This window comes from Arvicola amphibius, chromosome 2 (assembly GCF_903992535.2).
Source record: "Arvicola amphibius chromosome 2, mArvAmp1.2, whole genome shotgun sequence".
Lineage (NCBI taxonomy): Eukaryota > Metazoa > Chordata > Mammalia > Rodentia > Cricetidae > Arvicola > Arvicola amphibius.
This window is the reverse complement of record NC_052048.2, coordinates 5236775-5308863: the sequence shown is the minus strand read 5'-3', so window position 1 is coordinate 5308863 and position 72089 is coordinate 5236775. Positions and strand designations below refer to the sequence as shown.

The window sequence follows — 72089 nt, the reverse complement described above, 5'->3', positions numbered from 1 at the left end:
GGTTTTTTTTTTATATTTAAAAATTTCCATCTCCTTCCCTCCTCCTCCCCCCTTCCTCCCCTCCTCCTCCCCCTTCCCTCCCCTCCCCTCCACCCATACGTCCCCTCCCTCCCTCTCAAGGCCAAGGAGCCCTCAGGGTTCCCTACTCTATGCTAAGACCAAGGTCCTCCCGACTCCCCCCAGGTCCAGGAAGGTGATCGACCAAGCTGAGAAGGCTCCCACAGAGCCCGTCCATGCAGAAGAATCAGAGCCCAGCGCCATTGTCCTTTGCTTCTCAGTCAGCCCCTGCTGTTGGCCACATTCAGAGAGACGGGTTTGGTCGCATGATCCATCAGTCCCATTCCAATTGGAGTTGGTGATCTCCCATTGGTTCTGTCCCACTGTCTCCATGAGTGAACGCACCCCTCACGTTCCTGACTTTCTCCCTCATGTTCTCGCTCCTTCTGCTCCTCATCAGGACCTTGGGAGCTCAGTCCAGTGCTCCAATGTGGGGCTCAGTCATTTTCCCCATCTATCGCCAGATGGAGGTTCCCTCACGGTCCTGACTTTCTTTCTCACGTTCTCTCTCCTTCTGCTCCTCATCAGGACCTTGGGAGCTCAGTCCGGTGCTCCAATGTGGGGCTCTGTCATTTTCTTCATCTATCGTCAGGTGGAGGTTCTATGGTGATATGCAAGAAATTCATCAGTATGGCTATAGGAACTGGCCTTTTCAGGCTCCCTCTCCTCAGCTGCCCAAGGAACTAACTGGGGGCGTCTCCCTGGAAACCTGGGAACCCCTCTAGGGTCAAGTCTCTTGACAACCCTCAGGTGGCTCCTTAAATTAAGATATATGCTTCCCTGCTCCCATATCCACCCTTCCTATATCCCAAGCACCCCATTCCTCCGAGCTCCCCCCATTCTCCCCTTCACACTTTTCTCTCCCCATCTTCCCTTGGCCCAGTCTCGCCCAACCCTCAAGTTCCCAATTTTGCCTGGCGATCGTGTCTACTTCCAATATCCAGGAGGATTACTATATCTTTTTTTGGGAGTTCACCTTCTTATTATCTTCTCAAGGATCCCAAATTTATAGGCTCGATGTCCTTTAATTATGGCTAGAAACCAATTATGAGTGAGTACAGCCCATGTTCATCTTTTTGGGTCTGGATCCCACATCTTTAATCCCAGCACTAGGGAGGCAGAGACAGGAGTGACAGGGCTGGACACAGAGAGGAGTATAAGATGGGAGGAAATAGGAGCTAAGAGCATTTAGTCTGAGTATTCAGTCTGAGGATTCATAGAGACAGGATCTGCCCCATTCCATCTGAACATTGGAAGAGGTAAGAACTCTGTAGTGGCTGACTGTTTCTCTGATCTTTCAGCTTTCACCCCTCATATCTGACTCTGGGTTTTTATTATTAAGACAAATTAGAATTCGTGCAACACAATTTCAATTTCTATCATTATAACAGGCATGGTGGCTCACACCTGTAATCTCAGCCCTTGAAATTAAAGGTAGAAGTTCAAGGCCATTTGTCCCTCAAACAAACAGAAAACACCACATGGCACAACATGTAAACTGAGTCATAGCCTCCATGTGCTAAATCCTTAATAACTATAGTTAGTAATTCACACCAACACTGGTTCATCATCAAAGAATTAATACGACATGATTGCATTAGTACATGCCAGTCATAAGGAATCTTGAGGCAGGGGAAGTACTAGAATTAGCACATACCTTCTGCTTATTATTTTTTAATAAGCTGAAAACATCTTTGAAAATAAAATTATAGTCACTTTGAAATGCTTAAACCAATGGCTCCTTCAGCTGGACCTAGCACTGAGCAGCCAATACTGTCACCTCAGGAAATCTGCTAACCCCACTGTCCCTTAGACATGAAACCTAAAATGTTAAAACATTCTTTAAGGCATAAAAAGGATTTCAATAGAACTTTTTTCTATGTCATTTTTTGGTAGCTCTGGAAGAAAATTTGATGGAGGACTCTCATTGGTTAATAAAGAAACTGCCTTGGCTTTTTGATAGGGCAGGATTTAGATAGGTGGAGTAGACAGAACAGAATGCTGGGAAGAAGGAAGTGAGGCAGATGGCTCAGGCAGATGCCTCAAGCAATCACCATGCCTCTCCTCTCCGAGACCGACACAGGTTAAGATCTCTCCTGGCAAGCCACCCCTCGTGGTGCTACACAGATTATTAGATATGGAAAAGTTGAGATGTGAGAATTAGCTAATAAGAGACTGAAACTAATGGGCCAGGCAGTGTTTAAATGAATACTATTTGTGTGTTGTTATTTTGGGGTATAAGCTAGCCAGGTGGCCGGGAGCCGGGCGGGACAAAAAGCAGGCCTGCTCATCCCATCACTACAAAAATTTTGTTACTAGTTTTAAAAATGTGTATATGTGGATTTGTGTGTTTGCACTCCTGTTGTTATACCCAATCCATGGGGAACCCCAAAAGACCATTTCAGTGCACCGACTCATTGAAATGCAAAAGCAAGGTTTATTGTGAGCATAATTACAAGCCAGCAGGGACCTCATCAGCTCAGCAGTGATGAGATCTTCTAGAGGACACTATTTCAAGGCAAAACCCAGAAAAGTTACATTAGCAGGGTGTGGGGTAACAGGTTCAGTCCTGATTGGCTGACATTTGTCTAGGGGTGTCCTGGTGAAAAGGAATGGGTGTGTGCTGGCAGGTGATCCTATCTACAACAGTTGGAAGGTTAGGAATTTCCTGTGGATGGTCTGTTCCTGGGTGGTACCTGGGTGGTCTCAGTCTGCGGTCTTTCTCAGAACCAGGTATTGCCTCAGGGTAAACTACTGAGACTCGGGCCTCTATTGAGCTTGTCATGGTTGGGTCCTACATTGTGAGAAAAATCACAAGCAACAATAATTATTTCTGGTGGAAACACTAGACATAAATAGCATGGAAAACATTGTGTAAACTTTTATACTAGGCAAAAATATCCTCCAGAACCATAGGAATTTTATACAGATCGGGCCATCACGGTAGTCTCCAGGAGCAATGCACTCTCAAACTTGTACATTAACAAACATGCAAATAGAAGCTCTTCACATTCCCAGATTAAAACCTGAGACTAAAGAGTCTCCGCAGCTAGGTAGGGGCTGGAATCACAATCCTTAACCCAGAAGCCCCTTTATCACTTTCAAAGACTCTCTAAATGGAAATGCATTTGGCCTTGAGGTACGCTGACTGCCCATTGTCTGTTTAACAGGTAATTAAAAAGACAGGGTACTTTCTCCCCTTCCCTTCCTCACGGAAGTGTGGTAAGAATGAGGCACATATGATTAATATGCTAATCTCTGGAGAATGGGCCCCATCTCCCCGACTTGTCCCTCTTGGGTCCCAGTTTCAGCAGTGCACACTTCTGCCCGTTAACTGGTCCTTACTGGTTTCCCTTGAGATATCCCAGAGTTCTGTTGTCAACTACTCAATGCAAATGGAATATTATGGGTGGATTATTATTTTTACTATAACAAGGACCCAGTCCTGCTTATGGCTAAATCGCAGGAAAATCCGTTTACAGATTCTCTATCATTTCCAAAATTATAACTGCAGTTCCAGAGGACCTAACGCCCTCTTCTGGCCTCCTGAGGAAGTCCATGTCTGCGGTGCACTTAGATGCATGCGCCGCCTAGCATGTGCTGCCTAGCATGTGCAAGGCCCTGGATCCTATTCCAATAACATAAAAAAGAAAAAGTGGGACCATCACGTGGATGACCTGAAGAGTTGTCATAACGTGTTGGGTTTTGTAGATAACTCTTGACAGAATCTTCTAAAAATTTGACAATGTACACGGGGTGGTGGGGCAGGCCTTTAATCCCAGCACTCGGGAGGCAGAGGCAGGCAGATCTCTGTGAGTTTGAGGCCAGCCTGGCCTGCAGAGCGTTCAGGATAGCCAAGTCTTCACAAAGAAACCCTGTATCGAAAAGCCTCCCAAAAAGTAAAGAAAAAGAAAAAAATTGACTATTTGTTACTTATCGGTTACTGAGATAAGAAACGCCATGACCAAGGCCACTTACTGAAGAAAGTGTTTATTGCGGGTCCAGGTTAGAGCCCATGACATCAGAGTAGGCATAGCCAACCACAGACTCCACAGCAGCAGCGAGAGCCCCAGACTCCCATCCTGAACCTTGAGCACAAATAGAATGGGGTGATGGGAAGTAGGTCGCAGCCTTGAGCCTCAGAGCCCGCCTCCAGTGACGTACTTCCCCTATCAAGGCCACGCCCCCTACACCTATCGGAACCGCCCATCATCTGCCTTCCACTGGTTGACTGTGTGGGCAGATAGGTGAGAGATCCTTCATTCAAGCACCTACACCTCTCCACCGTGTGCAACTTCTTTTTTTTCTTTTTTCTTTCAAGACAGGGTTTCTCTGTAGCTCTGGAGCCTGTCCTGGAACTAGCTCTTGTAGACCAGGTTACCCTTGAACTCACAGAGATCTGTCTGCCTCTGCCTCACGAGTGCTAGGATTAAAGGTGTGCACCACCATCACCTGGCCCGTGCACAACTTCTAAGCAACCGAGCTCTTCAGAAAAATTGTTAGAGAGGAACAAAAGGAAAGCAAAAGTCACAGAAAGGCAATCTCCAAATTGAATACTTCCTTGAGACAGTCTCTTTCTATGTATCTATTTATCTATCTACCTACCTATCTATGTATGTATCTATATCAGTCTTTCTCTGTCTCTCTCTGAAATTTAGACAAATGAAAGAAAGTACCTTAGACCAAAATTAATTAATTAACAGGGCGTCGCTGCTGCTGAGACGGCTCAGGGGTTAAAAGCACTTGCTGCTCATGCAGAGAACCTACTTTGAATTTCCAGCACCCTCGTGGCAGCTCACCCAGAGGATCCAAATCCCTCATTGGGTCTCCTCAGGCACAGACACAGGTGGTATTTAGACATACATGCTGGCAGAGCATACACATATAGCAAGGGTCACAGCTGAAAAGGGTCACCTTAGCTGAAAAGAAAAAAGGCCCATGGCCTGTTGATGGTAATCAGCCAAGCACGAGCAACACCAAAACCACACAACTGAAAAGTGTAAGAGGAGCACAGCTTGAAAGGCCCATGTGTAATGGTCTGCTCTGTCCCCTTTAAGAGACAAGCCATGCCCACTCCCTTTCTGTCCCCCAAGGCAAGCTGATCTTCAGCTTCCAGCCTGAGTCCCTTCCTTTTCTGTCTCTCCCCCAAGAGGCAACTTCTGCCTCTCCCCACTTTTCCCCTTCCCCTTCTGTTTCTCTCTCTTCCCCGTTCCCTCCCTCCCTGCCTCCCTCTCCTCTTCTCGCTTCTCCCCTTACCTTCCACAACCCACTAAATAAACATCCAACCTCACTTTGCATGGCGTGCCTATCCGTCTGTCTCTCACCTGCACGTGGCTCCCTACCCAGGACCAGCTGCCTTCGGAGACCTGCAGCGTGGTCTAGTGGTGTGCCCATCCGTCGGTCTCTCTTTTTGGGACTCACTACCCCTCGTGGCCCACTGCAATCACTTGGGGAACTGTGCCGACCCTGCCTGGGACTGGCTGCTCTCTGAACCCACTGCCCGCTGCCTGCCCCTGCTCAGGGACCTGCAGCGTGGTTTCATGGCCTGCTGCACGCTGCAGCCACTCTGGAACCTGCAGCATTTTACTTAATCATGTTTCCTCCACTGATGGTTGGTCAGCCCCAAAGTCCGCTGTGGAGGTTCCCATATGAAGTGTAAGAGAAGCTGCCCTGCTTTGCATTTCTGTTTCTATGCCAAACACTGACCAAAAGCAACGTGGGGAGGGAAGCTTGTCTTCACACAGTCCATCACTGAGAGAAGTCAGGGAAGGACTCAAGCAGGAGCAGAGGCAAGAAGCATGGGGGAGCATGGGTCTTGCTCAGCTTGCTTCCGTATACAAACCAGAACCTTCGGTCCAGAGCTGGCACCGCCCACAACAGCCATCAATCAATACCAAACAGACATGCCTACCAGCCAATCCAACGGAGGCAACGTCTCAACTGAGGTTCCTTCTTCCTAGGTGACTCTAGCTTGTGTCAAGGTGACATACAACTAACCAGGACCGGAGCAGAGCACTCTGAGAGGCTTAAGGCACAAGACAGAGGAGACCTAGCGGTTTGACCCCAGAGCAAAAATGGGCACTGAGTAATACCATCGTGGTGTGTGGAAAGACGACATGTAAGGGAACGTTGGTGTTTTGTGGTTTGAAGATGTCGGGACATCGCTGGATTTAGGTCTATTCCATTAGATAGTGGTAAGGATTTACGAAGCTTGAAACACTTTAACCATGAGCATGGTGTTCAGAAGGCCTGATGGGCCCCCTTGCATCTTGCTCTGCTGATAGATAAAGGGAGGGGCGGAGGTCCTCCTGCCTGCTCGCTCAGATGCAGCCTGCCTGGTGTGAGAAACCCTGCGGAACTGCAGGAGGCCATGGAGCGAAGGTCTGTGGGGAGACAAACTCAGTTGCAGCTCAACAGGGGGCTCGGTGGGTGGGTGTCTTTTTAAAGACTTGTGCTTGCCTCACAAGCACAAGGACCTCAGTTTGCTCCCCAGAGCCCACCTAAAAAGCCAGGTATGGGGGCTGGAGAGACGGCTCAGAGCTTAAGAGCAGGCACTGCTTTTGGAGGAGACCCGAGTTCAGTCCCCAGCCTCTGTCTTGGGCAGCTCACAATTGCCTATCCAGAATGATATGAAATCTCTGGCCTCTGACATCTCTGGCCCGCGAGAACATCTGCACTCATATGTAATAATGCATAATCTTATAACCAGGCATGGTGCCACATTCTCATAACCCCAGCAGTGGGCAGACAGAGACAGGCAGATTTCTGGGACATAGTGGCAAGCCAGCCTAGCCTAAACATGGAGTTCTAGGTCCCAGTGAGAGACCCTGCCTCAAAGAAACAGGAAGATAGATATCCAGTGTTGTCCTCTGGTTTCCACATGCACAAGTACACATGCACCCTTCCCCACACAGAGACTTCTCTGTCTCTGCTACACAACACATTCTCTCCCCCTTCCCCCCCCCTCTCTCTCACACACACACACACATGTACACACCTGCCCTTACTCTCAGCCTCAGCTCTTGGGGCTGTGCTAACCCTTGGAGAGCTCAAGTCCCTTGTCGCGTTCTCAGCTAGCCAGCTGCCATTGGCAGAGCATTTGTAAGACTACAAGGCGATGAGAGGAAGCACTCAGGAGGAATGCATTCCAAAAGACAGCTCGGCTGCAGCTCTTGCCGAGCAAGCATGTAGATCTTTCTAATTGTGTAGCTATGCCCTAAGGCCCGCAGTTGGGGAGGGGGAGACTAAATCATGTGTAGGAATTCACTAATTAAGAGCTCATGCAATTTCCTGTGTGGTAATGTCTATGGATCACTACCATGCCTTTCTCACAGGAGACCCAGACAGAAGGGAAGAGCCAGGAGATTCTCAGAAGGAAAGGTTAGCTGGTTAAGGGAAGATTTCACAACCCAAACTCAGGGCTCTTCTGAGCACTGTAATGTGAGCCCCTTCAACATCAGAACTGATTTTTATTTTATTAGTATGGTGTGTGCTATATACATGTGTGCATATACGTGTGCATTGGATAGCCAAATGCCAACATTTGATGTCTCCTTGATCACACTCCACCACATATTTGAGGCAGGGTATCTCACCAACCCTGGTGTTCACGGACTCTCTAGACTAACTGGCCTGATGACTCCCAAGGATCTTCCTGTTTCTGCCTCCCCAGCACTGGCCCCACAGATGTGTGCGCTGTACATGAATGATGGGGATTCGAACTCAGGTCCTTATCCTTGTGTAATGACTCCACACACAGGGTCGTTCCTCCCTGTACCCCCCAATTCCTTCATCTATGCGGTCATTTCTACTTTGCAAATGATCTGATTGAGAGGATGCTATGGCTCTGTGATGTTGAGTAGATTTAAGAACAGCACTTTGGGGCTGAATGTGCAGAGTTGTCTTGCTAAAATGAGGATTCTGACAAGGGTCTTAGAGACTATATCTCCACAAAGCACATGGGGTTTCTATTGCTACTGGCCGACTAGCAGAGCTGCACGCGGCAAGGTTTTAAATCACTTCAGAACTAATCCAGCAGGTGCAATTTTAGATTGTAAAAGATACTCTCTAAAAAAAATTAAATTAAATTAAACCCACACACCAGGAAGCTAGTATGATTTTCAAAGCTAAATAGTTATGTCTTTTTTGGGCCAAGTAGGAGCTCTTGCAAGCTGAGGCTTCGAGAGGAAGTTGGCAGGACCAAGCAGTGAAGACCAGAGCCAGACCAACTCTGAGGAGGCAGGAGGCTGCCCAAATCACCATGGGCAAAGTGCTATGGTAACTCCAGGTCCAATCAAAGCCATTTCGAGAATCTGAGTTAAAGACTGGCTGGTGGGGTCCAAAGCAGTCATAATCAGGCAAGAGGCAGTGATCTTGTTCCAAAAGTGTTGATCTAGAGAGAAACTGGACCCACAATACCTGTGTGGGAATAGAGAAGTCCAGACTTGAAAAGACGGTGGTTCCTGGCCAAACAAACTGTGGTTCTGGGCACGGTATCCATTACAAAGACCTGTACCAGGGTGGAAATCCTGTCTGTGAGCATGGATGAGCCCACACATGGAGGCCAGGGAGGAAGCTCATTCAGTGAGTCCAGGGGTTTGTTCAGGAGATGCAGATGCTAGGATTAGCATCTCACAGCTACTTTCAGGCCCCTGGCCCTCAGCTGTTCCTTTGCTGTCGGGCCCGTTTCCAATGAACCCTCTAAGAAGACTCACGGAACCTGCAAGCCAAGCAGCAACGCAAGCCCTGTTACACGAGGAGTGCTTAAAGGAACTTGTCCGTGATGGAAGACATTGTGGTTTGTGTTTAAAGGAACTTGTCCGTGATGGAAGACGTTATGATTTGAATGCAAATGGGCCCCATTGGCTCCTAGGGAGTGGTCTCATTGGAGGAAGTGTGACTCCACACATTTAACCAGATGTTATACAGGAAGGAACAGAATGGGAGGGTGATGTGGGTCATTTAGCAGAGGCCTTCCTTCCCTAGCTCCTCAGTGAAACATAAACTTGGCACTTGGGAGGTGGAGACAGGAAGATCAGAACTTCAAAGTCACCATCAGCTACATATGTGAGGCCAACTTGGATTACATGAGACTCTATCTTAAAACAACAGCCAAGTGTGTTAAGAGGGGACAGGGTCCAGATGGGTTCAGTGGTCAAGAGCACTGACTGCTCTTACAAAGGACCCAAGTACAGTTCCCAGAACCCACATGACAACTCACAACCAGTAACTCTATTTTCAGGGGGACCTGACACCCTCTTCTGGCCTCCACGGTGACTATATGCACATGATGCACACACAGGGCATGCAGACAAAATACCCTTCCGCAGAGAACACATTATATGCACACATACATACTTGCACACACGAGTAAAAGGGAAACATGGAGAAAGGCAAGTCCAGACGATGCTGACTGTTTCCTGAGCTGAGTCTGACGAGTACAGCACTGTTAAAGAGCATGTAGTGAACCTGGGCTTTACACTGTAAATTCAGCAGGTTCCAGAGGACACCATCGTGGTCAGTGTGTTCGTGGATTTAGTAAAATTTAGTAAAGCCATGAGATGGGATTTTATTGTGAAGGTGGCTGCTTACTTGATGCCCATCCCATCCAATTACACACACGTGCACACACCCACATTTACATCTGCCCATCCCATCCAATTACACACACGTGCACACACCCACATTTACATCTGCCCATCCCATTCAATTACACACACGTGCACACACATTTACACCTGCCCATCCCATCCAATTACACATACATGCGCACACTCACGTTTACACCTGGGTTCCATTCAACACATACACACACACGCCAAAACATTTCCATCCAACTTAAGAAAAAAAATGAGGACATGTGCCTTCTCAATTCAGGCCAGAAAAACTAACAATAATTTAAGGGGCAATGTGTAACCAAGCCCTCAAAAACACTTCCCTCCCTGATGCTTGTAGCTGATGCCTGATGACTGTCCTCCCTCTATGGGGGACCATGCAGCACCAAGGGCTTTGGAACTCGAGTTTCTCTTAGGTGCTGTTGGCCACTAAAGTAAACTAGCTGATGTGCCTTAGCTGATTAGTTCTCTGAGCTGCCTGGAATGAACCAGTGAAAATGTTCCACATGTTTCTTCCTCAGCACGGGAACAATGCCATCTGTCGCTGGATGAGCCTGGGTTCTTAGGAGAAAGTTGAAAGGGGGCTCAGTCTGTGGCAGGCATGTCTGTGTCTCTCAGTTTAGCCACTGATAGTTTAAGGAATCCAATTAACTCATGATTTGGGAATTAAAGGAGGCCAGCCAATTCAATGCCTACCAAGTGTCTTAATTCCCACACACGGGGTCTCAGGTATCCCAGGGTGGCCTCAGACTAAGTAACCACGGATGATTTTGAACTTCCAATTCTCCTGCCTCTACCTCCTCAGTGTCAGGATCAAACCATTCCCAAAGGTGAGCCTGCTTCATTCTGCTTCTGCTGCTGTGATAAATGCCACAACCAAAACCAGTTTGGGGAGGTAGGGGTTTATTCATCTTATGGGTTTCATACAGTCCAGCATCAAAAGGCATCAAGACAGGAACTCAAAGGAGTTTGAATCCATGGAGGAATGCCCTCTACAGACTTGCTCTGTGGCCCACGTTCTGCTGCCTTTCTTACACAGTTCAGGCCCAATGGCCTAGGGATATACACACGGGGCTGGACCCACCTATATTTTTTAGCAATAATCTTAAAAAATGGCCATCGACCTGCCCAAAGGCCAATGTGATGCAGTCAGTTCTTCGGTAGCACCCTCTTTCAGGTGTCAGATTCACAGCTGAAGCTATGACACAACCCACAGTCAAAATTAACCTCTGCACAGGGGACGGTAACATCTGGGAGATGTCAAGTTTTGATGCTGTTGTCTTGATCTGCAACCTGCCTGCACAGGGAGCCAAGCAGGCTGGGAAGTTCAGGCAGGATTGGCCGTATTCTTAGGACTTCAGCTGGCGGGGTGAGGGCCATCTGCTGTCCTTGGAACTCACTGATCTGAAGGGTAGCCAGACGTGCGACCTGCCCATCAAGGTTCTATTCACGTGGAGGGTAGACCCTGACTTGTACAATTGGTTCCTACTCCGGTTTCTGTCTCCTCTACTCACCAATTAAGGAGTGAACTCTTGGCCACAAGATCAGCCAACAGCTCTTAGCCATTCTCCCATGATTACCCATCTGCATGCTAGGATATTTCCTAGCTCAGAAGATGCCAGAGATTAAAGCAGGGATTGCCTGTTTCCCAGGGTGAAGGAATCTTCGATGAGAAATGCTTACTTGGTTATATAACTACCTTTAAACAAATACAAGTCACTTTGTTCTTTTTTTAAAAAAAAAAAAGTTCAACTTTGAAAATTAGGGACCAGAGACAGCACAGATCTCTTAATGGGACGGCAAGGGCTGGAGGGACAGCTGCTCCTCAGAAGACCCAGGTGTAATTCCAAATACCCACTGGTTGCTCACAAACATCTGTTAATGCAGGGCCATGGGATCCAGTACCCTCTCCTGGCCTGTGGGCCCTGCACGCATGCAGTTACAAAGACATACATGGAGTCAAAACACAGACACATAAACTGCTCTTCCATAGGACCTATGTTCAATTCCCAGCACCCACATGGCGTCTCACACCTGTGAAATTCTACTCCTAGGAGTCCCAAACCCTTCTCCAGGCATGGGTATATGGCACATATATGTGCACAGACAGACATGAAATCATGAAAAAATCTATACACATAATTGTAAAAATTCATATGTAATAAGTATATTTATGGATTTGGCTTTATTCTCTCAAAGGCACGTGCATCTGAGGGCAAGCTGATCAAGACCTAATATAGTAGTTACAAGGTCTTTTTTATGCTCTCGGGGCTTTGAACATGTATCTTTTCTTTGTAAAGTTTTTTTTTTTTTTGTATTCTGAAGGTAACTAACTAGCCATGTGCTGGAGCATCATTTGTCAGGGTGGTGAACTCATTATGGCAGTAAACAGGAGAAGACCAGTTTTAGTCACTTTGCTCACAGCTAAATACCTCACAAAAGTAGAGAAAAGGGGACGGATTTTGACTCAGTCTGAGGAGATGTGCTCTTCATGGCAGGAAGGTTTCATGGCCAGATGGATGGCTGCGGGCAGCCCCGTGGTGAAGTCCAGGCTGCTTGTTCACATCCTGGTAGGTCGGGAAGCAGAGACACGGGAATGTCATCAATCAACAGGTTCCTTTCCCTTTCGTGGCCCACATCCCAGCCCATTAGGTCTCGCAATCCCAACTCAGGGAGGTCCTTCTCCCTTCAGATGACAGTCTGAAGAGCCCTCAGACACCCCAAGTGGATGTTTGAGATTGACCATCACAGCTATCATCTTTCTGTGCCACACTGAAAGGCAGGAACAAGACACTGTAGCCAGGGGAGATGGTTTGTTTGCTTGATTTACTCATGTGCTGTGTTAGGGGATGGTTGGGAGCATTCTATGGCAGGCACACACACACACACAAAAAAAAAAAACTTGTAGAAGTCAGTTCTTCCTTCAACCAGGTCAGTCCTGGGGCTGAATTTAGATCATCAGGCTGGGTGGCCAGGACTTTCCTTCCCGTGCCATCTCACCAGCCCAGAGTGGTTCTTAAATGCCCCTTTTATTTCTTGCTCAAACATTTGAGATGGTCGTGTGGTTTCAGGTGTCTGGTGCCCTCAGTCCTTAGGCTTGGTGCTGCTGTGGTTCAAACATGCCCAAACCTTGGGACATACTATAACTTCACACACGCAAGCTTGACGGTTTCACGACACGAGACAGTGTGCTTTTCGGTTGTTTTATTGGCAGCAGCAAAGTGTGCATAATCCCAGATCTGAAGAACCTGCCAACAATGAAGAACTTATCTGCTGCAGAGTACAACCACCTCAGGTTCTTAACACAAACATAAAGCGCTGCCCTCAAGATGGCTGTGGTACAACAAAGCCACCTCTGAGTGCGTAATTGTGCTTCTATAAACCCTTCGAAGGAGAGTTCCCTTCACCCAGTGCCTGCTATGTCACCATCTTTATACGACCATCCCTTCAAGACCTTCTAACCATGTTCCCTGAAAGCTGAGCCTTGCTCACAATGCCTCTTTCTTTCTATCTGCTTAAGAAAGAAGCTGGGCCTTGCAGTGATGTGGCCCCAGTGCTGATGCTGAGACACTGTTGTTCAGCTGATGCTGTTCCCACCCATAATCTCTGATGTCAAAACTTGCAGTACTTATTTGCTCTCCGCACCAACATCACCAGGCGTGGTAGCCAAGGAGCACAAATTCTGGGCCTGTGTAACATAAGCTTCCTCTGTTTAATTGTGTCTGCCCAGACATCTGTGGGAGCATTCCCGACCGGACGTCAGCAGAGATAGATCTGTGGGTGTACAAGAGGATACACAAGCTGACTAGTTTAACCTTCAGACGGTCTTGGTATGCTTCCAGGACTGAATGAAGAATGACTTCACAGCCTCCTACCTCAGCCCTCTTATTGTCTGGAGCTTATTAATTACATTAGAAAGAGGGGATCACCCTGTAGCTCAGACTGGCCCAGAACTCACAGAAATCCTCCTGCCTCATCGGCTCAGGTATTTTTGAGACCTGATTTTAATCTGTGGAGAATGGAAGAAGCCCTGCATCTATGGAAAAGGTACGAGAGCCATGGGAACTGAAGTTATCTCCATCCCGTTAGCGATCCTGTGGATAACTGCCAGGCTCTCATGAAACCAGCCACAGGGAGTGGGAGCATGGTGCACATATAGTTATAAGCTCCATAATTTCCAAATCTGCTGCCCTTCCCCAAGGCACAGGAGTAGCAGTGTGCAGACTGCGAAGGAAGGAAGAGTCACGGTCTGGACACCGCTGACTATTTAGACTCCGGCTTCTGACTCTGAAAGCAATGGCTGCAGAGCAGACACGATTCTCTCCTGGATAAACCAGGAAATGAAAGACCTTTCCACTCACGGTCCCTAAACAAAGAAAACACTGGAATTATTCTGTTACCCAGCCAGGTGGCTCATCAATGCTCACCCAAGAGAATGGCACAAAATGTGGAGGAAGATCAAAACCCAGAGCATCTCCCTACCTACCCTTCTGTTTGGCATTTAACACTCAATGTACAGCATTGTAATTTCCATGTGGTTGGCACTTTATCGTGAATTCTGTCCGGGGCAATCGCTTCAGTTCCAAGATAACCTTAAAATGTAAGATCATTCTCCCAACCAACCATGATGTAGGAGTCAGTGGACAAGAAAGAAAGACAGCGTGAGGTGATGCTGCAGTGTGCTTCCAGAATTAGGCATGGCTTCCGAAAGGGTTCCAGCATGGAGACAGGAAGTACACTTCCGTGTTTGTTTTTATAATAAATACGTACAGAACACCTACCATGTGCTAGGCTTTGAGGATACAACCATCTAGAAGGCATAGGGCCCCTAGCCCATAGCAGCATGGTGAGCAGCAGTTATAATACTATATAAAAGGCAGTGGGGGCAAGGAGCTTGATCCTCAGAGACCCCAGGTGAAACCGCAGCAGACCATGATACCAGAGAGGGATAGTTCCTCCTTAGCTTGGACTTAAGGACCTACAAAAGCACGGAGGAAAGAAATCCAGGTGACCACATTTTTGGCTCAAAGACAAAAAAACAAATCAAGACATGACCGTGCCCAGCCGTCACCCGGCTTCAGAAGGTGGAGGCAGGAGGACTGTGTTGAGTCTGAGATCAGCCTGGGCAGACATCAGGAAGTAACAGGCCAGCCAGGGCTACCTAGAGAGTTCAACTCCCAACCAAAACCCAAAAAACTCACTGGCAACGATAACAGAAAGCCCTGCTCTGAGTGTTCCCAAGGCTACCCACAAGCCACAGGGACGCCACCTGTGAAATGTCTTCCGTCGTCCTTCCACACATACAGACATGGGGAACACTACCTTCTGCTAATGAACAGACATTTGGATCTTGTGCAGGACAAAGGGAGGCATCGATATCTCCTCAGAGAAAGCTCCGGTAGAGAAAGCGACAGTAGTCGCTACGGCGTTTGCAGGTGACATCTGGCACTGACAATTTCCTGTGGCTCAAGGAAAACCCTCCGCTTGGTAGCACACGAACACTGCAACTCTAACACACAAAACTAAAGAGGCGGTCACGGTTCGGGGCGGAGGTCTGTCTTCTGTGGCACACCACCGACCCACTGGGATTTTCCATCAGGGTAACACGATTGTCCAGTCACTCTCCACCCTTCCGTACTACGACAAAAGCAAAAACACACGTTTCAGTGTAAAACCAAGACTTGAGCAAACCCGAACAGCCGCAACTGTCCAATGGGTCCGTTTACTACACCGGAGAGAGGGCTTGGTGTCCGCGCAAAAACGTCTCTGATTCCAGTTCTATGGATCCAAGACCCTCTCTGGCCTCCATACACTTTCAACCCCTCCAGCATCCCCGTACACACATAACTAAAAACAAAAATCAATCTACAGAAAAAATCAGTAAATCAGGGTGACAACACATGCTTGCAACCCCAGCCCTTGGGTAATGAAGGCAGGAGGATCTATAGGAATTGAAGGCTAGCCTGGGCTATATGAGACCCTGCCTCCATCAATAGAATGAAAACGGCCTTATTGTGAACCTGTAGCTGCCTTTTTGCATCCCATGAACCAAGAGCTCATTGTTCATACTGCTTTCCCTGATCCCGAGGCCCAGGCTCCAGCCGCCCTGGGGCAGGTCCAGCCGTGTCAGGACCCACCCAGACAGGCAAACATGCACTGTGGCTTTGGAAGGGGAGTCTGACACTTTGAGTGATGTGAAGTCGGTTGGGTCTCCTTCAGCAGCCCTGGTTTGAAGGCCTTTCTCCAGGGTGACGCTACTGAATGACAGCAGAACTTTAGGGTGTGTGGCTTGGTCACCTGGCACAGTGGATCCACCTGAGCTGCATGGGAAGCTGCCACCTGCTAATCTCAGACACCAGACCAACATCGATTCTCTAAAACTGTGAGCTAGACAAGCCTTTCCTTGGAAAATTCCTAGCCTCGAGTGTTTGGCTACGAAGCCCACCAATGCCACATTGTTCAAGACACTTTTCCTATCTCTTCTTAGAATGTGTAAATACTTAGGAGCAACACAAGATTTGGTTTAAAGAAATTTATCTCGGCTTCTCGTTCCTTTCAGGGAAGAAATATTACTGTCTGTATTCTCTACCCTAGACCCCGAGCTAAACCCCAGGGGACATAAAGAGAAGGAAAAACCTCCAGCATTAAAACAGCTCGAGGAGGGGACAAACGTGTGACTGATTATAAAGGAACGTCAGGGTCTTAGGTGGGTCAGGAGGTATTTAAAAGGTTCCCACAGAGGTTCAGGTCTAGCCTGGTCTACACCGTGAGACCCTGTCTCTAAAGCAAACCCAATGATACAGAGTCCCACAAGGAATGAACGCTGAAGGACAGACATGACCCTGTAAACCAAACTGTAGGAGGTTTGGCAGAGGCAAGGAGCATCACAGGACAAAGAGCATCTGGAGAAGAGGGCTGACCTAAAGAATGGGCACTGCTGTGGCTTGGTGGGCAGAAACAGCATGGTTGCCCACGCTTACCTTGGCTTCTGTAAAAAAAAACCAGGAGTGCTTTTCCTTGGTGGTTATAAATAGAAAGAAAGGGGGGGAAGAAAACAGAACAACCTTGTATTGAACTGTCCCCTGCAGCAGATATTTATAGTAACATAGCACCCAGGACAGTGTGGATTACTGGCCCCAATGGAAGTACTTAGCCTAGCACTCAAAGTCTAAGCGTTAAGTCAGCTCCAAGGTTTCAGAGATTTCCCCCTGGGTCATACTGGCAAGAGCCTTGGTTTCTCTTTCCCTTGCTTTGCTGGTTATTACCCTTGTCTTCAAAATCTGTGGGACACTTTGTAGGGAAACATCATGTTTCCATGTAACACCCAAAGAGATCGAATCTCAAACGTGATGTAACATCAGACTTTTCTTGCCCCCTCAGTAATTACCAAAATTACTTTTCTTGGAAATAGACTAGCTAGTCCCTTGGCTATCAGTACCAATTTGCCCTCTTGTAAGGGAATAATTTGGAGGCTTGAGGACACAAGCACAAAATAATTGAGGGAAAAAAGATGTGGTTTTGATTGCGGGTGGTTGGCCCTGGTGCTTACACAGCTGGGAAATGTGCGGTGCCTGTGCTTGGTGGCTGGCTCTGAGGCACTTCCCTATCCCCTGTGCTTGTGCTTGCAACCTCTTTGTCTCTCTTTTCTGTATGAGTTCCGAGTGAATTGTTGGGCTTTTTGGTTGTTTTTAAAGGCAGGCTGTCTCATAGCCTAGGCTGGCCTCAAACTTGCAATGTATCTGACGGCCACGAACTTCTGATCCTCCCACCTCTAACCCCCAAGTGTTGAACTGTAGGCATGCACACGAAACCTCTGGTTGTAAGCATCACAACCCAGGGTGCAATGCGTGTTAGAGAGCCCACTGCCAGTCAAGCTACATCCCCAGCCCATGTTGGAGTCAGTGCCACCGCCTCTAAAGAACATGAAGTCAAGAGAGAAAGGGTCTGGTTTTCTTAAATGTTCTACCATGTATGTCCTTTATTATTTTTTTCTTTTTCCAGTGTGTGTGTGTGTGTGTGTGTGTGTGTGTTATGCATTTCTATATGTATATAGATGCATGTATATGTGGATGTACATGTGTACACATGCATGGAAAATCCCAAGGCCGACATTCTTCTTAGAGGTAGGGTCTCTTAGTCAGACCCAAAGCTCACGGATATGGTAATCTCACTAACCACTCATTCTGGAGAGCCCCTGGCTCTCTGTCAGAAGCTGGAATTGCCAGCTGGCTGCTATGTCCATCCGGTACTTATATAGGATTCTCGGGACCTGAATGCAATGGACAGTGAGCATTTTAATCACCCAGCCCCTATATGAATCTTTTCTATTTCAACTTTTATTTTTTTTTAAGATGGGCCTCACCACATATTCCTGGTGGACCTGAACTCCCTATGTGGAGCAGGCTGGCCTTGAAGTCAGAGATCTCTTTGCCATACCTCCCAAGTACTGGTATTAAAGGGGTATCCCACCTCACCAAGTTTCTTATGATTATGAGCCCCAAGGTGGGTTTGTTTGCGATATTTTCTTTACATTTATTTTATGTATCTGAATGTTTTTGCTACATGTACATACGTGTACCATATGCATGGTGTGCCTCAGGCACGCAGAAGAGGGCATCAGATTTCCTGGAACTAGGGCTGTGAGCCCACTTTTGGGTTCTGGAGAATGAACTCAGGTCCTCTTCAAGAGCAGTAATATTCTTAACCTCTGAGCCATCTCCTAGCTGATCTCCAACCCCAGCTGGTAAAAACATCTACCTGGATATTGGTCAACTCTTCCAAGATGCGGCTTGCAAGCTTGGGCCCATTCTCCATTGTTGGGATGTGCAGCATCTGCAGAAGAAGGGAGAGAGCGCTCTGAGGGTGGGAAGCACACATGGCGGTGACAGGAAGCACACGTGGCATTCCTATGACATGATGGCAACTCTGTTAGGCCCAGAGAGGTACCCTAACATACCTATCACACACGCTACCTCCTACACCTGAGTTATCTCTGCTCAGAATTTGAAAAAGAAAAAAAAGTCAGCCAGTGACAGCATGTTCGTTTCCTACCAACCCAATCAAGTGCACAGAAGGTTTGAGTTCTAGTCTTCGGACGGTCTAAGGGATTGGGGAGACTAGAAGAGGTCCATGAAACAGTAGAGGAGCTCAGGATTCTAAGAATTCATAGGATGGATAATTGCCCTCTGTTGAACCCTTGGCCAAGAAACCAGAACTCAAAGATATTTTGCAACAAAGCAAGTCATTTCAAAGGGATAAATTAAAGTAAGTCTCATCCCCATTCACAAAAGGGTTTCTGAACCTGCATCTAGTGCAAGGTGTACCTCCAAGGGCTGTAACTCCCATGGGAAGGTAGATTAAATTCATAGCTGAAAGAGATTTCGTGCCCGTAGTTTGTATCTGAGTCCTTGCCCATTCATGCCTTGCTGGCAGGCTGGCTTTTGATGCTTTGATTTTAGTAGATAGCCCATATTCTCAAACACTCTTCTTATTATGCCTTTTAGTATAATAGGATAATTACAAGCCCTTTGGGCTCTGAATGCCTCCTAGAAGCTTTTAGGAGAAGCATTAAAAATAAGTTAACCTTTGTAAACTTTTATTTCTAGGGTGGAGTAACAATTGGATTTTAGTTACTAAAACAGACCAATATCAAACACAGACACTGCCAAAAAATACTCAGACTAGCCTCCTACAATCTCTTCTTTCCCTCTTTGTTTTCCTCAGTCCCTCTCTGGCATGCCACCTCCCTCCCCATCGCTCTGCCACACGGATAGAAAACCAGGTAGTTCTTCCACAGTTAAATAATCTGTGCGTGAAACTGTATCAGCAACAACCCCTGAAATCTCAAGCAAAGCATCATCATCATCATCATCGCAAACCCAATCAGCTGAGGTTGTAATGTTGAACGCAAAAGTCAGGGGAATTTACATTTAACGAGTTATTTGAAGCAGTTACTCTTATAAAAATAACCAGCACAAAACTACAGAAAAATGCCTACAGTTACAGACTGCCTGTATCCTACAGTTACAGACTGCCTGTATCCTACAGTTACAGACTGCCTGTATCCTACAGTTACAGACTGCCTGTATCCTACAGTTACAGACTGCCTGTATCCTACAGTTACAGACTGCCTGAATCCTACAGAATAATGCCTACAGTTACAGACTGCCCATACAAATGTAGAGTAACATTTACACATTTGTAGAATGCCTGTAAAATAATTCCTATCTTTACACTCTAAAGATAGAGGCTGAACCAGGCAGTGGTGGCGCATGCCTTTAATCCTGGCACTTGAGCGGCATGGAAAGGTAGATCTCTGTGAGTTTAAGGCCAGCCTGGTCTACAAAGTGAGTTCTAGGGCAGCCAGAGCTGCTACACAGAGAAATCCTATCTCAAAAAAAAAAGAAGACAGAGGCTGAATGACGTGCACGAGGACTGGGTTTTGCTATAATGGAGGAAGCCCTCCAACTGGCAAGATAACGCATATATGGCACAAGTAAAATGGGCAAGTGAGGGCTGGAGAGATGACTGCATGGTAAAGAGCACGGTTACTCTTCCAGAAGACCCCAATTTGATTCCCAGCACCCACAGAGTGACTCACAACCACCTGCAGAGGCAGTTTCAGGGGCTCCAACACCCTCTCTCTTCTGGCCTCCGTGGCATTGCATGCACATAGTGCCCAGACAGACATGCACACAAAATAGCCGTACACATGGAATAAAATAAATCTGTTCTTTAAAAGAGGGACAAGTGTAAAAAGGAGATAATCCTTGTATTGCTCCAGAGGTCTGAGTCCGACAACAGTGACGGCGGCAGAGGAAAGAGCAGGCAGTTCTCATGTGCATTTTGTGCCTGTTGTCGCTCTGTGCCTACGGCAGCAACTTGACATTCCCTGGGAACACTGAGCTTCCTGCTGTGCAGCCTACCTCAGCAGGCAGACAGAACGAGGCAGCTGTGTTAGTCCCCCCCACAGCTCCACACTTGCCAAGCACACGGCTTAACTCGCTCTTCATGTCTGAGCCCTCACTAAACGGCCAGGAAGATGGAATTTCTATGCGCACACAGGTCCAACCCGCTCACATTTCCCTCACACATTTTATGACTTCATTAGATGACAGGTTAAGTGCTTATGTATTTCGTAACTCCATTCATTTATTTGCTTACTGATTGAGAGCATCAGGCAGTACGGTGAGGAGGTCAGAGGTAAGCTAAGCTTCAAGAGTCGGGTTCTTTCCTTCCGTTATGTAGGTCCGAGGGACCAAAACTCAAGTTTTCAGCCTGGATGACAGGTGTCTCCACCCCTGTGCCATCTCACCAACCCCGGGGCACAAACTGACTTTAGAAATGACATATAGAACCTTTTGTCTTACCTGGTCTTTGTACAGAACTTCCGAGATGGGACAGACAATGCCGGCCGTCCCTGAGCCGAACAACTCCTTCACTCTGTTCCCCTCCAGGGCGGTGGTCAGGTCATTCATGGTGAGGTACCTCTCACACACCTTAAACTCACCCTGTGTGGAATAGCAAAAATAAACAAAGAAGAGAAAAAGAAAAGTCAGTGCTTACCTTTGGTTCTGGCTGAACTTCCAAATGACAGCTTTCACAAGTGAAGTCACCAAGATGATCCCCGTGCAGTCATGGTGTGTTCTCACACATGCCTGAGTCAAGACCTACACGCTGTCATGGATAAGGTCTCCCACTTACCACATTCTTCACGTCTTTGATAATAAAGGAGAGCAATTGGTGGCATCATACATCAGTACTGGGGGAGCTGCCATTTCCCACGTACCTGCCACGTGCCAGGCTCTTAAGGTGTCACCACCTCCTCTACTTCAGAGGGAGGTCACTTGGCTTCCAGAAGGCTTCCTTAAGACCAAACAGCTAGGCCGGGCGGTGGTGGCGCACTCCTTTAATCCCAGCACTCGGGAGGCAGAGGCAGGCGGATCTCTGTGAGTTAGAGGCCAGCCTGGTCTACAAGAGCTAGCTCCAGGACAGGCTCCAAAGCTACAGAGAAACCCTGTCTCAAAAAAAAAAAAAAAAAAAAAAAAAAAGACCAGGCAGCTAGTAAACAGGGGACTAGATTTGAACTAAGCCGATCTGATTGCTTTCGAAACCAAGCTGATATAACTGAAATAGTCTCTGTTAGGAGCCAATATTTTGATTTCATGAGAAATTAAAGCTAGCGGTGTTGAGATTTTATACAAAATTAAATTGCTAAACAATTTGTGTTCCAGAAATCAGCAAACATTACTGACAACAATTAAGGTCTATGTTCTGGAGAGGGAAAAAAAAACCAAAAAAACAGAAATAACCCATCTTGCAAGTCAACAGAATCGTGTTCACTGGGCTCGTCCTTATCTCTGGACTAGCTCCCTGGCAAGTCGCAGTGACCCCGAGTGCCTCTTGGCACTTTGTCTGTTTCAAGCTTTAAAATAAACTGCAGCCAAGAAGTCAAGAAAGACCCCTCCATAATACCCTGCTTTGCAAGCTCGGGGACGGGAGGTGTAGGACACACTGAGGCTCACACCCTGTCATCGGGCCTTCCATACTTGGTCAGTTTGTTCCCCTAATAAAACAAATTACTGAGCTTCGAAAAGCCATCTCTCCAAGTGCAGACATATTTGGGACAGGGCAAGCTGTTGGAAATTAGACCAACGGTTTGCAAATGTCATGCCCGATATGGCAGTCAACAGGCAGCAGTTGGTTCTGTCTACTCTGGACCGGGTAGGATTGTTTAGCCATTTCCTCTACTTTCAGTCTTTTCCGGAGAAACTGCTGGTCTGCTCTGAGATAATATGTGTGTCTAAACATTTGTCTACTAGGACTGTCTGGCCACAATGTGCTCAAAGCCTTTCCATGGTCTCTGGGGACCTTTAGAACACATGGGTCACAAGCACCAGCCAAGACCCATGCCAGCCTGCCAGCCCACTCTACTTCTACCTCACAAAAGCTATGTCACTTCAAATAACACATGCCTTAATACTCCTGCCTCTTTTGCATGGATTGGAAAGTCTGTTGAAAACAACTTTATATTTGCTTTGAGTGTTTTTAATTTTAAAATAAACATATGTAAAAATCTAAGATGATGGGGGGCAGTAGAGGGAGAAAGATAGACAAATCAACATTTTGCTGATATAAATACATCAATAAAAATCCATAGCTCCTATAATGGTCATGGACACAGTGGAATAACTATGTCACCAGTGCAATGAGGAACACCTCACAGTTGAAGTTAAGGATGGATGAAAACACCTGGCGTGGCACAGGTAAGTTAGTAGCAGAAGACACCCTGTACACATTGAGCCTAGTTAAAAGCCCTGCTCGCCAAGACAACCTGTTCAGCTGGCTCTCTGTGTGCCCTGCTAGAGAATACTTACTGACTGGTTTTGCCAACACAGACCTTCTAGGGAGATCTATGGCTCGAGGGAAGATTTGAAGATTAGATAATATTGGTGGGAACCACAGGATATGATATCATTTTTGATGAGTCTCTGTGCTGGACTTACGGAAGTCATTGGGATCAAGGGCACTCACCCACTGCTGTGCCAGCTCGATGATGCTCTGCCTCGTCACACCTGGGAGAATGATGCCATCTAGCGGAGGCGTCGCCAGCTCTTCTTCTGTTAATTAAAAACAGGAGTGTTTGCAAAACCTCGCTCATTGGACATGTTGCCGTGATAGCCATTGTTAGAAACATTTCTCACGATTAGACTAATAATAAACATGCAGGTAGTTAATTCCACTGTCCTGCATCATTAGGTCTCTCAAATCTCTACTCAGTTTTCAGCCAGGTATTGCTCTTGCAAGGAGGAGAGTTCTGCTCCCAGTACCCACCTAAGAGGCTCACAACTGCCTGTAACTCAGTTCCAAGGGATCCCGTCCTCTCTTCCAGAACCCATGGGCACTGCACTTGTGTGCACACTTCTTCACGCAGATGCACACACATACACATAATTAAGAATAACACAAATTTTCTTAAATGAGCAAAACCAAAAAGGGACCAGCAAGATGGCTCAGTGGATAAAGGTATCGGGCTCCGAGTCTGGTACCCTGAGTCCAACCCCCCAGAAACCCGTGATAGAAAGAGAGAACTGATCCCACAGGGTGTCCCCTGACCACCACACATGTGCACAGTGTACATGCTATTTGTTTTACACAACGTAAAATAATGCAATACAATTTTTGTAAAAGAAAAAAAAATTTTTTTGACCCAGAAAGGTAGCCTTATCTAATCATCTTCCATGCATCCTTCAGCTGTGGAACAATGAAATGCTTTGAGGGTAAGAGATTACAGGCTGCTGACTGCTCAGCCATTAGGAGCACTGGCTGCTCTTGCAGAGGACCCAACTAGGGCACCTAACAACTCTCTGTGACTCTAGTTCTGAGGATCCCAACGCCCTCTTCTGGCTGCCAAGGGTATCAGCACACATGTAAAGCACATGCAGTTTCTAAGGAATGCACACATGCGCACACGCACACAAATAATAATAAAGTCTATTCTCAGAAGTGAGAATTAAGGAATGCTCTTCACAATGAATGTCTAGATCAGAATGATTACTTAGTGAATAAAAGCTGGTAGGCACTTAGAGTAGCAAACATAAAATCATGCTTAGCACCCATGCCAGTGCCATAGCCAGCAACCCTATGCCTCAGAACCAGGTAGTCTGAGCAGGGATGCCCAAGTCAGGGCCTGAGTTCAGATCCCAGCACCCATGTAAATGCTGAATGGGGTGGCTCATATCGGTGCTGCAGAGGCAAGGATGGGCTGACTAGCTAGTCCAGTCAAATCAGTAGCCTTAGGCTCAGGCTCACCTTGTATCTCAAAACATAAGGTGGAAAATTCCCTACTTCAATCGTGACCACTTAAGTCCTGGGAACTTTGGAAGGGCAGTACTCCAAACCCCTGGGGCATGCCCCAAGCCCCTATAATAAGCATTTTTTTAATTTTACAAAATGAATGAATGAATCGTCTTTGCTAGGCTTCCGCAGTTTGATTTGGAGAGATTATTTTCTGAAAATTGCTTTTTAGAAAGAAGAAATTGGCTCTGGCAACGTTCCTGAGGCTACTTGTCATTTTAGAAGTGTTAATGATCTCAAAATAAACGTGTTTTGCGATAGCTCGTTAGCTAGACACAGAAGTGTGTGCGTCTGTATGTGTGTGCAGTTTTCACACACACACACACACACACAGAGAGACCCTTCCTACAGTTAGCTCAACTCTAAGACAACACCGAGCTAAACACAAACAGCAGCCTCCACGTGTGCAAAGACTGTTGTGCGAAACGGATTTAGCATCCAACTGCAACCACCAGGCTGAGGTCACGGAACGGAACATCTGTTCCATTGGTCCCCAGACAGAGCCGATGACATGCCGACATTTGGGTGAGAGGCAGGCATTTCCCCCTGCCACCCAAACACTCGCAGGAGCCAGCGCTGGGGGGAAAACAGAGCCCTACAGATGCAGCCTGTTACTCAGCAAATGCCGGGGCTGGTTACTGCCCTGAGTTCTGTGAGCCACTGTTTTCTCTCCCTCATCACCCTCCCAGGAGAGACACGCGAGGGTTGTTAGAGAGTGTCGGATCACGGCTGAGATAGAGCAGAGGACTAAGGACGCTCAAGGATGAGGACTGTTTCTACTATTGTACATGTGTGATTGCCTGTGGATCTCAGGGAACTGGAATTACGGGCAGCTGTGAGCTGCCAGACGTAGGTGCTGAGAACTGAATTTGGTCCTCTGGAAGCAGAGTGCTCATCTCAGGCCCACTCACTCCCACCCTGTTAACTTGGTGGTGAGCACACCAACTGAAGGAGCACACTGAGATGAGACTCTGCTTCAGCGAATTATAAAATCTGACTCTTACTGAGGACTCCGATATTTTACAAAAGTCGGAAGACAAAGCCACTCATTTCCACTCTGATCTTACTCACAGCCATGCAAGAATGCTGTGTGAACGCTAAGGAACAGTTAGTCACCAGAACAGCAGCTGGCTAACTTCTACAACTATGATGCCGGCGACGGTGAAGTCCTTGGCATCTCCCATAGATGATGGCATTGCCTTTTCTGAACAATGTCTCTGTTTGTGTTTGAGGCGGTGTGTGGTGTTGGGTGGGTAGGAATGGGCACAGAAGTGGGCAGAGAAGAAGACGTCTCCTGAGTGCAGAGTTTGGTGCCAGCCACCTCGCTGGCATCACTTCAGAGGTATGTTTATGAGAAGTCCCAGCTTGAAAGCCCCAAAATTCCTATGTAAATTCTGTTTATATACAAGCAGCAGGAGTAGAAGTATACCTGGTACATCTGGCTGGATCATATGCCCAGGGCCAGAGGAAACACATCCTGAGATACACCGTGCTGCACTCTGCCTCATCTGAATCACCTCTTTCCCATTATAGCAACAAAGCAGGGATGGGGGGGCTCCCGCAAAGCAACACGGTCCTAAGACTGGGAGCTTGTACCTAGATGTATCATTTAATTCTGTGTGTGTGCACATGTATGTGGGCATGTGTGTGCATAAAAATGTGTTTGTGGGTGAGTGTGTCCATGTGCATCTGTGTATACATGTATGCATGTGCATGCATGTGAGTGTGTACGTATGTGTGGGGTAAGTGTGTATGTGTGTGCGTGTGTTTGTGGGTGTGTGTGTATGCATGTGTGTGCATATGCTTGTGTATGTGGGTGTGATGTATGTTCATATTCATGTGTATGTGGGTGGGTACATGTGGGTGGGGTGCATGCGTACATGTGTGTATGTGTGTCCATATATGTGTGTAAGTATGCATGTGTGTGCATGTGCATGCATGTGGATGTGTGCATACATGCGGAAACCAGAGAACACTGAATCCCTGTATTGCTTTCCACCTCATTTTTGAATCAGGGTCTCTCATTGGTCAGTGATTTCCAGGATCTGGGGTAGAGACATACATGAACAGCCAGCCACACCCTGACTTCATTTCACATTTCAATGGCCATAATTATTTCTGTGAAATAAGCAATCGAGAAATATAAACAGGTCTAAAAATGTGCTCCTAAATCACACATACCAATCAAAATCCTAATGGTCAATGAAGGTCTAATCTGTTCCTTGCCCTGGGTCATTTAGCCATTTAGGTCATATTGCTGTGGGATGATGCTCTTCTACACTGTAAAGAGTTGTCACTCGTATTGGTTTAATAAAACCCTGATTGGTTTTATTGGAAGTATGGGTGGGACAACCAGAATAGGAGAATTCTGGGAAGAGGAAAGGCAGAGATGCAGTTGTCAGCCAGACACAGAGGAAGCAAGATGAGAATGCCTTATTGAGAAAATATACCAGGCCGTGTGGTTAAACATAGATAAGAATCATGAGTTAATTTAAGTTGTAAGAGCTAGTTAGTAATTAGCCTGAGCAATGGGTCAAACCGTTTATAATTAATATAAGCCTCCGTGTGTTTATTTGGGACTGAAGGGCTGTGGGACCGGGTGGGACAGAAACTTCCTTCTTCACCACATAAAGTGTCAACATTCCACTGAACTTGCATCGAAGGCAGACACTGAGCATTCGGGATGCTGGAGACAGCCCTGAATTTCAAGCCACACAGAGGGGATCGTGCTTATAATTACAGCATTCTACAGCCTGAGACAGGAGGAACGCTGTAAGTTTGGGGTTGGCACAGACTACACAGTAGGATCCTACCTCGGAAAAAAAAAAAAAAAAAAAAAAAACAACAACAACAAAAACCCACAAAACCTCAAGCCAGGTCTACAGGAAGTAGAGAATGAAGGATCAGCCTGAGTTCAAGGTTATCCTGGACTGTAAACACAGGATCTTATCTTATAGTGGCCACAGGAGTCAATGGACGTGTATCTGCTGGCAAGGTCGGTATATACACTGGGCTATATCTAAAAGGGCAGTGCATTTTGCATAGGAATGTGCAGCTACACATATGCCAGAGCATCCAGGTGGAGGTACCAGGACAACTTTGGGGGATCAGTTCTCTCTTTCCACCTTATGGGTATCAAGTGTTGAACTCAGGCTTGGTGGCAAGCATTCCCAACCACTGAGCCTCCTTGTAGCGCTAAGAGTGTAGGTTAATCAAATGGAAACACAAAGAAAATAGGGCTTCTGAGATGTTATCAAAATGTGTAGAAAGGACATAAATTCTGAAGAGAAGTCAAGTGAGAGAGAGGTGACAACGGGCAGAAGAGTCTTGGCTTATGCCTTCAGCATCACAAAGTCAAATAAAAGTCAAAGGGGCATCCCAGCCAAGCCTAGCGAAGCATGTCTGTATCCTCACAAAGTTGGAAGCTTAGGTAAGATAGCAAGTTCAAGGCCACTGCAAGTATGCAGTGAGGTCAAGCCATCCCAGGCCACTACAGGGAGCCTCAAAATAAACAGTAAAAGGGGGGGAGGGCCAAAAGGGTAGCTCTAAAACGAGCTTGCCTAGCATGTAGGAGTTCAGTTCCCAGTTCTGAAAAATAAAAGGAGGATTGTACTAATTCCCTTCCCTATAGTTTACTAACACAAACTACTTGGTACAGATTGAACAACCACTGAACTAACCAAGACTCAGCACTAACGACAGTGTTGTGACACTATATGTATCCTGTCTGTATGTCTGTGCGTTGCATGTGTGCAGCGCTGACAGAAGCAAGAAGAGTGCACTGGATTCCCTGACGCTGAGCAACTAACAGTTATGACCACCACGTGGTTGCTCAGAACAGAACAGAGGTACCCTGCCACAGCAGCCACTGCCCTAGTGTGCCGAGCCATCTCTCCATCAGCTGAGGTTTAAGCCACAGGCTCAACCCAAACAACAGAAACAAGAATATAAAACCAAGTCCAACGCAAGCGCCATAGCAGCCTCTGGACCCCTGTCGTCGTCAGCGGTCTGTCATATCGCCAGAAGAGCAATTACCTCCATCTTCGTTTATCCAGTAGAGGAACAGATTCATGGTGCCCACTTCGGTTATCTGGTCATCCTTGCCATACAGCCAGAGGACCTGCTGACAGCCGTTCTCCGCTGCCTCACACTGCGCCAAAAGGGATGCACCGTAATTGCTAGTGGGGAGAAGAAAACCTGCTGGTTATGAATGTGTGTCACCTCACTCTTACGGTCTCAAGTTTCCATTCATTCATTTGAGAGAAAGAGAGAGAGGAAGAGAGAGAGAGAGAGAGAGAGAGAGAGAGAGAGAGACAGAGACAGAGACAGAGACAGAGAGGGAGAGAGATGCCTCCAGAGCACATGTATGGAGGTCAGAGGAATTGGTTCACTCTTACCACACACACATACACACACACACACACATACGCACGCACACACACACACACACTCTGACGTGAGATCTGATAATCGAATGTCAGTAGGCCTTCTAACAAAATGAGTTGCTGTGCCCTCCCTTAAGTCGTAATCACAAAGACACACACACAGACAGACAGACAGGAACACATGCAAACACAAGCACGCACACACGAGATACCACTTTAATACATTACTCTATCTTCAGAACATTAAAGAAAGCGCACTAGAAACTCTAACACCAAAGAAATCTATGTTCACAGGCCCATGCAGGACCATCACAATTGAGCGGAATCAGGAGAATCACATGCATGCCCCCAAATAGCCTGCCACAGGTGCTAAGAAAATAAGACAGGACACTAGGCATCTTCTGGAAAGATGAAGCAAGAGCCATAGAACAACAAAATAGGGCTAGAGGCATGATATTTCCCAAGACCAGCTTCTCAGTGGACCAGCTTCTCAGTGATGGCCAGTATGCTGATTTGCAAAGTTTGGATTTGATGGCTACACCTTGGCCCTACGTCATCTAGCAATGCTAGATGTTTGAGACAGGGCTGAAGAATCAGGAGACAGGACTGAATCATTTACTAAAATTATACAAGGCCCAAAAGAAGCCTTCACTGATTTTTTGCAAAGATTGACCTCACCTGTAAATAGAATAATATCAAATACAGAAGTTAGACAAATATTAATTGAATCTTTGGCTTTTGAAAATGCTCATTCATAATGCAAAAGAGTGACTAGGTCCTTAAAGGCAAGATCAGCATCCAAAGATGAATGGATCAGAAATACAGCTAATATTGGATCTCACTTATGATACTATTTTGACAGAAGGGATTTCTAACAATTTTAGGAAAAGCCAAAAGGTAAGATGTTTTAATTGTGGTAAACATGGTCATCTGAAAAGGGATTGTAGGCAAGACATTCTGGAAAGAATGTTTTTTCTAGAGATAACCCAAAAAGAAGAACCCAGCCTTCTGAAGTAGACAGAAAGTATGGCAACAGCAAGCATTGGACTAGGATGTAGAAGTAATCCTTTACCACTGCAGACTGTGTTGGGGGACTCTCACAGGCCCCAATATCAAATTTGGTTCAATCACTCCCTGTCAGCACTGAAGAAACTCCTCCACAGAGCAATTAAAGGACATAATGCCTGTTACAAACCGTACTGTGGATGATAGAACAGCTTCATCAGGTAAGAAAAAGCTCTCAGGAGAGACTGCAAAGCAAGGAACTTGGCAAACTTCTATAAATGATCAATGATCAAAGCAAAAATTACAAATAAATGCATAATAATTGAAGGTTTGGTTAAAACAGGCACAGATATAAAATAATTGCACCAAAGTCTCTGCATCCAGATTGGCCTCTTCAGGGAGTAAATATTTGAGTTTCTAGGAATTGGAACTTTATCTCAGGTAATACAAAGTACAAGGTGAGTTGAGTATTAAGGGCCAGAAAGACAGATAGTAAAATTAAAGCCATACGAATCTAACACCGCAATGAATTTATTGGGACATAATTTGTTGCAGCAATGGAAAACACAGATTAACATTCCTCCAATCTCAGAAACAAACCATAAAATAAAGAATGCTTCTGAGAGAAACATTAAAAGGAATTAAGAGCCACCAACCATTCAAGTTGCACCATAAACAGGGCACAGCAGCTGCTGATCTTTCAAAGGCACCAACAGCCCTGCCTTTAAAATGTGTAACTGACAAACCTGTCTGGTGGATTTAAAGGACTGCTTTTCTTTATATCTTTACAAGAACAGAATGGAAAAAAGTTTGACTCTAGGGTGCCCACTTATAATCATGTCAGCCTATCAGAAGATACCAGTAGAGTGTCTTGCCACATGGAATGTTAAACAGCTCCACCCAGAATGTTTTGTACAACACTCATTGGAAATAATTCTTAAAATTTCCTCAATCTATAATTTACCATTACATGGATGATAGCTTATTAGCTGATTCGAATGTAAATAACATAGAGAAAATTTTTGAAGAGAATTTTGCCTTGTTGGGAATTATAAAATGCTCCAGGGAAAATACAAAGAGATTCTATTAATTACCTAGGATAAAAGATAGTTTACAAAATGTAGAGGGGGGGAGAGACAGACAGACAGATAGATGGATAGATATTAATGGCCATACAGAATAATAACTAATCCTAGAAATAAGCTTCATCTAGCTTCCCATATGCGATTTTGGGCTTGAGTCTGAAGCAGGTAACTAGGAACTAAGTTTGAGCAGCCTGGGTCCTTTAACATCTCCAAGATCTGCTGTATATTTTCATTTAAAATGTTTAAGTTTTCTGCAGTGAACCATGACCATGCCTGGTAGTAACCTCGAGGTCTCCAGAAGATGAGGGCATCCTGCAATGACGAAGCCACCTAGATTGTGGTAATGCCACTTCGCAAGATCAGCTCTGGACTACAAACCATTCAGACTACTCCAGCCAGGACTTCCAATAAGCGCTGCATGTTCCCATTGTATGGAGACTGGACAACAGCTAGCTCCCCCGGAACTTGATCATCATCTTCACTTTCTCAGGATCCCCTAAAGATACTGTTGTCCTGAGACAACAGGAAGTAGTTTTAAGAACATGACATCCACTTTCCCAAGAAGTGGGGTGGATGGTTTTTGGTCATCCAGTAGTTAATGGATGTTTATCATCATTTAGTGGGGTTGGTTGCAAGTTATTATTGGTCATGGTCAGAGAGGACACCAGCAAAGGAGATTAGATTCTGGGATCTCTTTCTGAAAAGATAAAGGGGGGGGGGGGCACTGACATAGAATGATAGGATAAAATAAACCAATTCTAAACTAAAAAAAAAGTAGCTATTAATCTCAACTATTTTACATTGGTATGAATTTTTGTATATTAATACAAATTTAAGGTTATTTTTGTTAGAATACACTATATGTATATATGTTCTACTCTTGTTTAACGTATTGTGCCTATACAGCTCATTTAAAAATGTAAAGTGTAGTTTGCAGTAGTCTCAAATAGTTTGAAGGCTATTATTATAAACTAGGGTAATTGAGAAACACAGGTTAATGGTCATCTATAACAAGCAAAGTTGTAGCAATGTTAGGTATGTTTTCAAGGTCAAACAGATGTTTTAGAAAGATGGTCTTCAAACACTTCAGAGATGGACAGGATATGCTATTTAAGACATTTTATAACCTAAGGCTTTAGATGATAATGAAACACGTCTGCTCCTGGCAGCCCCAGTCTCCTTCTGAGAAGATGATGGGCATCGAAGAACCTCCACATGGAGTTTGCTTTCATTTGTGGCAAATTTAGCCACTGGGAGAGAAACTGCCTTTGTTTCTCAAACTCTTCTTCAACTGCTGACAATAAGCTGTCTGAACTGGGCAAGCAAGGCACAAAAGATGACTGCCGAACGTTCCCAAGACAAGGAAGGAGAGTTCTTCAAAATTCCTACTTCACAGAAAAGTCTATCAGACATCCTAGGCCTACAGGCCAAAGAGGAATGCCCCAACATTGCTTAGGAACTTTGGCTGACTGTCTAGGCAGCCAGATGTCTCTGTCATTTCTATAGTTTTGGAATTTGTTTGGTCTGCTTCCTGTTTACTCAGGTAATATTATATCCTCTCTGGTCTCTGACAGAACTGAAGACTAGATAATTATATCATTTTCTTTCTTACCGAGTTCAGAAAAGAAACTTACAAAAGAGATATAAAGTTTATAAGGTTGAAAAACTATGATGTTTATCTAGGAAAATATTTTAAGATCTAAAAAGATATTTTTAGGATGGTAATACAGTTATGATAGAAAGTGGTGTCTAGGCACAAAACTTTGGACTCATCAAGATAGGATAGATAATAGAGTATTTTCTCCGAAACTGCCAAATACAAATGGACTGGACATTATGAATGTAATTCTTACTATATATAGTTTTACTGTGTTAGAGCAAAAACATTTTCTTTTTATTTAGATAAAAAGGGAGAAATGCGGGATATTTGATCATACTGTTACACTCCAAGGCTGTTAATAACATTAACCTTGAATCAGGGGGCAGAGCCAATGACCAACTGACCAGAATTAGCCATAAAGATTTTGGAGGACCCAGGATACAATAGAAAGGCACAGGAAAAAGTAGAAAGAGGCTTAGAAAGATTCGGGGGCCCTTTTGAGGAGAGAGAAGATTAGCTGGACCTTCTTCTGTTGCTTTCTTGATCTATCAGGTTTTTATCCCGAGTTTTTATTAATAATAGAACAATTTAGGTAAATGCTGCAGTGCCCCTGTGGGAATGAGAAGAAGGGAGTTGGATCTTCCGGAACTGGAGTGACAGGTGGTTGTGAGCCACCATGTGAGTGCTGGAAATTGAACCCAGGTCTTCTGCGTAAGCAGCCAATGCCCTTAACCACTGAGTCACCTGTCCATCCCATTTTTACTTTTCATAAGTAAGAGAATACAAAACAATGACTAAGGATCTAGACCAGAGGGAAAGCACAGGTCAGCGTGCACAGGGCACTGGATTTCATTTCCAGCTTTCTCTCTCTCTCTCTCTCTCTCTCTCTCTCTCTCCCTCTCTCTCAGAGACAGAGAGCACATGTCAGACTCAAGTCTGTCTTTCTCCCCCAATATCTCTAATTACTATAATCCACTTATAATTTTGAAAAATTGGTGATCTCTAAAACCAAACCTGGTTAACATAGACTCAACATTGTCTCAGCTGAGAAAACCATAGACCATTTTCTTCATTAAGAACCCCAATAAACTGACCTAGTTTCTTCAAGCATTTTCCTTAACATCCTGCCCTGGGCCAGCAAAATGGATCAGCAGGTAAAGGCACTTGCTACCAAGCCTGAGTCTGAGCCACCAGGACCCACACAGGGGAAGAAGAGAGCCAGCTCCCATGAGCTAGCTTCTGGCCTGCCTTGCATGCCGTGGCACATAGACACAAATAGATAAAGTAACTATTGGACAGATAAATATCAAAAAAAAAAAAATTTAAACAGATGCTGCCCTGACAGGGGAAGGAGGGGAAACAGGATTTGAGAACTAACCTTAAACTCAGGCCTGGATGAGAGGCCTATGGGAAACAGCTTCTCAACCAATACATCACCATTATCTCAGAATGCCTCAGGCTCTTGGAAAGTCAAGTCCCCAAGCTTCTTTAATGTTTAAATAGCCTACGTTTTTTTCTCTCTCTTTAGTGACTTCAAAGGGAAGCCCAAAGTGTCCCGGCTTTATTACTCCCTGATAGATAAAGATTATGCCAGCACGTAAAATTAGCACATGAGATGGTCAGATAATACACTCACGCTTTTAGCTTTGCCACACAATTCAATGCAGGTGGAACCTTAAAGCCACAAGGGATACCCACACCCTAAACCTCAGAACCTATGTCTGTTGTCAACTCACTTATGTCAAGGCACTCTGGAGGTGGGACTAATGTCTTCATACAGTGCATGGTGATGGCCCAGGGACATCCCAGGACAACCATGGACTGGGAGAGGTACACAGTTCCCCACCAAAAGGTTGGGAGCAGCTTGCAGTTGGAAAAAGGCTGACTGACTTTAAAATTGATACCGGTGACATAAAACCTGAAGTCAGCAGCATGGACAGATGAGATCCTGGAAGGGACAAGAAGTGACCAATTATACCAATAACGGTGGCTGGAGGGACAAAGAGGGGCTCCTTAACATTCTGCCCTATAAGGAGACATCTGCACTCCATGCTGGGAACCTAGACACATATATGAGAGACAAGGAGGCTGAAGAGATAGCTCAGTGGTAAGAACAATTGTTTCTCTTGCAAAGGACTGGGTTCAGTTGCCAGCACTCACATGGCCGCTCACAACCACCTAGAAGTACAGTTTCAGGGGATCCAAGGCCGCCTTCTGTCCTCTGAGGACACTAGGCAAGAACATGGGTCACAGACTTGCAATCAGGCAAAACCCTCACACACATATAATAAATTTTAAAACAGGAGCGGCAAGGACACCAGGGGTCTCAGAAAACTGCCTGAGCTCCAGTGATCGGCTGCTTTAGCCTAACTCTACCTCCCGCAGGGCTGCTGGATGCAGATGAGATGTGAGACAAGATACAGGATGCTATTCTACCTTCATCTCAGATGACAGACTCTGCGAATAGAGCGCACCTTCCATCGCCGGGCCCTGCCTCTGCTCACGGGCATTTACGGTGAAAGACAACATGAGCTCTGATATTCCAGTAACATAAATGCACACTCTCCACATGTGTCTGTGTGTGTTTGCCATATGTCATGTGCAGCTGCCTACAAAGGTCAAAAGAAAGTATCACATCCCAGGGAGCTGGAGTTCCAAGTTGTCCCGAGTCTCCTGACATGCAGCGAACTTAATCCAGCTCTCTAGAGGAGCAGCAAGTGCTCTTAACTGCTGGGCTGTCTCTCCAGCCCCCACCTGCTCTTTTAAAGAGAGATTAGAATTCTGTTGGGTTTTTTTGTTCCTCTGTGGCAGATACGTGTTCAAGTTAGATGTAACAATGTTGCAAATACAAAAGACTGAAGGAATAGACCTGAAGCAATGAATCTATAGCAGTTGTGTAATAAAATATTTGTTTAAGTTTGCATAGATGTTACATTTATTTATGCTGCATTTGTTTAACTATATAAAGATGTGATGCATTCATTTCACCTTGCCTGCCTAAGGCACCTGATTGGCCTAATAAAAAGCTGAATGGTCAATAGCTAGGGAATAGAGGGATAGATGGGGCTGGCAGAGAGAGAGTAAATAAGAGGAGAAATCTAGCCTCAAGAGGACAAGGGAGAAAGAGAGGGAGACACCTGGGACCAGCCAGACAGGTAGCCGCCAGCCAGCCAGCCAGGGAGGACACAGAAAGGTAGGACATGCAGAAGGAAAGAGCGGTAAAAAGCCCCGAGGCAAAACATACACGAAGAGAAACAGGTTACATTATAAGAGCCAGCTAGAAATGATCATAAGCCAAGATCAAGCATTCATAACTAATAAAAAGTCTTCGTGTCACAGTTTGGGTACTGGCAGTCCAAAAAAGCCTGTCATGTGTATTTTTCTAGAGAAGCCCATCTCCTAGAAATGGTGAGAAAGAAAAGGTTGTCACTGGGGGTGGGGCACCTTTCACGTCCAGATGTCACCCTCCCCCACATCTCAGAGGCCGGTCACCGGGCTCTGACTATCCTAAACCCCCCAGGACTCATGGAAAGTCTCTTTCCAGGAGTGTTTGCCCTGGCTGTAACATGTATGTCACGGCTGATTCAGACCTGGGAAGAGCCCCAGCGAACTTAATCCTTCCAGTCTATCCATCAAGGGGCATTCTGAATTCAGGGCCAAGTACATCCTGAAAGAGGCCAGCACATCTCAAATGTGCTTTCATGTCTTGCCAACTACATACGGTCTGTGAGACTGGCCAGGCATTACCAAAGCGGGGCTTTCCTCCGTCCCCTCACGGCAGGTGTGCCTGCCATCCATGGCAAAGCAGACAGTGTTTCAGGGAAGCAGGCACCTTCCCAGACAGCTCCCTGGAGCCAACTGACAGCATCAATTCCAGAACCAGCCTGCAGCTGGAGAGGAGCAGAGCTCAGGGATGCTGCTTCAAAGCACGGTCCCACTCCCATGTCATCTCTGTCACTGCTGCCTTAGAGGGGACCACAAGTGACACTAGCAACTAGCACATTGACAAAGCTAATTTTTTAAAAAAAAATTATAAACTGTTTGGCCTACTGTTCAGGCTTGTTAACTAGTTCTTATATTTTAAGTTAACCTATAATTCTTATCCACGTTTAGCCATGTGGTTTGGTACCTTTTCTTAGTGAGGCATTCTCATCTTGCTTCCTCTGCATCTGGCTTGTGACTGTATCTCTGCCATTCCTCTTCCCAGAATTCTCCTAGCTAAATCTTAAAGCACAAAGAGCTATTTATTCACTCCTGAACATTCTGCCCACATGGCTGGAGGCATACAACCATCACTGAATAGCCAGGAAAGGACACCCAGACTGACTTACCCGCCCATCTTGCAGTCCCCAGTTCCACCTTTCCAGGCTCTGACATATTTTGGATTGGCCCACAGTGACACTGGATTAAATGTTCCACCAGAAAAATAAGATCCCACAGGGCTCAGGATCACAAAGATCTGGGCTTTGGATGGCTTCTTGACTCCAAGAGACGGCTGTAATAAAGATAAAAGACACCTCTGTAAAAGACAGTGAGACGTCCTTTGTAAAGCCTAGAATAGACTGTGTCCCCCTCCCAGAAGGGGTACCCAACCAAAGCTTTTTAAAGAAAACACTGAGTATTTAGGTTTGGGGGTGAGAAGGACAGGACAGGATGGGACACGGGACGGCCCAATGGGTAAAGCGCTTGCTGCCAAGCCTGAAAACTCAACTAACTGGAACCTGATCCCTGAACATCACAGGGTAGAAAGAAGAGAACTGACCTCCATAAGCTGTCCCCTGACCTCCACATACATGGTATGGCATGCACATTCCTCCAGCCCCACCCTGCACACACACAAAATAAATAAATGTGACTTTAAAAAACTTTAAGCTTCATTTTTGTTTTTTTTCCTGAGTTATGACTCTTTTCCCAGCCTGCTGGCATCCAGAACATGTGAGGGCAGTGAGCAGGGAGCAGACATGCAGGCTGTGATCATGCCTGTCTGTAAGGCAATAAAAGGCAGCAGATAGCTTTTCTAGACAGAGATGACAGACAGGAGAAATAACATCAAAAGGACAGGAGACCTCGCATCATGAACCGGGAGCTGGAGAGGTGGTCCAGCAGCTAACAGCACTGGCTGCTCTTGTAGGGGACCCAGATTCAGTTCCCATCACCCACATGGAGGCTCACAGCTGTTCATAATGCCACGGCCAGTGCATTATGTTCATAGTGCCCTCTTCTGGCCTCCGCCGGTACTGCACACACACAGCATACATACAAACATGAAGAAAAACAACTTTGCACATAAAATAAAAATAGTCTTTAAATAAGAAATGAATGAAAGACAGAGGACAGACAGCCTTTTCTATGAGCACTGGAGACCTACAGACTCATCCAGCACAAGGGAGGATGTTAACTCAGGTCTGTGGATTATTAGAGACTGAAAGTCCCCGAGGCAGTGTGTCCTAAAGGGAGAAGCGAAGACATCAGGAACAGACAACCAACAAGGACTGCCTACGACAGGTGCTAACTGCAGCCTGATCTGCCGGCATCACAGAGGATGGCAGCCATGAGAAGCAAAAGTGATAGGCGGGGTTTGATTGACAAGCTGATGCTGGCCTATCAAGCCATTTGCTTGCATTCCATTGCACCTGCTCTACTGCACGCTGTCTGTCTGTCTGTCTGTCTGTCTCTCTGGGCCCCCTCATTAAGAACCAGATGGTGGCTGGGTGACAGTTGTTAGGATTCAGGCATTATGCTGGCCCCGTCAGCTGGCAAGCTAAAAACAGGCAGTATCCTGGCCAATTTAGGGTCCTGTGGCTGCTACGTCACTACCTAGGTATGCAGGTGCAAAAGGTCCCTTTAAGAGACAAGCTCCGCCCACCCCACTTACCCTGCTCCAGAGGCAGGCCACTCCTAGTTTCTTCCTCTCTGAATATTTCTCCTTCTCTCTTCCCTCCCCTTCACTCTTCTCTCAATAAACTCCTCACTTAGGCTCTGCCTGCAGGTGTACTTGCCTCTCACCTGCCCGTGGCCCCAAGGTTGTCTCTCAGGTCTCGCAACAGCGTTAGCCTTTAATCCCAGCAGGGCAGAGGAAAGGCGGACCTCTGAGTTCAAGGCCAGCCTGGGCTATGGAGAGAGTTCCAGGACAGATAGGCAGGAAAGTCCTGCCTTGGGGAGGAAAAAAAAAGAGCCAGATGGTAAATATCCGTAAGCCTTGGGAAGCCTCCGTGGGCTGGTGAGATGGCCTATTTGCCATGTAACCCTGACTATCCGAGTTCAATCCCCAGGACCAATGTTAAAAAGCCAGATGTGGTATGTGTCTCACGTCCCTGCACTCCTACAGTGAGGAGACAAGAGTAAGCTGGATAGCCTGAAGCACAACACAGCAGGCAGATCCCACCTCAAAGAGGTGAAAAGAGAGAACTTCAGAAAACTGGCCAGTTTGTCCGCTTACTTGTACTACTGTGCCATGGTGCATGCACACATGCACACGTGTGCATGCACGCACACACGTTGCACGAGTTCGAATTGGTCTTATTAATAATAAAAACCTGGAGCCAGATATCGGGGTAAATGCTGAAAGATCAGAGAGACAAAGGAGCAGCTATGGCCCCTTAAGAACCTTTAGGATGATGGTCTGGGTTTTGCTGCTGTTGTTTTGGTTTGGTTTGGTTTGGTTTGGTTTTGGGTGGGAGTGGAAGAAGCAGTCTCTCTACATAGCCCTGGCTGTCCTGGAACTCACTATACAGACCAGGCTGCCCTTGAGTTTAGAGATCCACCTGCCTCCGCCTCCTGAGTGCTGGGATTAGGAACTTTATCAGAAAATGAGAATCTTTCCCAGATGCAGGATGAGGAGTTTCATCTGGGAAGGAGGCTGTGAGAGGACATGCACCAGTCCTTACCAGCTGGAGAAGAACAATACTGAGACTGGGGGCAAGGAGTCAGAAAGGAGGTAACCAAGGAAACCACCACCGCATCTTAGCTGGGTCTCTGCGGTCCGAGCGTGTCTTGGGGTTCACTGGCTTGAAGCAGCAGTTGGGATGTTTCCACTGCACCAGAAGTTAAGGACCAGGGAGCACATGTTCCCAGCAGCCACACATGAATACCAGTGGACCCTGGCTTCTTTCTAACACTCCCTTGCAACCGTCACCTCCTCTTCCCTGTGGGCTTTTCTAGAAACACTAGGAAGAAATACCCTGAAAGGGAAAAGTCTGGAGGGAAAAGGGGTCACCTTACCCAATACATGCCACCAACCTTATAAATACCCATTAAAATGCCTGGTAAAAACCCAGTACAACTAGCCGGGCAGAGGAAGGGGGTTAGTGAGAGAGACCAGAGAGCAATGGGAGGACAAATGAGTCCAAGTACTTGACAAGCGCAAAGAGTGACAATATCACGAGATCATTAGATATAATTAACATACACTAGTGTGTAGTACAAATAATAAAAACCCAGAGACCGATACTGGGGTTCAACCTGAAGGTCAGGAAAGCAAAGCAGCCAGTCATTGGCTCTTACCTCTACCTCAGACCAAAATGGGAGATCCTGCCTCCATGAATCCTCAGACTGAGACCATCTTATATTCCTCTGTAGTGCTGGGATTAAAGGCATGCACCACCACCAGTCTGTATGGCTGACTAGTGTGGCTGCTTTGCCCTCTGATATTCAGGCAGATTTATTTATTAAAGTACAAACAATACGCCACTATACTAACGCACAGTAAAATTTCAAAATCCACAACCCAGAACTCCCTGGGACACTCCTCCCGTTAAAGGGTCAGCGTGTGTGCTCCAGGTTCTCTTAGGAATGCATGCTCTGCTTTGCCAGGTGAGCTTTGTCTCCGAATTCTGTCCTCTGAGGAAGATAAGAACTGGGAGGAACTGTCACCGAGTAGCAGTGTCTTGCTTCCTGAGGGCCTGGCACTCTGACCGATTACAACCTCACTGACTTTCCTATGTTAGTGGTTGAAGAAGTGATCTCTGGCTTCCTGCTAGCCTCCCCTGTCATTAAGGGCTCTCTCTGTCCAGAATCACAGGCCCAAATAAACTTCCTTCTGTAAGCTGCCCCACTCGCTGTATTTTATCACAGCAAAAAAGCAACCGATACAATGATAAGGACTCTGAGTAAACTGAAGATACAGTATGCTACCTGCTCCCTGACGGCCACATCTAGCTTTTAAATCCTGAACAAACTGTATTTCTAATGCGTAACCTAATAGCTCTTTGTCATCTACCACATGAGCTCTGGGACACCTCAATGAGTTTACACGCACCAATGCAATTGCATTATATTTAAAAAGTAACAGTCACCTAATAGAATAAATTTTTTTTCTGTACTGAATTTTACCTAGTTTATGCTGAGGAGGTAGATTTGCAGCAGGGCACACGAAGCCCTCTAGATTTCAAGAGCAGCACAAAAACAGAAGCAAATTTCACTTTCCAAGTCCGTTTGCATTTATTCCACCAGGTGGAGGCAGAGAGCGCAGACAGAAGGAGAAAGGCAGATTCATTCAGCATCTCAATCAAATCTGCCTCTAGAAAGGGCATCTTGATGAATCATTTCATTCATATCTGTATCCTTAGCAACGGCTGAGTTATACATTTGCAGTTTCCAATGCTGGCCAAAGCTGTGTGAGAGAATGTAACTTTGTACCTTCTAAAACTGAAGCCAGGTCCACAGCACCCGAGTGAGTGTTCCTCTGTGGCTCACAGCTTAGGAACCTTCTGTTATTTACATGCTTTGCCTTTCCATGAAAAGAACTTGTTGGGGGAGGGGGGATGTGGCTCTTGCAGAGAACCCAGGTCCAGTTCCCAGCACCCAAAAGGAGGCTCCCAACTGGCTGTAATTCCAGTTCTAGGAGATTCAATGCTCTCTTCTGTCCTCAAATGGGCACAATACCCATGAGCACAGATAAACACACACAAACAAAATGCTCACAGACAAAAAATGATTACATCTTCCAAGAACTCACTGACTCTGCTGGGGAGAAAATCTCAATTCTACTTCAATACTGAACATGAGTCAAATGCCATTCTGACTCTGTGAAGGAGCTAGGTGACAGACAGACAGGCACTTCCCCCTCAGGGTCCCTAATACCTTGGCATCACTTGGCACTTTTACAGTGAAAAGCAATTTGGGCCCCATGCTCCTTGTCAGAGAGTTTTATATTGTGCTGTCAATCAACGACAGTCAACAGAATCCTGGGATGGTAAAGTTGCGTGTCTGATTAACTAAAACAAAAGCCACATAACACATGGGAAATAAGGTGTCAGCAGCTAACGGGGCTGCAAATGGCAGTCTGATCCACTGGGGGACACTTTTGTTTTGACTTTGGGAAAGAGAGTCTCATTATGCAGCCAAGGCTGGCCTCAAACTCAGAGCAATCCTCCTGCTTGCTTCAGCCTCCCAAGGACTGTGATTACAGCATAGCACCACACCTAGTTCTTTCTTGGAGTGGGGGTGTTTCTGGGGAGATGCTGGGAGTTTAACATACACACTAGGTAAGTACGTACCGTACCACTGAGCTACACCCTAGGCTGCTCGGGAACAACAGTAGACTCTGTATCCTTAGATAATCTGAATAAAGAACGGAGAAGGCTGTAACATTTCACATGCTTCAAGAGACCTACCTCACTGAGGCTGAAACACTAATGTCTTTATATGTTTATATATGTAAGTGTACACACACACACATACACACACACACACACACACACAGAGAGAGAGAGAGAGAGAGAGAGAGAGAGAGAGAGAGAGAGATCTTTTACTTCCTAAGCTAAGGCTCCACAATACTGAAGCCCCTCTGCGCTCTGCATAGAGGAACAGCATGGAGGTGTGATGACAAAGAGCCTGCTTCTTTCTAGGTCACCCAGAACTGCTTCACGGAAAGGCTGGATGTCACTGGTTATTTGAAGGATGGCAGAAAAGAGCCAGTGAGCTGAGAAATTCCATTAGAAACAGTGTGGCCTCAAGAGGCAGAGAGCTCAGCGGCCTGGGGGGGAAGGGGATGCAGGACAGACAGTGCTAACCAACAGTGCAGAGGGTACAGCAGCACAGCGTGTGTGTGTGTGTGTGTGTGTGTGTGTGTGTGTGTGTGTGTACGCGCGCGCGCGCACGCATGCGTTCATGTGTGTGTGCCTGTGTGTTGAGGGGAGGGGGATGGAAAACAGACAGTTCTAACCAGCAAAGCAAACAAAAGCAAAGGCTAAGGCCTGGGACCAGAAGGGGCTGAAGCCTGTCAAAGAGACCAGTTTGCCTTCCCTTTCAACCAGAGACTTCTTTCTCTCTCTCTGTCACTCTCTGTCTGTCTCTCTCTCTCTCTCTCTCTCTCTGTCTCTCTCTTTCGAGACAGGGTTTCTCTATAACTTTGGAGCCTGTCCTGGAATTATTAGACCAGGCTGGCCTTGAACTCACAGAGATCTGCCTGCCTCTGCCTCCCAAGTGCTGGGATTAAAGGTACATGCCGCCGCCACCCAGCTAAGAGACTTCTTTTTAAAAAAGGTTTTGAAGTTAAAGGAGAAAATGGAGCTAGGTACTGTCGCATGTGCCTGTCATCCAACCACTTGGGAGGCTGAGGCAGGAGGATCAAGAGGTCAGGGCCAGTTCAGCTACAGAAGAGTCTGGGCCTACATAGACCTTTGAAAAAAGAAAGAACTTAGGGCTGGAAAGATGGCTCAGGGGTTAGGGGAGCCTGCTGCTCTTCCAGGACCAGAGTTTCAGTTCCCAGCACACAAGTTAAACAACTCACAGCGCTTGTAACAGCTCCCAGGGATTAAAAGTCCTGGCCTCCACCAGCAACTGCACACACACACACACACACACACACACACACACACACACACACCAACATACACACACATGCACAGAGAATTCAAAATAAACTTTTTTCAAAATTTCAAATGAGAAAGGAAATGGCAAAGAGACTGCAAATGAGAGGGAGGGGTGCTGTTAGGCTGAGGGCCCAGGGGTCCCCTCTTCCGGTCTCCTCGGCACCAGGCATGCATGTAGTGCCTATACACACATGCAGACATAGCAATAATAGCAGTAATCAGCCCAGAACCCATGACCCTCCGTGAATGCACGCTCCACTGCTTGGCTCCTCCCTGCAGCCTTCACACTCTGAGTCCCCTGCTTAGTTTAGCATCCCGCGCTCATTCAATTTCTCCCCCCCTCTCCTGCCTTCCCCATTCCTTCTCCCCCCCTCTCCTGCCTTCCCCATTCCTTCTCCCCCATCTCCTGCCTTCCCCACCCCTACTAGCAACTCAGTTATGTCCCCAGAGTCCACGAGGAAGCCCAGACTCCCTACATTTTAATTTTTCTCACTGCTATGACAAGATACTTGACAGAAGCAACTTAATGAAGAAAAGGACTTTGGCTGGCATTTCGGAGGTACTGCCATCCGGGTGAGGAAGGAATGGACAGGAGCGTGAGACGTCTGTTCAGTTTACCTTGGATTTAGGTAGGGACCCAGGATTGGCCACACCCTGGGGTGGCTCTCCCTCCGGAGGGAGGTACACCCTCACAGACGCACGCGCCAAGATGTATGTCTCCTAGGAGACAAATCCAGTCAGGGCCGACAGTGAAGAGGTGACTGTTTGCGCACACAGGGCCTTTAAGGCCGGGCATCACACCATGTGAGGTCCGGCTGGACGAGGGTCTTCGTGAAGAGAAAAGGACATTGAAATTCTCTCCCTAACTGGCAGACAAAGGGAGGCCACGCCAGAAGCCAGCCATGACTATGTGGCAATTTCAGGACTAGCAATCAGTCTTAATCAAGAGAAGGCAAATATCACCATGCCTTTCACTTCAGTTAGACCTGGGCGGATTACCTACAGTAACCAATTTGACTGTGGCAAACTGTCACTCCCCCAACCTAAAATACCTGTTGTCTCGTCTTTCACAAGAAAGATGGCCTCGACAATTGGGAGGATGCGTGGAGCCATGAATGCCAGGACTGGAGTAGGGGCGGGGGTGGGCTGGGGGAAGGGATGGGGTGGGGTGTCATTCAAACCACATTCTGAAAGCTTCACTCAAGAAAGAAGCAGGCTGGAGGCTAAGCTGAGCTCAGCCAATGACATTTGGGGACACACAAGAAGGCCCAGTGAAGAGGAAAGTAGTTGCTGCCAAACCCAACTGTCCGTATGACATCCCCAGAACCCACACAGTAAGAGGAAAGAACTTGAAGGGACCCTAGGCATTCAGGGCCTGACAATCATGGCCCTAGATGATCCCCCCACCTACATACACATTCCCGGTAAACTGTTGACTACATTCTTAAAGCGAGCCACCAAGGTCTATTCCCTCACTTGGCTACCTCCTCTTCCTAAGGCTGGCAAATCAAAACCCCCCCTTTTGGCTGCCCTAATTAACATGCCCCATCAAAATTAAGCACTTCATCCTAACTCAGGGTCTCCCCTTTTACCTGTATAAACCGCCATTTGCCTATGGGCCACGTCTGTCTCCTCCCAATTCAGAGGCGTCCTTGGTGCCCCTGTACCACCCACCCGCTGGACAAACATCCCTGCCTCTTCTCCCTTGTTCTTTTCCTTCTCCCTCCCCCTCCATCTCCTGTCTTAGTCTCTCATCCCTGACCTCTGTCCCTCTTCGGTAAATAAATCTCCTTTGTGCTAAGAACTTAGTTTGGGGAGCCTTGAGCTCACAAGGGTTCCTTCAGAACCAACTCCCAAGATGTTCTCTGCCTCCACACGCACTGTGGCACACACATGCCCACTCACATACAAACAAAAAATAAATGCATGGCTTTTAAAAGACTTTTGGAATCACAAAAGCCTTCCCCCAAAGAGAGTCAGGCTTACCTCGGTTCCAATAAACGTGGGGCGGATGTAGAGACTGGCAGAGGTGGAGTAGGGGACCCACTCTTGGTCGATCTGTATGAGCTGCAGAATGCATTCTAGAAGCTCCTCCTCGTCAAACACCTGAGAAGACAGAATCTCCAATGAATGCCAGCAAAGCCCACAAGGTGGGCTTTCTGGTAGGGAACAGACAGGAAACTCAGTTTCTAAGGCCATTCCTGTGTTACAGTCCCAACTCGCTCCTTGAGCAGACATTTTTTATTCGTTCATTCTCCCCCAACATGAAACATCATGAAAGGCATCCATAATAAGTGCAAAGAGGGAAAAAAAGATTCTGAATCCCTTTGGCAAAATAAAAAATTAAGTAAGTATGAATTATTCATAAGGAAAAGATAAAAAGTTAAATCCCAAGGCTTCAAGATGACTCAGCACATAAAGCCATGATGACCAGAGTTGATCCCCAGAATCCACATGGTAGAGAGAAAGCAAGGTTGTCTTATGATTGCCACACTTTGCCTCCCTCCCCCAAAGAAACAAACAAATAAATGAGATTCATTTTTATTTAAAAAGAAATAGTCAGGTCCCATGTACCACACTCACACATCAGTTATAATTAGGTTTTACACTCAAATGTAACAAATAAAACTGTTATTTTAAAATGGACATCTGTGACCTCTTATCTTAAAATCCAATTATAATTGGATTTTATACTCAAATCTAACAAAATATTATGACTTCTATTTAAAAATTGACATCGGTGACCTCACATTCTTAATTATAACTGAATATTATGAACAAGTAGAACAAAATATCTGAATGATATTGGCAACTTTAATGTTCAAAACAACTTCTTCCCCAGGAAACATAAAACACAAACCACAAAGAAAAATAAAGATAAATTTGTCCATTTGAAACTTAGGGACTCCTGGTTTTTTGAGACCGGAAGTCACTAGTTAGACACCCGTAAGGAAGGGCACCAGGGCAGGTCATGCCATCCTGAACATCCTCAGGAATCTGAGGATCTGAGGCAGATTCCTCAGGGGACGGGGACGTCTCCATACCCCACAGGACAGACAGGCTTGGTAAAAGTCCCAAGCGGTTCCCAGGCAGCTGCAGGCCAGAGAAGGACACTTTCAGAGACCTGATGAGTGACACTGGGTCAAACAGCACCGCGGACTAGCAGAAGGGTGACCTCTACACGTGATTGCAGGTGCAGCTGGTCAGAGATGAAGTTTAATCAATCCCATGAATACCTAGGCTAGGAAATCAAAGAAACAAGCCCATTTTCTTGCCCTCCTGAGCCACCTTGGCTAAGTGGTTTGCTCTCCCCAGGTTGGTTCTAATTTTCTTCTCTACACAAAGGCACTAAAATGTACAATAAATGCCTTAAGACGGCTCAGCAAATTAAGGCACTTGCCACCAACCAATGTGGCTGAGAGAACTGGCTCTTGCAAGGGGTCCTCTCCCATTTACTGGAAGTACCCTGCCTATATAATAAAGTCAGCCTTCATACAATCTGTTGAAAACCTGATGCAATTATTCAAGAAGGATTCCTGTCTTGTTTTGTTTGATACAAGACTGGAATAAATCATGAAATGGAAGGTACCACAGATGCACATACCGGCAAAGTGGTCCTCACAGCCGATCGGTACATTCTCTTCATGTTGAGGTCTGGTCGAAACAACCGGATCTTGTTATCAACTCCCCGAAAAGCCTTCAAGCCTTCAAAGAGCTGCGGGGAAAAAGAAGGGTGTGAGCAGGTGACTGAAGACAGTCTGAGTGGGTGAGTCCTTGTCAAAACATGCTAGAATGACTGGAATGGAGAGGGGAGGGGAAAGGGGGAGCCATGGGGAAAGAAAGGGAGGAAAGGGGCCCTCTCAGTACTCAACCTGATAGCAATCAGGAAGGAAGATCAAAAAATACTGATACCACCTCACCTGCTCCTGGCCTGGAGCTGAGTATGTGCCTTTTGCAGGTTAAGGAAGAGAGGGAGGAAGGGAGGGGAGAGGAGGAAGAGAAGGAGGGGAGGGAGGAAGGAAGAAGGGGAGAGGCCAACTGCTAGTCTAGGTTTTTGGAGGCAGTCCTTTTTCAAGGTCCTGCTCAGGAAAGACTGTTCTGACCATCTCACCACCTGATGGGGACTTAAGTCACACACGCCAGAATTTCTTCCCAAGGGTGGGTGCCAAGCTTCACAGAGGGTGAACAGATGAAGGGGTGACCACTGCCCCCTACTGCCCTCCAGGGTGATCACAGGGTGACCACTGCCCTCCACTGCCCTCCAGGGTGATCACAGGGTGACCACTGCCCCCCACTGCCCTCCAGGGTGATCACAGGGGGACCAACTGCCCTCCACTGCCCTCCAGGGTGATCACAGGGTGACCACTGCCCCCCACTGCCCTCCAGGCAGTTGGACACCCTGGAAGTCCCTTCTCACCAGAAGGAAATGAAGAGAGAAGTTGAGGGACTTGTTCAGGCTAATCTGGCATCTCAAGACACGCTCAGAGACACCTCACCCTTAGGGTATCTTTATTCAGTTATCAATCTGTAATGTTCAGTGATTGACAGAGCTAGGTTGGGCCGCCAAGGCTGATATCAACAGCCTGCTAAGAGCTCAAAGTGGTCGAGCTGACAGAAAATTCTAGTTCATTTCTTTCTTTTCCTTCCTCCCCCCCCCCCCTTTTATCAATTTATTTGATGCATATGAGTGTCTGCCCACATGTCTGCATGCACACTGTGTGCACGCATGCCTAGTGTTAGAGGTCAGAAGAGGGTGTCTGGTCCCCTGGAACAAACTATAGGCAATTGTGAGCCATCATGAACCTGGGTCCTCTCCATAAACAGGAAGCACTTTTACCCACTGGGCCATTTCTCTGGCTCCTTTCTCTCAGTACCAAGTATTGATCCTAGGGCGGTGTGCATCTAAGTATCAACTCTACCAACTGGCTACATCCTTAGTCCTCAAAATTCCAACAATCCCTTCAGCAAGAAGGTAACCACTGGTAACAAACGTTCCCTTCAGCAAGAATGTAAACACTAATAACAAAAGCTCCCCGATCCTTTTACTTGAGACAGCAGAGCCCTTTCATCTCTTCTTCAAGGGAAAGTTTGCTAAACGCCCAAATCAGAGCAATCACATCATTTTCCTTTCAAGAGAAAACAGGGTGGCTGAAAACCATGACGTGTTTGGCTCACAAGTTCCTGGCTAAGGAGAGATTGTTGTCCCCTAAGGCTGCAATACTGCAGCCCACCAAACTAGCTGGGGGATAGCTGCTTCATCACACAAAATATTAAAATGATGTTTACTGGAGAGATGGTGAGCAGACAAGATGGCTCAACAGATAAAGAGGATTGCCTCTCCAAGCCCTGAGTTCAACTCCTGGGACTTACATGAGGAGAAAACTGACTCCCATGGGTTGACCTATGACCTGGCAGGTGCATCACGGCACTCTCACCCTGCCCCACACACAGATGCACACAATTTTCACATAGATACACACAAGCATGAGGACCTGAGCTCAAGTCCCAGAATCCACATAAAGCAAAGCGAGGCTTGAGGGACAGACAGATCCCCAGGGCTGGCAAGATGGCCTGCCAAACCTACTTAGTCCCAAGTCAGTGAGTCCCTGTATTAGAGGGCAAGGTGGACACTGCCTACAGAATGACAGACGGTCACACACATTCTCTCACAAACACACACACACACACACAGCAGGGGGCGGGCTTGTGAACTGGAGTTCTCTGAAAAGGTGGCACAAGTCTGAAGACCCCTCAGAACATTCGATAGCTGTGGAGAGTCAGAATGTTGTGGATCCAGAGCACAAATCATCCCGAGTTATCGTTAATCTCCACAGCCACTAATTCTCCACTTCTGTTTCTAACTTCACAATCTTTGGACTTTCAAGTAGATCATCATGGGAGCTAAAAGAACATCATCAGATAGCAGGACTTCTTGATTGGTTTAACCAGCTCCCTCATGTCCTAATCCGTGCATTTCCTAAGAGTGTTGACTGATGTCCTCAGCAGTATGTTTCCTAAGCATGCTGACTAATGTCCCCAGCAGTATGTTTCCTAAGCGTGCTGACTAATGTCCCCAGCAGTATGTTTCCTAAGCGTGCTGACTAATGTCCCCAGCAGTATGTTCCCTAAGCGTGCTGACTGATGACTTGTTTTGTGACTATAAAAGGCTCATGTAACCACTTCCACAGTGGGCCGTGTCTTTCGGGGCAACCTGATCCCATGTTCCCAGGCCATGACCAGTGTTTGACTCAGAATAACCCGTCTCTTTCCGCCTTTGGACCAGAGCAGGGTTTCACACATCATACACCTGCCCCCATGCACAAGAACATTCCCAGGAGAGAAAAAGGATCACCCAAAAGAAAGCTTGGACAAGGACACGCAATGGAAAACTATTGCTTCAGGGACTTGTAAATGACCCTGAGCTGCCCTCAGACCCCAGCAACCACACTCCGCAGCTATGACCTCCCTGGGCAAGGAGGCTAAAGGCCTAGGTCCATGCACCCCTGGACCACAAGCTTCCTTTCTAGATTGAATTCCAAACATGCACTTCCCCAGCAGTCCCTGCCCAAGAGGCCCTGAGCCACAGTCTGCTTCAGTGGGTCCCCTTGTGATGTCTCCATCAAGGCTGGTCAGGGGCCACCTGCACGGCAACAGCATGGGTGTTTACACACACTCGTGTGCTGCTCAAGCCCAAAACACCTGCATGACAGAGGGGCATCCTTCGGGCTGGGCTGCATCCTCACCCCCAATATTTTTACTTTTATTGAAAATATTTTTTCCTCACATAATATATCCTGATTTATGGTGTCTTCTCCTTCTATTCCTCCCAGCTCCCCCTCACCTCACCTCCTTTTCTGTCTTTCATTAGAAAGCAGGCTTCAAGTGATAACAATAAAATATAACAAGATAAAAACAAAAACAACACATCGGAACTGGACAGAATTGACAGAAGAAAAAATGTCCATCTGAAGGTATAAGAATCAGGGACCCAGTCATCCACACACTCAAGAGATCTCATAAAGACACTAAACTGGAAGCCAAAATATAAACACAGAGGACCTGGTGAGGACACGTGCACGCTGCTCAGTCTCTCGAATTCACAGGAGCTTTGCTCAGTCATTCTGAGGGCTTTGTTCTCCTGGCTCCCTCCATCCGCTGGTTCTCCTGTCCCTCCATCCCCTGATTCTCCCGTCCCTCCATCCCTTGGTTCTCCTGTCCCTCCATCCCCTGGTTCTCCTGTCCCTCCATCCCCTGGTTCTCCTGTCCCTCCATCCGCTGGTTCTCCTGGCTCCCTCCATCCGCTGGTTCTCCTGGCTCCCTCCATCCGCTGGTTCTCCTGTCCCTCCATCCGCTGGTTCTCCTGTCCCTCCATCCCCTGGTTCTCCTGGCTCCCTCCATCCGCTGGTTCTCCTGTCCCTCCATCCCCTGGTTCTCCTGGCTCCCTCCATCCGCTGGTTCTCCTGGCTCCCTCCATCCGCTGGTTCTCCTGGCTCCCTCCATCCCCTGGTTCTCCTGGCTCCCTCCATCCGCTGGTTCTCCTGTCCCTCCATCCGCTGGTTCTCCTGGCTCCCTCATTCCCTCTTACACTCTTTCCGCCTCCTTTTCAGTGAGCAGGGGGAGAAGGGTGGTTGGTTGTTCTGAGCTCGGAATAGATTTAATGGGGAAATTTCATGTAGGGCTCAGTGTTCCAAGGTCTCTCACTCTCTGCGTCCTGTCTGGCTGTGGGTCTCTGTATTTGTTCCCATCTGCTGCAGGAGGAAGCTTCCCAAAGGAAGAGTCATTTTATTGCTACATTTTTTTTTTTTTTTAGAACAGCAGTATTTGGCTTCACCCTAGGTCCCTGGGCTACCTGGTCTTCAGTTCTCAGAAGTGCTGTATTTTTATTAGGTCGTAATGACACAGAGAGGACTGTGGGTTTTTACTCCATGACAGAATAACTGTAATTTGAGGGCTATTTTTGTTCTGCTTGTGTTTTCAGGCCAGAAGTGGAACACAGGGCTTTATTCATGTGAGGCAAAGTGCTTGAGCACTGAGCCACATCCCCAACCTGTTATTTTTTTAACTATAATCCCAGCATTTGGGAGGCTGAGACAGGAGGATTACTATGAGTTTAAAGCCAGCTTGCCACCACTAATAATATGAAAAAGTCAAACTGGAATTTCAATCAATCTACTTCAAAACCCTGAATCTTTTAGCCTCAAAAAGATTCACTTCCTGAGGACAGTTCTCAGGCTGTGGTGCCAATGAATCTATCTGGGTTACATAGCTTCAAAAATGAATGGAAACCAGAAACCCACGGGAATTCTGAGCGTTAAGTCTGAGAATCAGGATCCCAGAGGCCACCAGCTTACCAACAGCCTTCTCTGAAGGGGGATGGTCGATTCACCCACCATTTGCTACACAGGGCTTGGCAGAACGTCCACTGGGAGTCAGCTGGGAAAGAAACTAAGAACCCTTGGCTCGGCCTGGCACAGTGGTGCACACCTGTAATCCTGGCGCCTGGGACAGGAGACACAGCTGGGAGTTAAAGGCCAGCTTCAGCTGTGCCGTAAGCTGGAAGCCAGCCTGGGCTATCGGAGACCCTGTCTTTAGAAGACAAAACAAAAGGTACTACAGGTTTGTCTTGATCGTGTTCTAGAATAGCAGGCACCGCTGGGTCAGGGTACACCAATGGACACTGTTGGCGAGGGGTGCTGTCTGAGCTCACAAAGTAGCTCACTCTCTAGGCAAGGCCGGCCTCTCCCACTTCAGACCCAAGTGTGTTTACCCAAGTGTCCTCCGAACCTGGAGCAGGCTGACACCCTGACACCCTCAACCTGTGAGGAAGAGAAAAGCAAACAGCAAAAACACTGTGTCCTTGAGAAGAGCTGGAAAGTCTGTTTATCCCACTGTTTATCCCACGTTTAAAGTCCTGTGGTGGCAATCTGAGGCCAGAAGTTGTTTCAAGGGCAGACCAGCCTCTTTCAGCTGGGAAGGCCAGCAGATCTGTGTGGTCCCCGAGACTGTGTCTCCCACCCAAGGACTAAGCAGGCCCAACTCCACTGAGCTGCCCATTATCAGATAAGATCTGGAGCACCCAGAGTGGTCTGAGCACAGACGCCCCCAGTCCCTTTCTACATGGTGTTGTGAGCACGGATTTAATGACATGATTTCTGCTTGTCCCCTCAATGGGGCTACCGAGGTTGTCTCTCCCGGATGCTGTGAGCCCCCCCCCCCCAACCTGAGTATGCTTCGCTATCTGTCTGTTGAGCCTTTGTAGCTGATACTTGCTGTTCCTTCCTTTACGTGGTGCTCTCTGTATGCTTAAGTTACTCACTCTATGCACGGGTCGTTCTTTGGACTGTATAGACTAGGTCAGCACACATGCTCCCCCTGGTACCACGCAGGGCTCTCCAGCAGTGGTGGAGACCCCTCCGGGGGTCAAATATCAGCTATCTATATATCAGATATTTACATTATAACTCATAATAGTAGCAAAATTAGCTATGAAACAGCAACAAAATAATTACGGTTAGGCGTGTCCCAATGAGGAAGGGCCGCGGCATTAGGAAGGGTGAGGAGCACTGTTCTACAGCCTCGAATGGACTACCTGATCTTACACTTTCAGGAACACAGATCCTCTAGGGGGTGGGCAAGATGGCTCATCGAGTGAAGGGCTTGCTGCTAAGTCTAATGACCTGAGTTCAAGCCCAGACACCCACTTAAAGAAAGGATAGCCTGTTCCCGCAAGTCGTCCTCTGATGCCCACATGTAGACACAGCATGACCCCACACACAAATGAATAAATGTAATAAAAAAATGTAAAGGTAGTATCAGTCAGTATCCATCTTTAACAAAAGTATTAAATCACAAATATTTGTACTTCCCTGGTATGGGAGGTCCTTCTATATATGTGTTGCTTTTATTGGTTAATGAATAAAGAATCTGCCTTGCCTGTGATAGGGTTAGAGTAGAGCTAGGCAGGGAAAACTAAACTGAATGCTGGAAGAAAGAAGGCAGAGTCAGGAGAAGCCATGTAGCCCCACCAGAGACAGACGCCAAGAACTTTACTCGGTAAGCCACAGCCTTGTGGTGATACACAGATTAATGGAGATGGGTTAATTTAAGATATGAATTAGCCAGAAATACGCTTGAGCTATTGGTCAAACAGTATTTTAAATAATATGGTTTCTCTGTGATTATTTCGGGGCTGAGCAACCAGGAACAAACAAGCAGCCTACAACACTCCCCAAGTTCCATAAACCTCCAGAAGCACCTGAAATAGAACTCAAGCCCCATCCCTGTCTGGCCTCTAGACCCTGAATTGTTTTTTAATTTGAAACATCAGCTCTTTAAGACTCTTTTATTTGTATATGCATATACATGTCTGCTCACATGCGTATGCTTGCCCAGAGGCATGAAGGAGCATCTGATCTGCTGGGAGCCTGAGCTGTGGGCCGCCTAGGATGGGTGCTGAGGACTGAACTGAGGCCCAAACCACGGAGCCCTGAATGCTGATGCCCACACCTCTCACTTTGGGCCATTAAATGAGTGACACCAAGTTAAGGTGGGAAATCTGAACTCTAAACACAAATAATTAAATGGGAACGATCTACAGAAAGTACAAGATCTCAGGCTGGAGAGATGGCTCAGAGATTAAGAGCATTGCCTGCTCTTCCAAAGGTCCTGAGTTCAATTTCCAGCATCCACATGGTGGCTCACAACCATCTGTAATGAGGTCTGGTGCCCTCTTCTGGCCTGCAGGCACACATGCAGACAGAATATTGTATACATAATAAATAAATATTAATAAAAAAGAAAGTACAAGATCTCTACAAAGTGCAGCACTGGAATTCAATACTCAGAAATGGTTATTTTTATCATTGCTATTTTCCTATGGTCATTTTCCAAGCCCTTGGTAGCATTTATCTCTAGCACCTTCAATATTCTGTAAAAAGCTATCACATAAAATGAAATGTAGGACCAAGGTAATGTTGGAGCTGGTTAACTATGTGTCTGCAGAGGACCAGGAAATAGATCCTCTAAACAGACAAGCATGAAAGAGCACATTCAATACCATCCCTTAATAAACAAAATCTCAGGCTGATTACAAGACAGCAATTAGCACGGGCATCTGAGTAAAGAGGGAACTTAATAAAATAGCAACAGTCATGGCTTTGAGACTCTGTGAGGTGCCATTCCAGGCCTGGGCTGCCCTGGAAGGAACTACATAGTCGAGGCTAGCCTGGACCCTTCTGCTCACCACTGCTTAGCTTGCTAAGTGCTGAGGTAATGGTCATGACCACCAAACCTGGCTTCGTGTGAACTCTTAGATTTCTAATTTTCCTCATTGTGTGTGTATATACACATAGATATACACATATATATGTACAGATACATTTATTTATATATATACTGATACTTTTTTTTAAACTAGCATCACAGATAAACCAAGACAATCTGCAAAGCTAGTTCTTACATGTGTCCTCAATCCTTTTGGCTTCAGGAGAAACTGGAAGACGTGCATGGCAACCTTTAGTAATGGCAGCTGAGCCTGCCTAGCCCAGAGAAGCTCGCAGGGAGGAGAGTCGTGGCTCCCAGCACCTCCCAAGCACTTACTTCCACACCGTAGTGCAAAGCTGAGGCGGCAGGATGTATAGACAAGTTGTCAAAGGGCTTAATGTGAGGTTTCTCCCATCCTGACGCAGAGGACCACTCCACCGTCAACATGTGATCGGTAAACACAGTTCCAAACACCAGCGAGTCGGGGTCTGGCTTTTCCTTTAACACGGTGGCTGGTGTGATGATGAGGTCTTTGGCCTGTAGACAAGAAATGAGCACCATGAGGGAAGCAATCAGAACCCCGCTGGCTAAATGGTCCAAGGGTCCACAAGTGAATGGCATCCCTTGATGTCTGCAACGAGCGCATAATTTAACAGTAGAGGATCTGAGGAGATGTGTCAGTTGGAGGAGTGCACACTGAGCGTGCAAGAAGCCCTGGGTTTAACCCCACACACCACTAAAAGACCCAGAGGAAAGAGGTTCAGAAGTTCACCAACCTTGTCTAAAAAACAAAACAAGCCTCAGTCAGCAACCCAAGCATAACATCATAACACCGAGAGAACCAAATAGACCAAACCTGCACTTGGAGTTCACACACACACACACACACACACACACACACACACACACACCCCACACACACACAAGAAAGTAAACAAAACTATAATCATAGAGCTGGAGAGATGGCTCAGTGGAAAAGAGCTCTTGTTGTTCTGGCAGAAAATCCAAGCTCAATTCCCAGAACCCACATGGTGGCGTTCACAACCATTCAGATATCCAAAGTTCCTGGGGATCAGACGCTGTCTTCTGACCTCTGTGTGTACCAAGCATGTACACAGTGCATGCACACACATACGTGAAGGCCAAACACATGTAAAATAAAATGAATACATCGAAAAACATATTCTTATAGAAATCAATAATCCCTGCAACAGTGTGGCACTGTACACCTGTTATGCCCACACTCGGGAGGCTGAAGGAGGACGAGAGTCACAAATATGAGGCCAGCCTAGGCTACATAGCGAGTACCAGGCCAGCCAAGGTTACATAACAAGGCTAACTCACAAACAAATCTCTGCAATGACTTTGGCTGTAAAGTCATGAGAAGCAGACCTCAGGGATGGACCCACATGGTAGGTGGGGGGAAAGATGCAGGAAGGGGAGGGGCTGTTCCCCACTCCCACCAGACTCGAGTGGGACCTTTCAGAAAGGAGGGGCATCCTCCAGGGAACAGTGCTGCTCACAGTGGCAGGAGGACCCTTGAGGACGGAGCCACTGCTCCCATGGCTGCATCCATCTTCCCAGGACATTGTGGGCACAAGCCTCCCATGCCTCCAGATGCGCAGGGCAGAGATGAGCGCATCAAAGCGCTCTCCTCTTTGAAGATGGACCAGCAGAGAATGGAGCCTCAGATACAAGCCCTCTGTTCTGGGGGGATGAGATGATGAACAAAGCCCTCCTATTCGGGGACACAGGAGCGAGGGCAACAAGGGCCACAGGAAACAACTGCCCTAGGCACTCCCCACAAAGCGGGCTGGACCATCACGAATGGCCAAAGTCACCTCAGTGCTGATCCCTAACTTGTGAACAGCTAGAGAACAGTAAAAAACAAACAAACAAAAACCTAGGTAGAGAGGAGAAAGCATTTGGTGGGGTGGGGGTGTCCTGTCTGACTCTTGTCACTCAGGCTGCCTCTGCCTCCTGAGAGTTAGAGATGCGCACCACCACCCCAGGTCTAAGTGGGGTACACTGAGCAAGAACTCTACTAAAGGGGCTACATGACCAGCCCCACCCATGGTCTCTGACAAGGAAGACACAGAACAGGGCAGGCTGAAGATGGACAGTGTGCGCTGAAGGATGAGACTGAATTCCAGACATACCTTGTCTTTAAAAAGTAATGCCCATTATTTATTTATTATGTAAACAGTGCTCTGCCTGCATGTCTGCCTGCAGGCCAGAAGGGGGTGCCAGATCTCATCAGCGATGGCTGTGAGCCACCATGGGGTTGCTGGGAATTGAACTCACGACCTCTGGAAGAGCAGCCAGTGTTCTTAACCTCTGAGCCATCTCTCCAGCCCTCCAGACCTAACTTAAACACTGCACAGCCAATGCACACGGGTGGTTTAGAATTGTATTTATTATTGTGTATGTACACATGATAAGTGTGTGTGGGCACACCACAACATCTGTGGGGGTCAGAGGGCAACTTTTGGGAGGTGGCACTCTCCTTCCACCATGCAGGGATCAGACTTATACAGCAACCTTTTCCCACTGAGCCATCCATGGCCCTGACTTCCGTTTTAAGTAATCAAGAATGCCCATGGTTCTTCAACAAGGCTTTCTCTCCTCCCCTTATCAACTACCTCCTCCAGGCAGCTATCAAGATTTACAGCTTGTCCACCCTGCTATTTTTCTCTTGAACGTTAATAAAGTTGTCCTCAAGCATAAAAAAAAAATACTTTCACTTTTCAATAGCCATCTGAATTAAAAGTGACAGGCAGGGAAGGGAACGTTAGTCTTGGCTTTCTACAATCCTGTGGATGCAGCTGAGCAGTCTTGAGCACAGAGAGCCGGCGGAGGGACGTCTATATACCTAGGATTGATGTCTATATACCTAGGATTGACAACTATCTATATACCTAGGATTGACATCTATCTATATACCTAGGACTGACATACTTCAGGCAGATGAGCCAAGCAGGTCATAGTAAAGGCCCTGCAGCAGGAATATAGGAAGGAATGAGAGAAGGAACAGAGAAAGGGTCAGAGGTCCTATGGCTGTCACAGCTGGGAAAACCAGGCAAGGGGTGGACCAAATTAGGAGGCTATGTCCCCACACGCCAATCATGTTCCAGTTCTCAGAGGCCTAGACTGTAGCCTTGGTTATCTCCTTCCCCAGGAATGTAGTCTCCAAAACTTCAGCAGGTACAGGAAGCCACACTACCGCAGGCCAGCCTGTGGGAGGGGCCATCACCAGGGATGGGGGGGAGTCTGTCCCTCATTTCCTGGTGGCTTATCAGTTGCATGAGCAAGCCAGCTAGGGTGGGAAACACTTAAGGAGATATAGGTAAAAGAATCTGAGCAATGTTGACTTTAGTCTGCGAGGCTTCTCCAGATTTCCCTACCTCCATTCCACTGGTTATTCAGGCCCCGGCCCTCAAACCTGGGAGATCAGCAGGAGAGTTGGTGGCTCTCACCGTGTCTGCCCAGCTAAATATCACCTTTGAAACCTGGAACAAATAAGTCTAAACCTCCAGCCCTTAAAGTTTCTAGGTCCATTTTTCTGAAATGCGATCTAGCTGATAGTTTTTTTTTTTTTTCCCCCCCACGGTTGGTCAAGGCAGATAGCTCAGTGGGGAATAAACCTTGCTGTAAACGAAGAAGACCCAAGTTCAAATCCCCAGGCCACGGTCTAGTTTCTAGAATTCTACATTCTGAACCTTTGCCTACAATGCTTCCAGAGTTGGGCCCGTAGCTCAGGGTAGAGAACTTGGCCTACTGTGTAAAATACTGGGCAGCATTACAAAAGGTGGGAAAATAGAAGTGGGGCCACCCAGGCTCCCCAGGCTAAACCCAAGCACTAGGGCTGCCTCATGGCCAAGCCGAGACACAGAGGACATTTATGCTCATTAGTGTTTCTTCTAGGTCAAAGAGATGGCTTGGAGGTCAAAGCACCGGCTAGTGTTACAGAGTTCAGTTCCCAGCACAGTCATACAGCTCACAGACAAGCTTAGCCTCAGCTCCAGCACCTTCTGCCATCTCCTCTGGCCTCCGAAGACACCGCGCACACAGCAACATCCATACAAACACATAAATAAACCATGAAGAAATTTCAAACGCTCGTGGAAAGTCTAAATGAGAAAACCTCCAGGCGTTCCTTCTGTTTGTGTGACCCACAGCATCCTCCCTGACTACTTCCCCTCTCATCCAGAATTGAACATAAAGAATGCCCGGGATCCAGTTTTTTCTCAGCAACACAAAATTTTGTGGCCATCATAATTACACCAAGAACTCCAAATTCCTTTATTTGAGGAAATCTCTGCAATTCTCACTATATAGTCCTAGCTGGCCTTGAGCTCAGAGATGCACCGGTCTCTATGTCCTGAGTAAAGGCAATGCCTGGGGGTGCAGGGAGGTGGGGTGAGGCTTGAAGACATGGCTCAGCAGTTAAGACCACAGCTGCTCTTTCAGAGGGCCTGGTTCAATTCCAGCACCCACATGACAGCTTACACTGATCCATAATGCTGGTCCAAGAAATCCGACATCCTGGTCAGGTCTATGTGGACACCAGACATGCATGTGGTACACACACACACACACACACACACACACACAAAGTAAAAATGAAATAAATCTTTAAAAAGAATGTCAGATGGCTAGTATACACCTCTAATCCCAGAATTTGAAAGGCTAAGGCAAGTGGATTTCTAGGAGTTCAAGGCCAGTCTAGGCTGAAATGGTGAGACCTTCTCTCAGAAAGAAAAAAAAGGGGAGGGGACCAACCAACCAGTATTGGTACAGGGATGTTTTATATCATGGACATTGGAAGATGGTAACTAGAAAATAATAAGATATATGGATAAACACCGAGAATATTAAAAACAAGTTTCTGGGCCAGCTATATGGTTAAGTGGGTAAAGGTGATTTTTGCCTGATGACCTAAGTTTAAAACCTGAAACCCACATGGTAGAAGGAGAGAGTCAAGGCCTACAAGTTGTTCTTTGATTTCACAGGCATGGACCCATCCACGTATACAAAATAAGTAAACAAACACATGCCCTGATCTGCTCAGTGCTTTCTATGGCTCCTCTCTGAGAACCTAAGGGGGTCTGAAGAAGAAGATGCTACAGCTTTGGGGTCAATCAGGGGCAATGTAAGACGCAGAGAGCTCATCTCTTTCAAAGAGGACCCTGGTGGCCACAGTAAGACTCACAGGGAACACACACAGCTCCTTAAAAGAATGAGCTGGAATGATGGCTCATCTGCTAGAGTGCAGGCCAAACCAGGACCCAGGTTTGATTCTCATCACCCGAGTCCAGGGGCTCACAACCATCTGTAGCTACAGTTTCAGAGGATACAGCACATCCTGATCTCCAAGGGCACTCACAGAGATGTGCACACTTACTGCACACACACAAACACACTCTCATAATCAAAAACAAATCTTTAGAAAACATGAAAAAAAAAAAAAAGGCCTGTAAGGTGGTTGAGGGCAAAGGCGCACTACACACGCCTATAGGCTCGCTCCAGGGTGCTCAAGTCATGGTGGGGAAGGGTAGGAACAACCCCTCCGAGTTGCCCCCTGACACCCACACTTGCACCACGGTGCCCTCCCATGATAATTAATAAACAAATGAAAATTTTAAAATGACAATAGATTTGTTTTTAATTTGTAAAGCATTAGATAGAAACAAAGATGGGCTTTCTGGGCCCAGCTGGAAAACATCACCTTCCCTTTAATGGGACCCCGTCACAGTGGGAAAGGGACCTAGGAGAGACCTGGGAGCAAGGTGATGACAGATCCAGGCTAAGGGTGTGACTCAGTCAAAGACACTCTGGGCTTAGTGTGTACAAGGGCCCTGGGTTCAACAGCCAACACTGAGCTTTCAATAAAATCCATCAATCTTATTCCCCAGATTATCAATACTGTCTCAAGCCACACCAAGAACTCAGGACAAGTAGATGGCATTAACACACACAACAAAGTTGTATACAAATTTCAGCTAACAAACACATTACCTTCACTATGAACTTTATCTTGCAATGAATACTCTGTATAAAAGTCTTTTCAGTTAAAAAAAACATATAATAATTTCTTTTGAGAAATTGAATCTCTGTCTTACAAAGGTTAGCAAGAGGTTTGTATGGAGTTCCAGGACAGCCAGAAGGATCCCAAGCTTTTCATGTATTATAACCGAGTTCTGGAAAATACTGGGGATGGAATTCTAGGCAAGCACTTCTGGGAGAACTGCACCCCACCTCCACTGACCAGGGCAGTCTTGGAAGCTCCCAAGCAGTCTATAAGGATTAGCGGTTAAGCCTATTGCTTAGTGCACCAGAAATCACAGAGACAAAATCCACAGCAGCTTACTGTAGCATGTTTTACTATATTTTGGTTTAAAACACAATGGTTGTGAGCAGAGGCTCATCTTGAATGTAGCACGCACCCTTGTTCCCAGCACTGCCCCCACACACCAAGTCTTCCCTGTGGCACAAAAATGATGAGTCAGGTTTCAGCCCCTCCCTGAGCTCTGCCAGGATGTGAGGTCAGAAGGACATTCTGTTCTATGGATGACAATTGGCAGTGGGTATCAGAGCCAACATAGTGGCAGAGCCAAGCACCCATGAAGAACCACACAACCCTGTGGGGTGGGGTGGGGTGGATGATGAAGAACTCGGAGGAGATCTTTATCTTCATCCCTTCAGTAACTCTCCCGGGAAGCAGGAGGCCACATCATACATAAACCACATAATTCAGACGGAAAGAAAACGAAACACTGGACTGTGAGTTCTATGGATTTTTTTAAAGAGGGAAGTCACGGTGTCTTTTTCTTGGAGGAGCAGAGTGAAGGGTTAAGCTGATTCAATTAAACAAAAATAAAAGATCAAAACAAAAACTCAGGTTCCTGTTCATCAGTTGACTCTTTGCCAATAAAATGAATGATTCATAAAATAGAACAAGCAGTTTGCTGCTACGTGGATTTTGTTTTGCTGACTGGAAGCTCGAATGACTTTTTCCCTCACCGGCTGTAATTTAAAATTCAAGAAATCTGTGTACATTTACAATTAAAATTCCCCAACCCCCAATCTCAATGTGAAATGCATTACCTAGCAACTTAACCTCCTGCAGACTTACCCTGAAAGTGTCGGCCACTTCTGATCCTCTTTCTCCAGCAAAGGGCGCCGGGCTTCCATTACTGCAGTCCTTAAAAGTAAAAATAAACCTCCATTAACCAAAGTCAGGTGGGTCATTGCGGGTACCTGATCAAGGGACTCACCATCACAGAAGATGGAAAAGCCGAGCCTGGACGGTTCAATACCCGGCGTCAGCTCCAACCAGAATGACGACCCAGCCTCCCAACCGGCCCCAGGTCTGGCTTATCTTCTAGAAGTTTAGGGAGGGGCTCCTTAAATTCCAGGTCAACCCAGGAGCCAGGGTTCACCCGCAATGAACAAGAAAGCAATTGTCTCCCGAATGTCCAAGTGAGTCGTCTAGACCGAGGGCTTAAGCCATTTATAGGGGGAAAAAAAATCTCCCAAGCGCGTTCAGCCCCGTGGTCTTGTCAATCAGAGGCGCACAATAGGCAAGCAGCTTCAAGAGGGAGGGGGCGCGGACTGACTGGCTGGAACCATTTTCTCCACCCGCAGGGTCCCTGGTACTTTGGCGCCGCCAAAACCTCACACTTGAACAAAACCTCTTAATACTGTTGGCAATTAAATAAATAAAAGACACCGAAGTTCGGAATTAACTAGGGAAAGGGGCAGGCATTCAAAAAGCTGGACGCTAATTTGCTAAATAACTGGAAAGGAGGGAAGGAAGGGGTCCAGGCTTGCAGAGGCTGGGGTGGGATATTTTGAGGTGGGGAAGGCGTTTCCTCATCCTCCAGATTTCCAGACTGTGACACGCGCATCCCTGGTGTCCCTGTAGGGACCCTCAAGTTCTCCCTTTTCCAGTTTGTAACCCCAACATCCCTGTGACAACTCTAGCGTCTCCATTGAACCATGAGTTTCCCCCAAGACCTTCTGGCTTCCCCAGTGGCGACCCCTGAATCCCCACAATAAATCCTCAGTCCCCAGTAGAGACCCCCCCCCCCCGCATGTCCGGTTGAGACCCCCAGGATGACCCCAGAATTCCCTGGAGACACTAGGAGTCCCTGAGTCCTTGGTGGCGACCCGGGAGCACCCATGAATCATCTCCATCCCCGAGTCCCCTGGTAGCGACCTCCGCTGTGATCCCGAGTATCTCAATCCCTATGTCTTCCGTGACGACCCCCGATTCCCCCTTGGCATCCCCTCATGAGCTGTGGCGCCCTGCGGTGATCCCGAGGGCCTCGTGGCGCCCTCCAGCGGTGACCCCCAGACTCCCCCAAGGGATGCTGGGCCTTGACGCCCCTCGCCCAAGCGAGTACCTGGCGGGCCAGGGCTGCAGTTGCCCGGGGCAAGCAGGCCATGACGAAGCTGCGGGCGCGTGGGAATGCGTGGCGCAGCGGCGACACGTGGCGCACGGCGAATCCTACAAGCCCGGGGCTGCAGTTCCGCGTGGCGAGCCCTGGAGGTCCGAATGCTGAGCCACGGGCGAGCACCCGGCACAGGGAGGAGCGCAGACGCTGCAGCATCTCCGTATTGTGGATGCGTTCAGTCACGCGGGGCTGGGCATGCGAATCAAGGGCCCAGGAGCACAAGCGTTTTACTCAACAACTCAGTAGGGCAGGACCCAGGACACTTCTGCGACACATTTACATCACAATGGCTTTCTCTGGAACTCGGGAGGGAAAAGGACTAGGGTTTGAGCTGGGGGGGGACCGGCATTTGCGCCCTCAGGGCCTTGCTACCCTGCTGTCAGCCTCGGAAGCAATCTCCGTGCCACTCGTCCTGTTCAGGCAAAACAGCGTCCCTGCTAGCAAGGTGGCTGTCGCTTTTAACCCTAGCTGATGAATGATTGTGGCGCTGTTGGGGCCAAACCTGAGCTACAGTGAGACCCTGTCTCCGAGACAAAAAACGAGGGACTGGAGGGATGGTTGAGGGAATGAGCGCTTGATTCCTAGCACCCATGTCCACCCCCACCTCCAGGGATCCCATGCAGCTGGGCTCTGAGTGCCTGCACTCGGGACACATAATTTAAAATGGCCAGGTATACTACTTTGACATTTTCCTGACAGAGGGCCATGCTAGCAACGTTGGTAGCGTAGCAACGGGGCTTGGAAAAGTTTCTGGGCTTAGTAAAGGATAGGGAAGAGTGGGGCAGCGTTAGTCCCCTCCATCTGCTCTCCGGCGCCAAGTTGCAAACCCTGGCCTGTTCCTGAAGAGTCTCTCTTATATCTATTTTCTTCTTTTCTTTTTAATGTTGGGGCGTATTTGTCTATAGTTACTAAGATACACTTGGTCCCAAGGATTCTGGGTCAGTGTCAGCCTACAGGCGGTAAGCCCCCCTCCTTCCGAAATCAATTGTGGGCACTGGGTTGACCTCGCTGATCTTGAAATGGGGAGCTGGCCCTGTATTGTAGAGAGAAGGCAGTTAAAATACACCTGGTTCCAAAGTCCTGCTATTAAGTAGCTGAACAGAGAACTACTTTCTCGGAGGTCAGTAAAGGGTGGATCCCTCCCCCACCTGGTTAGCTTTGAACCCCACCTGCTGCTTCCCAGGTAAAACTCCGTGTGCAAAGTGGAAACATCAGAACTCTGTTGAGGCCCTTTTAAAGGAGACCTACTTCGTCCTAATCAACAAAGGAACCGAACTAAATTCAATCTCCAGCCAGAGTGGAGAAGGGACTTCTGATCTGCCCCCAAAGTTCTTATACTGTCTTCTACTGATCTCTCCCTAAAGAGTTAAGTAGTTGGGCCTGTCAGTCACCTGGCCAGGATATGACCCACCACAGGGGGCCTTCAAGATGCTGAAAATCGGCTTACCTAGAGACCCAGCTCTAGCACTCCTGGGCCGATGTCCAAAGGACCTACATCTTACGGCTCATCCAGACTCACGGCCACTCTGCTCATTATGGCCAAGAACTGGAAACAAGCCGGGCGGTGGTGGCGCATGCCTTTAATCCCAGCACTGGGGAGGCAGAGGCAGGCGGATCTCTGAGTTCGAGGCCAGCCTGGTCTACAAGAGCTAGTTCCAGGACAGGCTCTAGAAACTACAGGGAAACCCTGTCTTGAAAAACCAAAAAAAAAAAAAAAAAAAAAAAAAAAAGAACTGGAAACAGCCTGCATGTCCGTCAATGAACTGATGAATGAGTAATAAAAATGTGGTCCATTTACACAAAGGAAATTACTCAAGTGTTAAGAAAAATAAAGTGTGTCAGTAAGTGGATGGAGCTGGGGACAACCACCATGAGGTCACCCGGACCCCAAACGACAGATAATGAGGTTTCTCTTATGTGTGAGTGTTCACTTTTCAGCTCTAAATATTTATGATCACAGAGGACGGGTAGATGGTAAAGGACCAGGGAGAAGGGCGGACCATCCCGGAAAGCAGAAATAGAGTATTCTAAAGAGACAAAGGGCAATTAAACTAGGATTGATAGGGACGAGTGAAGAGTAAAGGAGGGGCTATGTACGGGGAGGGACAAAGAACACTAGAGGCCATTCGGAAAGCCGTGTGGAAACCTAGTGCTATAGAAATTCCTAAAATATATACCGATAAGAGAACTTAAGGGGAATCACGATGTAATGGGGGAGATGCTGCCCAAAGAGACATCTTATGCTACCATGTCGGGCCTCCAGTGCCAGGGATAGGTTGTATTTTGTTGAATTGTTGGCCAAAGGGATCCCATGGATTCCCAGACATCACAGGCTATTGCCAGGGCTATTGGTTTCTCTTCACAACCTGACAATAAGACACAACTCACTTACGTCATCAAGAAATCGAGCTAGTGCCCAGCTGACGCTCCATCCCTACAGACTAGCATGCAATGCACGGTGCTGGAAGGCATGCTGGGTTGGGAGGCAGGCTGAGCGCCACCAGAGGAGAAAGGTGATCACCAGTAACTCCCAGCTATGAACCTGTGACTCCAACAACCACCTGACTGCAAGATGTACTGGTGGAACCAAGGCACAAATGTTACTGTTGGACCCAAAGTGGGGCCCCCAAATGGCAGTGCTGGTGAGAATGTCTCAAACAGGACTGTGACTTGACCAGGTGGACAGAAGTATTGTATGGGGTGAAAAATAGTAAACTCAGCATCCGGCTGTCTGTTTACCAGGAAAGCCCCGGCTTCCCTAGCCCAGCCTCTGGCAAGGGCATCTAGTGCCTGACTAACCTCGCACTAATCCCCAGGCTTTTCTGGCCCACACCTTTCCTTCTCTGTCTCCATCAAATTAACAAGGCTTTTCCTGCTCTGTCTACACACTGCCCTCCTGCGCAGACAGCCCAGCAGTTTGATCCCTCAGATAAACTTTTCTTTCCACAGCCACTTACTTTTTTATTAAGGGCCCACTCATTATATTAAAGGCCCACTTATTATATATGGAATCCATATATAATAAGATTTAAGGGGTCCAAAATCTAGATCATGGGCCTGGAGGAAAGCTTACTATTGCTCTGCCACTTTCCTTTCATAACGTGGACCAGGAGCCCTTGTGATAAGAGCTCAAATCAATTCACTCAGCCACAATAGATGTGATGTGGTCTTGGGTTACACTGCTGCTATTTTCTTTATTCTGCATTTATTCTTTCCATTTTTCTTATTTGTGTTTGCTTTTTTTTTCTCACAGATGTCTCAATCAGTTATCCCAAGCAATGAACACTCCATGACCTAATTAATCTTCAAATCTCCTTAGCTCAGCTTCTGTAGACCTCCATGTGGCAAACCTGTTTGAGAGGCAGATTCACAGATGACCTCGTCCCTCAGCACACCACACAAATCTGTCATGGGATGGCCATGTGTTAGGTGGAATGCAGGCAGTCCAGTGTCGCAGGGAAAACGGATGAGGTAACTGCTCTGGTATCCCAGGCCCCTCTCAGACACGACAGACACCAGCGCCTGCTCCTCCCTCCCCGTCCTTTGTACGCCCCATTGTTCTCTGTACACAGAGGACAGCCTTAGCCTGAAAGGCCCCCCGGCCACCTTCAAGCTCTTTCTGCAGGATCGGCAGAGGGGAAGGGACTTGAGCAGCCATGAGAGAGTACAGTGTATTTTTGGAAACAAGCTCAGAATTTTATATTTCACCAAAATAGCCTCACATCTCACGTTCTAAGAGGAAGACATTAAGCCTAATTAGATGAGGCTTAAAAACCGACAACAGATATTTCCTTCATGGCTCATAGAGAACAGTTTGTGTTATGCATTGTCAGGTTCTTCCTGTCTCACTGTGTAGCTGGCCTCAGACTCACTGTGCAGACCAGGCTGGCCTTGAACTCACAGAGATCGGTCTGCCTCCTATAGATGCACGAACCCCAGCTCTGGTGCTCCGCTTTTAAAGTTCATGTCCTAGAGCTGGAGACCTGGTTAAAAGCGCTTGCTGCCCACACAGATTGAGGGCTATTTCCTCAAGTAGGCAAAGATGTGCTACATTCCTTTGCATTAAGCAATATTACTTTAACCGTGTAAAGGTGGGCTTTATTTGTCTGCGCTGCCTTTGTTTAACAATGTAAAGATGTGATTCATTTGTGTCATTATGTAAAGGTGTGTTGCTACTTCACCTTGTCTGCCTAAGGCACCTGATGGATCTAATGAAAAACTAGACAGTCAATAGCTAGGCAGTAGAGGAATAGGCAGGGCTGGTAGGCAGAGAGAATAAGGAGGAGGAGGAGGAATCTAGGCTCAAGGAAGAAGGAGAGTAGAGGATTTTCTCAGTTGAGGTTCCTTCCTCCCAGATGACTCTAGTTTGTCTCAAACTGACAAGAACTGACCAGGGTAAAGTGTAAGGTTTTCCGCCGCTGGGCTAGCAAACTCCTGAGACACTGAAATTTGGATAAAAATGAGGCAGCGTCCACATCTAAAGCGATTACACCCTCTCCTATACTTTTTCTCTCTTCCCCTATATTTTACATCATCCCTGTGTGACCTGTGATGCTCGACACAGTGTGGACCTTGTGCATGTTAGTTACTTCCTGGTTGGAGTGAGGAAAAACCTAACAGAAACCAAGTTAGGAGATGACAGGATCCCTTTGGCTCAGCAGCTCTTCTGGGTCGTTCTCAGTGTAACAAAGTATACAGTCGAAATTAACCATCACTTTACACCCATCACAGGGAATAAAGACAGGGACCATATGCTGTCTCCCATATGGGGATCCTAGCTTCTAATTGTTAAATATTTGTAGCTAGGTGGGAGTGAGTCCAGGAATCTAGCTGGGGGTTCACGAGATGGGAAGCTGTGGGGGGACGGGGTGTGGGAAGAAAAACAGAACACAAGTGAGGGGGAAATATTAGGGGTAAAGGAGCATAGTGGGGAAGGTGAAGGCAGAGAGATGGGGAAGGGACCATGGGGGGAAAGGCAGGGAAGCGAACAACATAGTGCTATGAAAATGCCATAAAGAAACCTATTACTCTTTAAGTAATTTAAGAGGAAGGAAGGGAGGGAGGAAGGAAGGCAGGAAGAAATGGGGCAGAGGCGGGTGCACATGTGACCACTGCAAGCCTGCCATGCTCCTCTGAGATGCCCTAGTCCCAGATTCAGAGCCACAGACATGGGAACCACTGCATAAATGCGGTCCACATCTGTCTGCCCAGTAAGCGTGAAGCAGTTCTAGGAAGCACATGCAGGACTTATTGACAGGACGTGAATACAGGGAAAGATGGAGAACATGGCTGGTGGTGGACAGTGAGCAAAGATTCTCAGCAAATGAAGACACGGGAACTTGAACCACCTAGTCTGCCCAAACAGCTAACTAAAGGGATTTTCCTATAAGGGTGCTGTACATTCAAAAGAACATCCCAGCGCATGGGAACACATCCCTGTCCTCCCGACGCCTGCGACACGCAAGCAGTAGGGCTCAAAGTCCACTGGGTGTGGTGACACAGGCCTTTTAATCCCATCACTGAGGAGGCAGAGGCAATGGGATCTCTGTTAGTCAGTTCTAGGAGAGTCAGGGCTACTTAGTGAGACCCAGTCTCAAGAGAGAGTTCAGGGTTGGCCTGGACTACATAAAACTGTCTCAAATTTTTTAATTAACTTAATATATGTGTAACTTATTTATGAGGTGGCCCAGTTGTGGAACTCTGTCCTCTGAGCATAACACACCTGGGAGTCCTGTCACCCAATCTCTCCTGCCCCATACACCTGTGGTCCTGAAAGGTCGGGAAGTCTATAGGAGGAGGAGGCTGACGGCAGTGAGGCTTCAACCATGCAGCTTTGTGAATTGTCACCCAGGCTGGGCTTTGGGGTAACACAGCTGCCTGAGTCACCCATGTAAGTGAACGTTAACCTCTTACTGTGTCCACATTTTCTGGGAAAACATGAAGAAACATCCGTTCACTCCCCAGCAGGGTACCAATCAACGGCAGACGGAAGTACAGATGCCGGCAAAGTCACTGAGTGTTTACTAAAGGGCCACAGGTGACCCCATGACGGCAGCATCGCCAAAGTCCCGCCTGCAATGGATGACTCCCACTACCTCATATATGTAATATTGAGTTGGAAGTGTCACCCCAGCCCCTGGCCTGGGAATTGCCCTGGTCCGGACTCCAATTCCCAGCCTGCCAAGCGCTTGGACTCCAACTCCCAGCCTGACAAGCGCTGACCCTCTCCTCAGGGAGGGTCAGGACCACTCCCACTGAGTATTTAGGCTAGCTCCCAGAAAAAGGAACACGTGGCCTGTGGTCTACAGGTTTGCGTGGGCTCCTCTCCCTGCCATGCTGTCCCCGTCCACCCGGGAATGTGGCATTTATTAAATATGGGAATTTTTGATTCAGTCTAATCTGGTTTGATTGGAGTGTTTTGCGCCAGCGGAAAGGCTCTTTTTAAGGATTATTTTTAACAGTATACTCCAGCATCTCCCAAGACCACAGTTGGAGGGGTCAGGGAGGAGTTAGTGACAGACTCCCAAGTGATGGTCTTGTTGTAGACTATTATTTTAACTGTGTAAAGGTGTGTTACATTTGTTTCTGCTGCTTTTGTTAGCGATGCAAACACGTGTTACATTGTTTGGTTAAATAAAATTAACCTGGGGTCAGGAGGCTGAGCAACTAGCTGGCAGGAAGTGGTAGGGAGGAACTAAGTATAGGTGGGGTTCTTCACTGGGGGGAAGCAGAAGGACCGCTCTTTTCGGGGGAGAAGATTGGCTACTTTTTATTCAGCCTCTCTGAAGAATTTCACCTCAACCTTTGAATCCTGAGTTCTATTGAAGAATAGAGATTTAGATAGAGTTTCCCTTAGTGGCTATGATAGAGTCAGTGCCTTAGGTAACAGAATTGCTGCCTGACTGCAGCCTTGGCCAAACCACTGAGGGTGGCTTCAGAGTTACAATTGCCGGTGGGACAGCATTTGCTTAAGGGCAGTTGCAGTATTGAAGGAAAAATCATGGTGTCCTGTGACCAGAAAGTTCCACTACCACAGGCCTGGCTGTCACTCTGTCGTTCACCCCCTGGCCAGGGTAGTTTCTTCACCAACGTGTGAATGGCCCTGAGGAAAAAGCCGTACAATACCCTTCACCCGTGCTCTCATAACCCAGTGGACTGTCTCCAATAAACTCATTGGGTCACAAAACTGGACTGGATGCATGCAGATACAGAGCCCACATGAAAGACTCCACCCTTGTCCCGTAAGTGGCGTCATTTCTCCTCTCTGCCATCTCTCTGGCTACTCTCTCATTCTACAAACTGCTGTGCCCTTTCAGAAATGACTTAACCAGCACCGGGCGCTCCACGGGACATCATTAAGTCCACAACAAACACCATCTGGCTAAGAGGGCCCATCAAGCTTCCTGGGGCAGCACTGCCAGGGGCAAGCCTGGTCTTGGTGTGCTCTTTATAACCTTACATGCCATTACCGGCTTGGGCAGGAAACTGTCAATCACAGTATCCAAGGAAGTTCTGTTCATCTTGTAGGGACCTTGACACTAGATGACACTGGATCCCTGGATTGCAGGGTGAGTCAGCAGAAATCAGAATTGGAGGTGGATCACTGGTAGCCTGGCATGTTCGCCCGGCATGCACAAGGCCCAGTGCTGACAATCTTAAACAATCAGTTTTAAGAAAGGTATCTCAGTGGTTAAGAGGACCCAGGTTCAGTTCCCAGCAGCCACATGACAGCTCACAATCATTTCTAACTCTAGTTCCAGGGGATCCAACACCCTCTTCTGGCTTCTACGGGCTCCAGACAAACTATCATTTTGATGGCTCTCAAGTTACATCTCCAAAGCTCGCTAAGAAACTGTTTTTCCTTTCTCTTCTTTTTCTCTAAATATGCAATTTTTAAAAGCGTACTTTTTTTTAAATTTACTTCTAGGCAAGGTCTCATTATGTAGCCCTGGCTAGTCTGGAACTCACTGCCTTAAACCAGGCTAGCTCCAAATGCACCCATCCCTGGCTTCTGAGAACTGATCTTTAAAGTTATACACTACCATTCCCAGGCAAATGATTTATTTTCTTTTTTAATTGTGTGTGTAGGTATGTGTCTGTATGTATGTGCCTGTGAGGACAGTGGATTCAGACTCCAGAAGAGGATGTGGGATCCCTCTGGAGTCACAGGCTGATGTGAGCCACCACAGGGCTCTGGGAAACGAACCCTGGTCTTCTGTTGGAGCGGTACATTGGTTTATGCACTGTGACCCTTTTCTTCTTTTTGGCTAAGTGGAGGGGTACGGAAGCTGCAACTGTTGGGACCCTGTTCCACCCTGACTGGGAGCGAAGTTTCAGAGAGACAAAGTCGGGAGGACAGACAGGTATTTATAGCAGCGTGATTAAAAGAGGGTTTGAGACGCAATAACCAAAGTCATTCATTTCTTTCTGCCCTAGCAACTTTTGTGGCTTACCACTGAGAGAGAATGAAAGAAAAGCTTTGATTTTTTTTAAAGCGGGTGAAAAGCAAGTGTGAAAGGAGAGGTAGGACCCATGCTTGCCAAGACGCTCCCTCCATCAGATGTTTCCTGCCAGGAAAACCTCGGGAAAGATTTAAAGGAAGGGTTACCAAGGACAAACCCACGGGCTAAAGAGATGACTCAGGGCGGACGGGCATTTCCCATCAAGTCTGACAACGTGAGTTTGACCCCCAAACCCACGTGGCGTTAGGAGGGAACTTACTTCCCACAAGTCAGACTACATGTGTCACACACACACACACACACACACACACACACACACACACACACAAATGTTCTTTCTTTAAAATCACACTTTCAAGACCTTTAAATGGTCTTTTTAATTTAATTTAAAGATCTGGCTTCATTTGTTTTGCTTTAAGACAAGGTCTCACTATGCAGCACTGGCTGGTCTGGAATCAAAGCAGACCGTATCAACTTCAAACTAGAGGCA

At 47.0% G+C, this 72089-nt stretch overlaps 1 protein-coding gene across 1 annotated transcript; it reads right to left on the bottom strand.

Annotated features, from left to right (window-relative positions):
* Positions 1–15078: 15078 nt before the first annotated feature.
* Bcat1 (branched chain amino acid transaminase 1) lies at positions 15079–63293 on the bottom strand. The gene is made up of 11 exons (XM_038320116.1): positions 63087–63293; positions 61814–61882; positions 55015–55215; positions 47021–47131; positions 45403–45522; positions 36934–37097; positions 28563–28705; positions 23205–23290; positions 21041–21181; positions 18429–18503; positions 15079–15308 (listed from the first exon to the last, which is right to left on the bottom strand). Exons 1-11 carry the CDS (start codon positions 63291–63293, stop codon positions 15267–15269), a joined length of 1359 nt encoding a protein of 452 aa, XP_038176044.1. The 3' UTR covers positions 15079–15266.
* Positions 63294–72089: the final 8796 nt, after the last annotated feature.

Bases quoted from the DNA above. Each gene is read 5' to 3' on its own strand.
- Bcat1 (XM_038320116.1), bottom strand. From the start codon at position 63,293: ATGCTGCAGCGTCTGCGCTCCTCCCTGTGCCGGGTGCTCGCCCGTGGC. The intron at 23,291-28,562 runs GTAATTGCTCTT...TTTAATTAACAG, and splicing joins CTGGATAAACGAAGATGGAG to AAGAAGAGCTGGCGACGCCT. The intron at 21,182-23,204 runs GTGAGTGCCCTT...TATTCCACACAG, and splicing joins TCGAGCTGGCACAGCAGTGG to GGTGAGTTTAAGGTGTGTGA.